Here is a 72,089-nt window from a genome sequence, read left to right on the forward strand (position 1 = left end):
AGCCACCGACCTGCAGCTGTCAGTACCTGGCGACTATATACCCCATGGCCACGTAGGCATTGAACCCGAGACCCAGTGGTGGAGGACTAGCGGTTTCAAGTTTCAAGTTTTTTATTTACCAAATGGTAGCAGAATGTCAGCCGCCTTCAGGACTCAGCAACCGCGGCATTCATTTAAGCTATGAATGCCATGGCCAGTTGTTGACGTCATCATTATAATGACGTCATATGTGTAACGTTGGATACCACTGACCCTTCCTGAACAAAATAATGAGTGTATTATTTATGACATGGACAGATTTCCAAAAATGCCGGTAAATATCAATATTGAAATGCTTTTCAGTTGGCATACATAGGCAATATGAATGCCAACTGGACAAAGGCATTGCGCGATTCATTATTATTTTTTTTTTTTTTTTTTTAGTAGGCATTCATAATGCATTAAATTATGCAAACTAAAAGCAATTCTCTGCCTAATCTTTCACAACGTAGGGACAAGCATTACCCGCGGATGTCAAAAATAAATAACATCAATAAAAATTACTTAAGTAATGTTACCTTTACTGGTGTTTAGGATTTCCCTTGAGGGAAGGAACATTTGTAATACTGGGACTGCTGTTGGTCCATCAAGCCATCAACCAAGCCATCATGCAACCTTTTTAGTAGTATTTTAGTACCATTAATCACGGTCTCAGTCCTATTTCAGTACCATTAATCATGCTCTCAGTCCTATTTCTGTACCATTATTCACGGTCTCAGTCCTATTTCAGTACCATTAATCACGGTCTCAGTCCTATTTCAGTACCATTAATCACGGTCTCAGTCCTATTTCAGTACCATTATTCACGGTCTCAGTCCTATTTCAGTACTATTAATCACGGTCTCAGTCCTATTTCTGTACCATTAATCACGGTCTCAGTCCTATTTCAGTACCATTATTCACGGTCTCAGTCCTATTTCAGGACCATTAATCACGGTCTCAGTCCTATTTCAGTAGCATTATTCACGGTCTCAGTCCTATTTCAGTACCATTAATCACGGTCTCAGTCCTATTCTGACACTCTATAATCCAGAGGTGGAATAAGTGGAATGAGGATTTTGAGGAACTCTAAGAATATTTTGATAATTCTTGAACATTATTTACAGAAAAATGTGTCTTCCATTAAAAACATTTGTTTTATCCACTGTGTACACTACCAATTAACTCACATCAATTTGCTGAAACGCCTTCATTTTATTTGTGAAAATTATAACAAAGGACAATATATCTAAAGATGAAATCGGGAGAATGATTGCATTCCTAGTTGGCAATAGTAATGTTGAATTGGGTAGCACGATTCCTATCAGAATCACGAAATTGCGCTCACTCTTTGTCGAATCTTTGCTGAATTTTTCGAAAAGCCGACCTGATTATTGACCGGAACCAGAACCAGAACCGTAGATAGCTCAGACCTTGCCAAATCCTTCAGTTTCAGTTTCAGACATATCGGCGATGTAAATAACAAGACGTGTGTGTTGACCACTTCGATTGTATAGGCAATGTCCTTTCCTAAACTTCAATTTGCATAACTTACAACAATCACCAACAGGAACGGCTTACTACCAGTGTGTGCGATAAGTGTGAAGACTTAGAGTTTCCAATTGTATTTGCTTTTTCTTTGTTGACAGTAACATCGCTGCATCTTCCACTTATAATGTCGTAGTTTATTCGTTATTCAAGGGTTTCACGGGCGGATTGGTCGAGTGGTTAACACTCCGGCCTTCCAAGCAGACGGCCGGGGTTCGATCCCCAAAGTCGCCGTACGCATGGAATATTAGAGAAAGTGTATTTCTCCTGCCCACACAACTCCAACAACCAAGGTTGAGTATAAAATGGACTGGGGTGGGTGTTGCGGTATCTGTGCTGTAGCATTCAAGTGAGGTGGCACTATAAATGATACCGTTGGAAGCACGGTCCCACTACAAACAGAACACCATACACACATATGGAGATATTAGCCAGGTGGCATAGGACTAGTAGTTAGCGCTTGATTAGGCAGCTCCTCCAAATTCCTCAATATTGTATTGATTAATATATATATATGCTAATTGTATTGACTGTATAAAATTGTATATCTATGTACTGTAAAGCGCTTTAGAGTGGCTTATGTTAGCTAGATAGGGCGCTATATCAAATGTTGTATATTATTATTATTATAATATCACTATGTCCATGACAAATGTCGAAAGTTGACGGATCAAGTGACAACACGGGACTTCAGTGGATGCCGGTCGATGAGGACTACAGGCAAGCTGTGGTCTAATGTCTATTTTATTGTGCAATACTAATGTAGATGTTATTTCTCATGCTAATGAGTCTTGTGGTTTAGCAGAATACGCGTTTCACTTCCGACATATTCATGAAACTGTTGTCATGCTCAAGCATGATTTCTGTGTTCAAGCCCACTTTCTTGTGGCTCGCTTAAATCATGGTACACGGTTAACAAGTCAAGTGTAAACTTTGGAAACAGTAATCGTTTTAAATTATTTCCAAATTTCTTAAAAAAATCATTGACAACATATTACATGTTTGTAAATTTATCACCGGCACAAGACATTTGGTTTAAGCACAGAATCTGGGTTAGAACGTGAAAACGGTTTTCTGTATTAAATCATTGACAACATATGATCTGTATGTTAATTTATCACCGGCACAGGACATTGGGTTTAACCACAGAATCTGGGTTAGAGCATGAGAACGGTTTTCTGTACTAAATCATTGACAACATATGATCTGTATGTTATAATTAATTTATCACCGGCTCAAGATATTGGGTTTAAGCACAGAATCTGGGTTTGAGTATGCATGAGAACGGTTTTCTGTATTAAATCATTGAAAACCAAGTCTGACTTGATTTTGACTGTCGATACCAAATTAAATGTGATGTCAATGCCTTTATATGTAGCTGAAAACATAAAAACAAACATATTTTATCTGTTTTTTTAACCTTTGTTTTATTTCTACAATCAGTAAACCGAACTATTAACCACATTAAATAACAAAGATTTACATTAACTATATCGACCAGCATTGTTCGTCAAGAGCGTTTTACCTACAGAGGTGCCAACAATAAAACAGAGAGAAATCTATTTCACATAGTCTTGAGAACGAATTTGGCATTTGAACAATAAACAACATATCTCTACTCTCTGAAACGGACATGTATAAATAGTAGACATTTCCGTGCTTCAAAAATGATAAAAATGGGAAAAGATTATTTTCCAAATCATACAAGACTGTACGAAAAAATCATATATGACAAATAATATCAACTTTTCACATATATATTTTTTTTCAATAAATTGTGAAAATAAATGAACCGTGCAATGTTTCATAGGTAGTGATAATTTTTAATTCCAGACCGTACACACAATGTCTTTTTTTGAAAAACCCACAGAGGTGCCAACAATAAAACAGATAAATACAGTCATTTTATTTTCGCATGCACTTTATTTTGCGACCTATGCCCGAAGCCTGTATTCTCAAATTGAGTTTGTAACTCATGATAGCTTATCTGGTGAGGAATGCGAATACAAATCCCTCGCGATAATAAAGTGACTTTCAGTGAATAAGATTCTTTGACAGAGTATGAGTACTTGAAATTATTTTCTTAACAGGTTCGTAAGTCAATAAAGAAATTGTACAACGGATGCTTTACGATACAACACGATTACCACTAGGCAAGTACAGGAGACATTGAACACGAACTTAAAGCTACTAGAGATTTGTAGACATTTCTCTCTTAATAAACAATCACATAATCACTTCGCTTATGCTACCGAGACTATATCAGCAACCCCCACTACACATTATTGATAATTATCAATTATAACTACTGGCTTCAAATAGTAACTTCGATGGACTGTTTTATAAATACAATCGAATATCCGTGGACCCATCAATTTGGATTTACAAAAAGTACACGAGAATAAAGAATTGTCGTAGTAACAGTGTAGCTGATCAGGAACGACCAAATATAAATGTGAAACCCGGGTCTGTGTTAGTGTAGAGGGATGGCGTCGTGGAATTTCATATAACCCGGGTCTATGTAAGTGTAGAGGGATGGCGTCTTGGAATCTCATATAACCCGGGTCTATGTTAGTGTAGAGGGATGGCGTCGTGGAATCTCATATAACCCGGGTCTATGTTAGTGTAGAGGGATGGCGTCGTGGAATCTAATATTACCCGGTTCTATATTAGTGTAGAGGGATGGTGTCGTGGTATCTCATATAACCCGGGTCTATGTTAGTGTAGATGTATGGCGTCGTGGAATCTCATATAACCCGGGTCTATGTTAGTGTAGAGGGATGGCGTCGTGGAATCTCATATTACCCGGTTCTATATTAGTGTAGAGGGATGGTGTCGTGGAATATCATATAACCCGGATCTGTGTTAGTGTAGAGTGATGGCGTCGTGGAATCTCATATCACCCGGTTCTATATCAGTGTAGAGGGATGGTGTCGTGGAATCTCATCAATTTGTAATAGACATCGCCGGATGTTTTTTTTTAGAAACTCTTGATAGTTAATTGTGACACTTCCTGTTTCAATAATCCGGATCTTCCGAGTGTCCGGATTATCGCCACTCTTTTTATTGCTTTTAATATTATTAAAATGAAGTGATAATTGTGAACCTTTAAATTTTGAAGTTATCGCCAAAAAACTAGTTAACATTTTGACCTAATGTAAAAAAAATATCTTAATTTTAATTATGTACACCGACAGATGGATTGATTAACCGAAAAGAGTATGTTTGCTCCATAGATTATACCTTACCGAATACTTTATCTATACATTTTAAATTATTTTCACTGGAAAGACAAAATGCTCATCGTGTGATAAAAACAGACAGACGTGAGACTAATTGAATTGACATACATGTACATTGCTTACAATCAGTGTTCAGGTAGACTACACGTACATGAAAGAAAATGGGTCACGTCTCTAAATGAGAACAGTATTCTTCAATTATGTGGTGACAGTATGGCGTATCCTCTTTTTGATTCTGTATACAACGAAAAATGTCACATTATACAATGTACAATCTACTATATTCAGGTTTTCATCTCAAAATGATTGTGGTTAGAATCACCTGCCCAAGTTTTTTGTCCTACGTTTTTCTGCGTCAGGTTTGCAAAATAAGATAATTATCCACATATGCCAGTCAGCGATTCTTTGTGGATAAAATACAGGCTACGTGTGTTCAATGTCGTGTTAATATTTTTACTCAAACTGTTTTTTTTGCCAAACGTCCTTTTTCAGAAAGAAAGTTAATATGAAAAATCCAGTTGTTCACAATCTATTCCGTGATAATTCTGCATAAGGGAAATACTACTAGAACTTAACGCCACGATGGGAGATTTGGCATTTCCGTCCAGAGAACATCTTGAAGGATTCGCGTTACATTTGTACACGTGATTATGTTTAAAGATTCACTCATCCATAAAATATCATTGGTATGAAAACTCCTTCTGATAATTATGCCATTATAATTAGCCGCCACGACTGCGCAATTTTCTATTTCCGCTCCGAGAACAACTTGATGGGTTGGTAAAACATTTAAACCTCCGCCCAGCCAAAGTTGGGTCACCGTTTGAAACAGCACTCAGCACTTCCTTCATTGACTTAAGAACGTTGGGTTTCACTGCCACCTTTTCAGCTTGGTTTATAACCTTTTTCAGGCTTGATACTAACTCTAGGTACGACTTGGAGTACTCCGGCTGACTTCCTTGCTTTGCTACAGATCTAGAATGTTGATTTTTATCCGATTTCTGTTTGTGTTGATGACGATCTTTTTTCCTCGAGTTTGATCTCCTACGGCTATATCGATTTCGAGACCCTTTGGACGATGATCTTGATTGAGACAATCGTGTGGATGAACTCGTTCTGGAAACAACGGTACTAGTTCTTTTAGAAGAATGTCGTCCTTTTGATGACCTTGAACTTAGATTGCTCGTTAGTGTATCTAAATTCTGTACCTGATGTTGTTTTTCAGTGGGAACCGAATGTTTTCTTGAAGTAACGCTAACGGTAGTAGGTTTCTGTGAAAGATCATGCTTACTCATTGTAACCCGGGTCGATATAGTCGATTGATGAATGGCGGCCCGTTGCGTGCTACCCTTCCTTTCTGTGTTTTGGTTGTGAGTCGATGCTACCCTAGCCGAGATAACACTCATGGCTGGAAGTGTTTGCTGAGGAGGTACCGGTAGGGATTTCTCAGATTTCTTTTCTTTCCTTGTTATCATTACTCTCCTCCGACGGGATCTTCTTGTTTCAGTTTTTGACTTTCTTCTTCTAGCCAGTTTAGCAGCCTTCTTTGCTAATCTGGCAGCTTCTCGTCTTTGTTTTTTGGCAAGCTGTTCAGCCCTCCTTCTCTGCTTTCTCGTCAGTTTCTTAGGTTTCGTTCTAGACCGTCGTACACCACTACCACGCGTATGAGTCCTCGACGTAGTCTTCCGATCCGTCAATGCAGATAATAATAAATTAGCATTCTTGATTTTATTTGGTACAGACGTAGGAAAACTGGGTTTAGGTTTCGTTCCTGGAGGAAGGGGCTTACTAATGACCATACCTGTCCTGTGTTTACCGTGCGTTTCTAGGTTTTTGGATGTGCGAACCTCCACTTGTTTCCACGCGAATCGCCTTCCAGGGGGACTCGTTGTGTGATGTTGAATGTCTACGACAGCTGACGGTTCTGTCTTCTTTGGTTGATTGCTTAAAGGTAAGCTCTCTTCCTTTTGTTTCGGGGGTATATTTGTGGGTTGTAAACTGCTTGGTTTCTGGGTAGTCCATTGGTCTATGTATAACGGCGGTACGGGAGGATTAGTCAGCGACAAAGTTTGTCGTGACATAATCTCTTGAAGTTGGTCAGTGAGAGTAACAGCACTGATGTCAATTTTCGGGGGAACCTTCGGTGGTGGAGGAGGCAGATCAGGGGCGGACGTGATCACACTCTGACCGTAAACAACATATCGCTCACTGGGAGATAACGTGTTGGTATTTGCGTCCTTCGGTTGCAATATTTGATCTGGAGCTATTGTGCCTCTGTCTATAGCAGGACGTTTTGTATGTTCTTCGTGAACAGTGACTGATCTCTTTGTAAAACCGAATGTTTTTTCTTCTGGCGGGGCGTCATAGCCAATACTTATATCAGCACAATTCTGGAACTGCTCCTGTGGTCCGCAACCCAGGCAGCTATTGCCATCTCGGTCCTGTCCCCAACTATTTCCTTCAACAGACACAGGTGGAAATGAAAATACAAAATCTACGTTTTCTGTTAATAGCGTAGATATTAGTTACAGATACTCTTTATTTATCGAAATGATCTAACAGATGAAAATAACGGACTTACACTCTACTAATGTATGTGCTACTTTTTGTGATTTTTTTTTATTTTGGATAAGAAATTTTATGAGCATTATGCCTTCATATCGGAACGTCAAAAAATATCTAGATCTGAATACAAACAGGAATAACGTCATGGAATAAGAATGTAGCACAATTTTTAAATTAACGTTTAGATATGAAATGTATCAGAAACATGTATACACATGTAACACTATTAACTCATGAGATGCAATGTAAGGAAACTGTTGCGCCTACAGTAGGTTTATCAATACCTGTTTTATATTTCCACTGAAGAACGCACTGACTACACCGTATTCCCTTCGGAAGTTCAACGTTCAACTCGATCTCGCCACCTTTCGGAGGGAAGTACTTTAAGCCTTTTTCATCCTTCTTTGCCTCCCGTACTTTGAGAGGATGCTGGTCCAAACATTCCTGTTGGACAGGCGACAATGGGTTGTTGTGAGGACAAATCTTGAATTCGAAAAACCCCTTGTGATAGGCGTTAATGGTGAGCGTGACCTTGATTGACGCGGTATCCATGGGATAACGGACACCAATGATCCCAAGGCCGTACTTCCCACCAGCCTCGTGGTCATGAGGACCGTAGTAGGCGTCACCACAAGTTCCACACTTTTCACCTACTTGTGTGAAGTACTGTGATAAAAATGGAGTCAATTTAGTTATCAAGTTTATCTTTTTTAGTTAGGATGACATGGATTATCAATATCAGCTGAAAACAAAACGTCAGTAATTTGTGCATGAATGTTACATATCATATCGATGTAATTCATTGTTAAAGTTGCGAGCATACCGAGTTACAAGCGAACAACATTCAGAGGCTAGTTAAGGGGTACAACAATATTCATAATAATATTCGTCAAATGCGCAGAAAAATATCTTTATTGTTATTATTGTGATAACAAAAATGTGGCAGTTGCTAAATACTTTGTTTTTATTGGTTAATTGCATTGTCAATTACAGGATTGAAGTTTTTCAGATAAAATCATATGCAGATTAATTTGAAATGCGAGACCAGCAACTGTAGCAATTTTTTAGTAAATTATATCTAAAAAAACCCGGTAAGATAAGAAAAAAAACCACAATGAATATTTCAAATGACTCCGTAGGAAAGGCCAAAAACGAAAACCCGACACTATTAGATAAACCAACCACAATGAATCTTTAAAAGACTATTATCTCCCTTTTAAATGCACTGAAAATAACAGCGCATTGGGAAGTGGCAGCGGTGCCGTATCACAACATTATGTAAGACCACCAGCAACATGAATATATTTTCATTTGTCACTTATAGGCAAGCTTTAGCACCAGAGGGCGTTACTTACAGGTAATCCTCCACACCAGAGGGCGTTATCGTTGTAGTTGATAGGTGACTCGTGTCCCTGTCGCCATAGAGACGATCTCTGTGGAGGCCAACTGAGAAAACCGTGCTGAACAGATATACCAGCGTATGACGCAAGCAACAGGGCTATCACGTGATATTCCAACATGTTTGCTAAAATAGAAAGGAATACAAAAAATCAATAAATCATAAAAAAATCACTCTTTATGAGTATGAACTTAATAATATATGTCCGAAATCTTGACAGTTTATTTCTGCGCACTGCAACTATAAGCGCCAAGCTTGTTTTATTGCGCCATTGTACAAAGGGATGAGTATCAGGTGACATTTAACTGATAATCCAGTCAATAGTTACTGGAAAAGACATAGGAGTCATTATTGACAACCAACTTGAATTTGAGCAACATATATATGTGAAGAAAAAATCAGGAAGGCAAACGCAATGGTCGCAATGTATATTATGACGCAATGGTCGCAGTGTATATTATGACGCAATGGTCAAAGTGTATATTATGACGCAATGGTCAAATTAGTGTATATTATGACGCAATGGTCGCAGTATATATTATGACGCAATGGTCGCAGTGTATATTATGACGCAATGGTCGCAGTGTATATTATGACGTAACGGTCAAAGTGTATATTATGACGCAATGGTCGCAGTGTATATTATGACGCAATGGTCGCAGTGTGTATTATGACGCAATGGTCGCAGGGTATATTATGACGCAATGGTCAAAGTGTATATTATGACGCAATGGTGGTCAAAGTGTACATTATGGCTAGGTTACCATTGGTAGTTAAACAACTACAGTACACATGATCTGTCAGTACAGAAACATTGACCAACAACGTTTTATTGACGACACTTGTTTTTGTTTGTTTGGTTTTTATTGATATATTAACAAAAGCAATATTTTTAACATTGTGTAATTAAAATTTGAATGAATAAATAAATAATTTTGAATTAATTTGGTTTACATGTGTATCTCTGTTTAGGTAGTGTTAATTAGCCTACGATTTTTGGAGGTGTATTCTGGATACACGGTTAATTTCAAATATATTTCGCAAATTCACCTTTTTTTGTTTTAATGAGAATACTTTATTCGCATTTACCTCAATCTATATGGTTACCACGAGGTATATATATATCTATATATGTTTGCGTGTATTTAAATTAACGATGAAGATTCAAGGTTAATCTATCCCAAAATATCAATCACGTCAAGTATAAGTCACCGACGTCAAAACAAATCAATAGATAAGCGAAAAACATTCAAAGACACCAGACAATATTTTTTCTCACATGTATAATCAAAAAGTGTCACTCAAGAAAACGTTTAAACCATCGTGATTGAATATAGTTATGGCAAAGGTGAAATAGATAGGTATATATCATTATTAAAAAATAATTATCATGAACAACTTAAAGATACTCTATATCAGACATTGATTATTCAATAAAGAAGCATTATCAAGAAAGGCATTTTCTTTTACCATAATATGCACAATGCCACATTGATGTTTCTTAATTAAGGCTGATGGTTCCCGATTGCCTGATGTATGCAATTTACTGGCTGATATACACCTTTTAAAAATATCTTCGATTACATTACAAGTGACTTTAAGCTTTGTGGTCGCTGTATGAAATATATTAATATTTTTAGTCGGGAAGATGTCCACAGATACATGTCACTTCTATGTAAGTTTCAAAATTTGAAAAAGTGACAACTAAAGCTGTTCATCAAGGGTCCGGTTCCTCAAAACTCGCATCAGCTTAGACAATATTTCAACACAAAAATGTCATCTTCTACAAATAATAAGAAAGTGTGAAATTCAAGCAAAAGTTAATTTATAGGGAATTTTAAATGATCGTCTTCGAGAAATATAAAAATGTGTGTAATAAAATTCACGAAAAAACATTTTGAAAATTTGCACTGATGACCCATATAACGAATCATGCTTGGGACACTCACGCCCTGATATCCATTTCGAAATATTTTGTAAAACCTAGCCATGAATCATTGAATATATATACCAGTTATTTGACATTTCCTCAAAGAGTAAGAGTTTTACAGTTTTCTGGTCGAAGCCATTTTATGACACACGACGTCTAATTGGTTTGTTATATCGGTTTATACACATTTTTAATTATTATTTGATGAATGTGTCTATCGTTAATAAAGATAGCCCTGCGTTTAGCTTATTTGTCATGCTTCAGTAATAAATTATTTACGCCCGTGTGACGTGTCTGTCTGACCTTATAAAACATTAAAAAAAGGTAACACTTATTTAAGCATAAACAGCATTCTGTTCCGTGTTATAGGACCACAACACGGAACAGAATGCTGTTTTATGCTTATATTTACATTTTTCATCTTTTTCATTTTCATTTCCAAGTTCATAATGCACTTTTAAATTCGAAGTTCGCGGTGTTCGTTCCATAGGTAGAACAGCCCATGGAATAGCTCACGGAACGTTGTCTCGTGACTTTTACCCGTAAACAAATATAGTTCGTTGAAATAAACACAAAAATATCTATACTATTTCCATACTTAAATCAATCACTATATTCTATTCACATTTTATAATAGTCCTACATCAAACGGTGAATATTATTGAATCATAGTGGGTTATTTTGCTGATTAACTTGCAAGTGCGGAAGGAATAGCAATCCATTAGTTAGTCGGACCCGTGGATATATCACTACGCCAGTGTTATGGTCTCATAACACAGAACTGGCCTTGGTAGTGTTATATAGTGGTAATGAAGAGCAAATGTAAATATTTGCTAATAAACTAGGAAAACTTAGGCATGTTACGGAATGGTTTCTATCAAGATGAATTTGAACAACCCATTTTAAGGCTTAACTTATATATAAAGGTAAGAACACAAGGGAAGCCCACAGTAATTACATCCGTATATATAACCGTACAATAACAAATAACGTGCTCTGTAGATTAAGGTGTGTATTTTACTTAAAACAAATTTGACTTGGCGGGTACATTCCACAGATTCATATTAAGTTATTAAAATCTGTACAATATCATAGATATACATAGTTTAAATCCGTACTATACATAGATAATAAAATGTACTATATATATATATATATATATATATATATATATATATATGCAAACTTGTATTACATATTCATACGAATTAGCTTACATGTTAATACACAAAAAAAAATTATATAAATGATCGAACGTGTTAAACAAGTGCTTGAATCGGCACATATTATTGGTGATTCATCGTTGTGAATGCATAATTATAAAAATGTTTTAATATTTCAAAGCAAAAATTAAATGTATCAATGCATTCGATGTTTTAATACATGTCTTAACTAATATGTCATACCAATGGTAATTCGGTTATTGAAATAGTGCAAGGTGCAGACTCATTCATTTGAAATGAAATCCTCATTATAACCCTATTGAAGACTATCCAATTTGAAGTGTCAAACATTTTAATATGTTTTGTGACACGGTTGACTGATCACTGATATATTGATATTGAAAGTGTGAATGTCAATGTAATACTGACATTCTACCTGCAGACACGATACGCCTGTATAGGCTCTAACTGCAGACACGATACGCCTGTATAGGCTCTACCTGCAGACACGATACGCTTGTATAGGCTCTAACTGCAGACACGATACGCCTGTATATGCTCTACCTGCAGACACGATACGCCTGTATAGGCTCTAACTGCAGACACGATACGCCTGTATAGGCTCTATCTATTCTTATTCTGCTGAATTTTAGCTGGATGAAAATATTTTATTCCCTTTCAGAAAGTTTTATTAATGTAAAAAAAGCAAAAGGGTTATCTGTATGAATTTAGGAAATACATTACTTGTGTTGCGTAAAAACATACTTCAGATATTAGCTTAGAAAATTGTTTGTTGAGGTGAAAGTTGTTTATAAGGTAACAATGCTTCAAACAAATCAAATATATAGAGCTGATACATTCATTAATCTATTGTTTCATAACTTTTAAGCTTTACGCTTAATATACAATAATATTCAACATTTACAACACATAGAGTAAATTAAACATATTAAATATTGATTACTTTGTAAAACAAATTTGGAAGTTGGAAATCACAATTAACTTATTATAAATGATTAAGTGTCACATCGCAAACTGGCTCTAGTTTTGTAAAACAAGGGAGATTTCAAATCTGCAAAATGCATAAAAGTAAAAACATTTTATGAAGTCGACAACTAGACATTAGTTGATGCTCAAGCACAGTATATGCATGATTTAAACAGCTATGAATTGTTATTCAAAATATGAATTCTTTAATATGTGAGTCACTCTTTTTAGTATGTACAGTTCTAATTGTCAATGTATTATAATTGAATAACTGTTTTCGTTCTAGCTGTCTTCATTTGTCAAATATTCTAATTTCACTCATTGAAGGAAGAAGGAAATTTGAGATACTGCATAAGATCGAGTTAAAATGTTAATTCAAATTTGTTTTATAAAACATTACAACTGTCATGCCTGAATAAATTGGAGAAAAGATCGAAAATAGCTTTACTTAAATCATTTAATCATGTTTTGACTGGCGTCACACATGAAACACAGATTTCCTATTTGTTTAAAATTTGCAATTATGTTTTAAATAAATAATTTATCTAATACTTAGGTGTTATAAATGACAACCTTGTATTTGTTTAACGCTGAAATATGGGGGAATGAATATCGTGCAAAGGACAAGTTTCATTCTAAACCTACATTGAGTGAATTTAAAGACATCAAATAATCTACTCACTAAATGATATATATAATGAGTAGATTATTTGATGTCTTCAAATTCACTCAATGTAGGTTTAGAAAAAAAACTTGTCCTATGCACGATATTAATTCACCCATATTTCAGCGTTAAACATAATCACATCAATGAGCTTAATTAGTAGCATAATAGTCATTAAACATAGGGAGATATGTTGATCAGCTCGGCTTCTCTTTAAAAGAAATCGAAAAGGTAATTTTCCCCTAATACCTTCTAGAGAAAATACCAAGACTACTAATTAATATATCTCTGTACCACTTATGGTATTCGATAATCGATATACCACCTTTGCAGCAATACATTATTCTTTGCCAGCATTGCATGAATGAGCGTTTGATGTGATGCGTTTTCCCAATATTAGTCAAAGTAAACTCAAGTTTTTTTTTGTTTGGGGGGGGGGGCTTGGAATCTTAAATTAAAGTAGCGTTCCAGAACGACGGTTGTTATCGCACCTATTGTATGAAGGAATATCGATTACTCTGACACCTGATCACGATTTTAATTACAAAACTGAAGCTCTCCATTACCCGTTTTTAGAAATAACAAGAGAATATCTAATTGTCAACAAAACCGTATTTTGAAGTGCTAAGCGGGACCTGTAATCGTAAAATATATTTAGTACTCCCTAAATGCTGTTCCATCATTTCGCACAACTAATGCTATAGGGAATATATATCTTATGATGGAAAACTTCTGAGAATTATGGAATATATCTGGAAGCAGTCTTTTTACATCATAATCCACACTTAAAGCAAAATGTGAGCAAAGGAAATATTTACATTCAAAGGGACTTTTGCAAAGGATCAAGTAGAATAAAACAAGACGAAAAGGTTGCCATCAAATACCTGTACCTACGTATCTTTTCAAACTCAAGTTATTATTTAAAACAAAATATTTTGATATGATTCTTGATTTATTTTTGATTTATTTATTTTGCTTCCTCTTCCATGAATTAGATATAGACACACACCGCGGATCTGATTTATTATTTACAGACATCTATTGTATCACCTGTTATCTTGATTTACCTACGAACTTATAACAACGTGCTGCAAAAATACGAAATGTCCTAATATTAAAAGGTCATCAAAGGAGTAGATGTACTTGTTAATGTTCTTATGTCACAGGATACATGACTAAATCTGTCCGCATTGCATAAATGTATGAGAAGAAAAACCACAGAAACCACATCGCTGATCAAACCTTGAGCATTTTGCACACATGGCAAAAAAATGCAATTACGTTTCATACTCTTTAGATAAACCTGAAATATATAAATTACATGCTCTTGTTCTGGCATCAAATAAATGTGTCACGTGGCGTCTTTGCGATATGACACTGATCTCCACCAACCAGGAACCAACCAAGTGTTCAAGTGGTGTTGTTTTACTGTCAATGCTTATGTCATCGTAAAATATATTCGGTGTTTCCTAAAGTCTGTTCCGTCGTTTGGTACACTTTTCATGAACAAATGATGTATGAAATGTATATTCAATGATGGAGACTCTCCTGAAATATGCCGTTCATATGGCAAACAGGCGTGTTGCATCATGAATCATACAATACAAATAATTAAGAATACATATGTGAATCCTTTGGTATTATTTATAGCTAGTATTTTATAACGAAGGATAAAGGTGTATCAGCGATGTTTGTTTTAAGTATACAGAGTAAGGTTTGAACAATTAATAAAAGAATTGTAACTAACCAGGAACCCCTCCATAGATGTTTATATTCCGTCTTTGCGTATTGCAGAGTTATCTTCTCTTGGGAGCAGGTGTTGATTGTTACGTCATTGGTTTGTGTGAGAAAATTACGTCGTTTTCTCAAAAATTGATGACGTTACTCTCACAAACAAGTGACGTAACAATCAATACCTGCTCCCAAGAGAAGATAACTCTGCAATACGCAAAGACGGAATATGCTACAAATGTTAATGAACAATAGCAGGAACAGTAACAAGAAACATTTAAATTAAACTATTTACTCAGTAATATGTAGTGACTACTTTTTGATTGGTATGTAATGTAAATTATATAGTTTAACTGAAAGTTTGTCAGATACTTGCAGTGATTACACTCTTATACAAAATATGTAAGTTTTGGCAGGCTCGCCTTTGAAGGAAATTGTCGAAATATATTAATTAGACAATTTATATTGTTTGATGAATGAAAACAAGTAACCGTTTTTGGAATAAATGTTGATCAAAATTAAGCTTAACATAACACAAATAAACACATTAAGGTATGTGTATGTTTTTTTAATCTCAGACATAAACATTTATACACAAAGTCAGGTTATCTAGTTATAAGTTTTAGTCAGTAGTGTTTCTGTACCTACCAATTAACAAAAATCACATTACAATATTTTGATTCTTTTTTTTTTTTTATTACAGACTGACTGTTAATATGTTCAATCTTCCTCAATAGAAGTGTACTGATGCACCCTAACGCGAAATACAATTACAACAAAGCGAACAAGGCTTTATGACTTATCATGGACAGCTTTATAAGACTAAAACAGCACGGTACATGTCTCTGTAATGATGTCTTACCGACACCGTCTGTCGTTGTACACAATCCAGTCGGACATGTCCTAACGCTTAATGATATACATAATTATAATGCATATTCAGTGTCGTTAGTCGGACGTTTCCAAACTTTTGTTTCATTACAATACGTACAAACGTCAGCCTGATATCACCACCTGACAGTGATGGGTTTATTATACGGGCCGTGGTAGGAGTCAGCTGCGAACGTGCACACACAGATATTTATTCTCAATATGTCACTAATTAGTTCACAATTTTGTTTTTGTTCACAAAAAATGTAACCTATTTGTAATTTATAACTTTTTGTATTATGATAATTTATGATCTAAAGAAATGCAAAATACTAGGAAAATATAAGATGTCAGGAAAAACATTTTGATTTCGTGACTCTAAAAATCAGAAGCATAATAAAAGTGGAAGTTTTTTATTATGTTCATCGGTATATCTGTAATTTTTGCTGTAAAAACGCCGGTTCTTATTTTAAGGCCATGCCATTAACTACAATTCGAGCGAAATTTACATGACGGTAGTCTTTCATGAAATAGAAAACGCCTACCCTCCTCGAAGACCTTATCTGATTATCCTGGCACTTTGTTTGGGGACCCAGTGTACACTTTTTGTCCACATTTAGTTTCATAGATTTTAAGACCGTAAAACCGTTAACACTTTTTTATTCCTTATTTTTTCCTGAAGCAATTAATCTTTCTTTTTCTTGGAAATCGATGCCAAGAGACAATATCAGAAAATAGTACTGTACGCAAGAACAATGCAAGGTTTAAAACCCGTATATTGTGTTTTGCGTACAGTATAATTGAAAGGATTGAAGAAACTGCATATTACCTGTCGTTGACTGCTACTCACACGTAAACTCTTGTTATGTGAAGAGGGTATGCAATACAACATGGAATTGTGTGCGACTAATCATATTAAGCATGTAAATAAATTGGATCTGTCAAGTACAATTGAATAATAAGTATCGTATATTGATGCACCGATGAACCCTGCCGGTATGAACCTAATGTGCCATCTGTGTAAATGTGTCATAGCGAATTACGGTTGAGGTCATGACGCATATCTACATTCCCTTAAAATCACACATATTACGAGAATTTGTTTTTATTGGTTGACATTTTGCATCAAGTTGTTTTTAGTGTTCAATAATACTATTAATATTAACTTGCGCATTGAACACTATAACCACTCACGAATGAATTCAAGGTATTGATATAAAAAAATATGTCAAAGTAATGGCCTACATCGCATTTTGACGTCAACTCAAATATCGTTTTGAGCGGTTTAAGATTATTAGATCAAACACATAAAGAAATAGTTATAAAAATGAATACCGATATCTACTGTTTTATATCTGTGACATGTATTGTTTTCGTCATGAGCTGAAGGGATGTCATTTAACATAGGTTCAGCTCGGACGACTTCTGTTTATTACATCTGAAGAGCATGTAAACATGGAAAAATACTTTATCACGTCAAGGAAATAGATCTTTGACCTACATATGGATTTAATTGGAATATAACAAGTGTCATGGAGTCATCCTGGATATTTTATATCAAATGTAGATGATATTTATTAGCTGTAATAATATAGCTGTCAACAGACATTAATTAATCTAAATTAATAAAACAAATCTAACCAACAAAACGTTACTGCAGTGAAGGAGTCAGGAGACTAATGTGGGATTTTCAAATATGTCTTTGGGGAATTCTAAATGATACAAATAGACAAATGTGTGGTTTTTAAGTCGACTGGGGAGGAGCGTGGTTTTCCCTCAATCTCATGTATCTGTAGCTAGTATAACAATAACACTACATCTATAATATTGTGAATCTCTAATGTAGGAGATAAAAAAAAAATGTGCTGTTTATATAGCGTGTTACATACCCCCGTAGTTAGCCTATTAAATAGCTCCTGATGACAACGAAATTTAATTACTAACCCATTAGTAAAAATGATCTACATGTGCGTATTCCGTCTTTGCGTATTGCAGATTATCTTCTCTTGGGAGCAGGTGTTGATTGTAACGTCATTGGTTTGTGTGAGAAAATTACGTCGTTTTCTCAAAAAATTATGACGTTACTCTCACCAACAAGTGACGTAACAATCAATACCTGCTCCCAATAATAATAATGATAATAATATACAGCATTTATATAGCGCCCTATTTAATTTGTAAAATTACTCTAATGCGCTTTACAACATATGGATAATAGTAATGGTTATAATTGTGAAAACAAACAACAAAGGCTTGCAATCACTTTCATACATTTAACAAGCAATGTGCACATAATTGAACAAAAAAAAAAGGGTGGTATTTACATGACGTCTTTGCAAAGATTCTTCAATGCAGACGTGAAGAGGTGAGTTTTTATGTCCCTCTTGAACTTGGCCAGGGTATTCGACTTCCTAATAGCAGATGGTAGGCTATTCCACAACGTAGCCGAAACCCTCCCAAAGCATCTGTTTCCGTAGGTCACAGTACGAGATTTTGGGACACACAACAAAGATTCTGACTCCGACCGCAGTGATCTTGACGGCTGATACAGGGTAACAAGTTCCTGTAGGTACTGAGGAGCTGTTCCATTCAGTGCCTTGTATGTGTATACCAGAATTTTGTACTGCGACCTGTATCGTACAGGTAACCAGTGCAACGAATAAAGCGCAGGTGTGATGTGCTCTCTCTTTCGAGTACGAGTAACTAGCCGTGCTGCAGTGTTCTGAACCCTCTGCAGACGACTAGTTAGTTTGTCAGATATACCACAGAGCAGGGCGTTACCATAATCCAACCGAGAGGTAACAAGTGAATGCACCAAAATCTTGCATGCATCTGCAGTTAGAAACTGCCGAATACAGCCGATGTTCCTGATCTGGTAGTAACAGGATTTGGCAATAGCGTTCACTTGTTTCTCCATGTTCAGAGAACTGTCAAAGTATACCCCTAGGTTTTTAACAGCTGGAACAGTCTCAATAGTTCTGGCACCAACCTTGAGCTGGAGAGCCATTGTTTGCTGACACTTTGGGGAAAAGACGATTAGTTCCGTCTTTTCCTGATTAAGTTTAAGCATGTTGGCGTTCATCCAGATACTGATATCTGTCAGACAAGCTTCCAGACTTTCTGAGACTGTATTCCAACTGTCCTGTGATTTTATGACCATGTAAATTTGTGTGTCATCAGCATAGCAATGATAGCGAAGGCTATGGCGACGACAAATCTCTCCAATCGGTTTGGAGTACATACAATATTTTCGTCTTCCTAACACCGACCCTTGAGGAACCCCGAAATCTAGTACTTTGTCATGTGAGGTGGCAGATCCGATGGCAACACACTGTCGTCGTTCACTTAGGTATGACTGTATCCAGCATAGTGCGGTATCAGTCACTCCATAAGAGTATTCAAGACGTTTATAAAGTATGCCATGGTCGATGACGTCAAATGCAGCTGACAAGTCCAGCATGACAAGCAAACTTGAGAAGAGAAGATAACTCTGCAATACGCAAAGACGGAATATAGAGCCATATAAATATTATCAAAGTAAAATCTATAGTTTAGTATTATCAATATCAGATCAAAAGAGATGTATTTTTTGTAATTTATTATACATGTATATAGTTTGTAATTTATGGCAAGCATGTACGTACAGTTTTTAGTTACTTTTTTGCAGATATTTTTATTTAGCATGGCCTTATTCTTAATAACGAACTCCTACGCACACTTTGCAACGTTTATGCACACACGTTTATTATAATGAGGTGGCTACATTTCTCTTATGCATGTGTAAAAACGCCGTAAAATAACAATTTCTTAAGAAACAGATGGAATATTTTATGTTAATCTTCTATGGGAACTTCCGAGTAACGCCATGCACAATGCCTATTAATGGATAATTTAAAGCTGGACTGGTTCCCTTAATTATTCGTCTTATTACCTATTTTCCTAAATGTGTCAATTCCTGACTCTTAACCGCTAACATAATAAATACACATCAAGCTACGGGATACTTACCTGTTTGTATGTTGAATAAATGCTATGTTAATAACACTAGTGTTTGGAGTAAAAGTCATGTAAACAACACTTGTGTAATAACGTAAATGTTTTGTAAATAAAACTTGTTTGTGGAGTAAAAGTTATGTAAATAAAACTTGTGTGTGGAGTAAAAGTTATGTAAATAACACTTGTGTGTGGAGTAAAAGTTATGTAAATAACACCTGTGTGTGGAGTTAAAGTTATGTAAATACCACTTGTTAATAGGATTAAATTAGTGTAATTATCACTTGTGCATAGGATTAGATAAGTGTAAATAATGCTTGTGTTGAAATAAAAGTCATTTAAATGCCACTTGTTGTGGACTTTTGGAAAAAGAAAGCCAACTTGTCCAATTTGCACAAAAGAAATAATTCACCCACTTTCACATGACGAACACAAACAGTTAGTGTTTGAATTCATATAATCATAATTCGGATCCAAACTTTTTGGTCTCTAGCATCAGCGATAAGTCATCGAAAATGTATGATACGGTGTAGTTCATGTTTGACATACTGTATTTATAAAAAAAAAAATCATATGTTTGTATATTACATTCATGCATTCAAGCTAACATGGCCTACCTTAAAAGTAAAAATAAAGCCCTTAATTTTCTGACTGGATGGGAAATCTAAGCGCAAATATTTCAAATTTGTATCAAGCTTGTTTTAGACATGAAAACTGACCATGGCATGATACCTGTTTAAAAGTATTCATCATATATATAACATGTAGTTCTTTTCAACCATAATTCTCAACAGGTATGTATGACTAGCTCAGGTGTGCACCACAGGTGTGCGCGATTGCGCGCGATCATGATAATTGTGTTATAGACCAGTTTTGAATATGTGTACACTATCTCACACATCAGGCGTTTGTTTTATATAAAAGTTATATCCTTAATACACTTTCATAGGAATAGATATCAAATTATTCATAAACTATGTATAACAGGTTCATGTATGCATGTCAAACAGGCTAAGTTGGAATTCACATACAAATCATTTCAAGGGTTTTTCCTTAGGAACTCTTTTAAAATTGAGATCATGTCACAGTATTTTATAACTACTGTCCATCTCTGACACTATCGGCCGTGTGATTGGACAATAAATGTTACAAACACTACGGCTCCGTGCGTCATTTCCTTACAACAAACTGCCAACTGACAAGGTGTCTTGGCGTAAATCTAAAATTGAAATATATCTAATTAAATATTTCGAATTTATTCCGCTTCAAAATAAAAAAGGGACATTAAAATACAAAAAGAAAAATGTATTCTATCAAACTTAAAATTGTATGATTAAAAACAATTAAAACAGGAGTGTAAAAAATGCATAATATCCAATTATTCGCTATAAGTTATCGTTATAAGATTTGCACGCATATATGTGGCCCCTGAGCAAGAATTAAAAACGAAAGAAACGGAATAGACCAAAATTAAAAATTAACGAAAAAGAAACCACAAAACTAAAATAGGTTAATAGTTGAAGTTTTGAAAAATATAAAAACCAGTGTTCTGAGTGAAACAGTGTAACTGGCCCAAACAAAGATTCAACCAATAAACCGTTCATCATTTTAGTGTCGTTCTTACGTGCTACAGTTATATCTAAACTGAAAATCAGTGGCGGTTAACGTATGCACGAAAATCTACAGTGGAATTATCTGCTGCCTGCAGCTGGACAGGGATCCTTAAATGTACATTGTGTGGTGTTGCTATTATTAGATACAGTGATAACGATTTAAGTCATTCTATTTGGTGCAATCATCCTGTCATATCTTATCTGGATGTAAATTTATGCATTCATCATGATGCCTTTAATCTAACAAACGTGACGTGTTTGCACTAACCTTGCACAGCACATGTATCAAGGTGGTAATGCATTCCTGCTAACACGGTTCCAGACATACAAGTGATAAACGACGTCTATCCGTCCATTCTTATTTCAATTGACACTGTGTTAATTAAAATCTCGATCAGTTGACAAGGACACGATATTCTGTACTCCAGATGTGTATATAGGCTACTATAAATTGTTGACCAGGATATGGGTATCAGTGTAGTTATATACAAATACATATTAATAGGATGAATTTCATGTCATCGTTTCATTAAAATATGTCATAAATATTAATAATCTACTTCATATGAAAACAACATTATGTAGATATCAACCAAATGGAAATGGAAATGAATCACTCTTCTGAATACCTCTTCATAATTAACGTGACATCTTCACACTTCAAATCGTGCTTAGAGATATACTGGCACATACATGTGGTCTAAGAAAATGACCTTAGTATAGAAAATATCATAGCTATATTTTCAAAAATTATAAAATATTTATATATACATATTTGATTTTTTTTGTAAACCAAAAATTTTAAAAATCATACAACTACATCAGGTTCATACGTCAATCATTTTATTGCGCCAAAAGAAAAAGAAGGGGAAGGGGTAAAGACTTGTTTTTTCAGTGATTTAGGCGGCAACATAAGTATGAATCTAGAATATCTAATTACAACCCTCTTGTTTCCAGATCTACTTAATGATACTGAGAGTAAAATGAAAAACGTTCAATGTTCCCTGTTTCGATACGTTACTATTTAAAGCTGGATCATCTTACTCCATAGCAGGTTTTATTTTCAAAAGCTAGCCTGTTAGAACAATATATTTAATGGTAATTCAATTTTATGAATTCACACTATTGCTGTAATCAGCAGGAACCAAAAGTCAATTATAAACTCTTCTTACTTTTTCATACTTAATTGTCTTATAAAATAACATGCTAAGCATTCATACTATATTTCATATGATTGGATGGAAATTGTTCTGTTCTACGAAAATGATTAGTATGATACCAAATGATCAATTAACGTGATATTGTGGTTTTGACAAATTTTCAAATATATGGTTCTGTCTATATAGACATCAGCCATCAATGTGGGTCAATCAAAGAGGGATTTCGTCACACCGTCTTGTCCATGTATTAACTAGACATGTTCACAACATCTGTTTGATGACACAAACAGATTATTTATCACATGTAGTGAGAACAAAGGACATTACACAGTACAGAATATTGCCTCTCAATAAGTTCACAAATGACTCGTTGATGTTTCATGAATTCGGAATTCCTGCATGTCATCTGCTAGTATCATTCCTCAGTTCTGTTGAATTGTACGGCAGAAATGCATATATCAATGTATCAAAAACATAAGAAAGGGTTGTTTTCGTCAACGTTCTCGACATAATGTCACCTTTAAAATATGTAAGATTTTGAAAACTTTTTCACATGACCGACAGTTTTTCAAGGTTCCCTTCTACATCACAAGCCTCCAATCTTGTCACAAGGATACATTTTTTTGCAATACATTTTAAATTGCAAACATAAATTGCATTTCATTTAAAAGACAGTCGGTAGAAGAGTCAACGTCTCACAGGAGGGAAACTACAAATGTACAAACACATACGTATATCTGAAACTTTAATTGCATTTAGTATTAGCGAAAACAATTAAAATGGAATGAGGAATAGCATATTATAACAAATCAATAAAATCTAAGCAAGCTATATCCTAATGTTTACAGATTTTTAATCAGCTTATGGGTGATCCTTATCCTCAAAAGCCGCGAACTTCCTAATTATAGAGCAAATCCGGGGTAAGAGAAAGATCCATGTACTTTAAAATAACCCAGTGCACCAGGAGTCCCTAGATTACAATAAAAAGAGTCGCATAAAAGAGTTTTATTCTCAAATTTGTAAGCTAACCTCCAAAACTACGAATTCATCATACATTGTAATTATTCATATCTAAACAGGGTTTATAAAGTACAGTAGTAATTTGCATATCACCAAAATTTGCAATGGTATACACCATGAATGATGTAAATGTAAATTCATGTCATTTGATATATCACCGATGTCTAATATTCGTGTCTAGGAGATTGTTGCTGTAACCTTAAAGCAAAACACACGTTTACACCCAGATAGACGATAAAGACGTAGTGCACTTTTGCAAAACAGGTTTAAAAAAATCAATAACAAGACATGACGTGACGTGATTCATAATGGCTAGCCGCATGTTATATACATGGGGGGTCATTTCAATATAAATGCTAATTGACTTCTAAACTGTCATCATTTCTTCGTGAATTGCAATAGGTTTTAGACTTTATTAGCTAATAAAAAAAAATGCCAGTCACACACTGTCGACAAATTCTGAACATATATGAATAGTTTGTTGGGAAATTCCAAAAATAAATATACAGAAATGATAGTTGAAATTAATAAAATATAAGACAGGCAATTACGGCCCATTCTAAAATCGTCTTTCCGGAGATGTTAACGATTGCCCTTCCTTAAATTAGTTTTATGTAACAATAACGAGACATCCACTCTTAGTTTGATAACTTGATTCTTCCATCTACCAAAATATAATATATATATATATACATTTATCATACGTAATCGTCACTAACATTTGTTAGCATATTGTCTGTATATCACACTACGGTAATCGTGTGTTTTCTTTCCTTTCCACTTCTTGTTAAAAAAACCTTCTGTATGACGTCTTTCAAAATTGCTAATCTGAGGCTCAATTTATTGTACAATTTTGTAAAACTGACCGAAATGTTCCAAAGCGTGTGGCTATTTCAAAGCACACATGAATAATGTTTAGAATCCAGATAAGGTATTTGTCTTTTTCCTTCCCATTTTTATTTGTTCATATCAGAAGTATTTCATTTTTTTGAAACAGGTTTTGTATTTAATAACAACTGAACAGCACTCAGAGCGAGCATAATATACTAACAATAATCACGACAATGGCGTAATGATTACTATAAATTATATATGGAACATTCGTGAATAAATATTTATCTACAAAATTTGACGATTTGCGAACTAATTACTGTGTTTTTGTATCGACTATATTTTATCGACTTCTTTTTCCTTAATTACTGCTGAAATGTTAAGCTGCTTATGTAGATCCTATGATAAATAAGTATTTAATAGAAACAAATCTTCTATGAATATGTTTGCATTGTGTTTTCGATCAGCAGGTCTATATGTTCTAAAATGTTTTAAAAGGAGAAGGCATAACATCCCCACTATTCTGCACCACTGCTACCCCATGAGATACACCGGGTGAATTCCTTCTCTGAATCAGCATGTGCATCACGGTAATCGTCATGTACGTCACAGTAATATGACACAGAAGTCAGTAGGTATGTCACAGTAGACAGAATGTTGGTCGCGGCCGTTTGTACGTATTACTAAGTATGACGACACATTAACCAGAGGATGCGGTAGACGTTTTATACATTACATTGTTCGGTAACTTTACCTTCTTTATGACTCAATTTTTTTTCTCCGCAAAGGGTGTTTTTCCTTTTTAATCAATACAAGATTATGTTCATTACATGATACCAGCGATGTTAATCATGGTTTCCAATGTTAAAATAAACAAAAAAATATGTCGTTCCGCTCTGGGCTATCAGGTTCTAGGCCTTGGTTTCACAAGGCCATTAATTGTGTAAGAAAGTTGTGTCTGAGACGGACAGCTCGTCATGTCTTACACTTTGGCCTAGTTGATAATTTAGTGACGTTTATTACTTAAGTGACGGTGGTGGTTATAATATATACGCTGGTATGTTCATAAATAGTATATCATTATTTGTGATAGCCCTCGTAACCACAACTAAATTCTATAAACAGACATCTTCGCTAATTGATTTTGAAAATACTTCAATGGTGTTTACAACTTAATGTGACATAGGTGAATCTCATTAAAGATGGGTTTTTTTAATTAAAACAATTAAAATGTCTACATGGTGTTGTGTGTTCACTGAGAACATTATACACCGCTTGGGATGCATCCTCAGTACATGACTACGACCAGATATAACATTAGGTCGGTTTAGATGATAGTCACTATTTTTTCAAATTTAAAAAACGTTATTTCATATAAACATATGGGAAATATAACACACACACCTAGCTTGTTATCAGTTATAATCGACAGTAAGATGTTGAATACACGTTGTCTCTATCACTTTTAAGTTGCTACAGCAGATTATACCTTAACAGTCGAAGTTTTCTACATTGATACGGCTCATTGGCCACTAGATTATTACATTGTAACCAAGGTTTTCTATCGGAAAAGAGTGAATATACACTGCAAAAATGCGGTCTTCAGCATCACTTGCCTACTAACTATGTGACTGCATAGAATAACATGCTTAAATACACGCGAACTATATAATACGTTGTTTGTCCTATTTTCAATGGTTTCAATGTAAATCTTTCCTTTGATCCTATTTTGCCCGAGTTTTACCGAGTTTCCCCGAGTTTTACCGATGTTTAGTTCGTGTTATGGTTTTGTTGACACTAGGGTATGCTCGTGGTGTTGTTGGATGATGGGAGCGAAATACTCATTCCTAACATTGTAACAGAAAAATCTTCAATCTCCGGGTATTATTTGATTGTTTTACCCTCGACAAAGCCTCGGGTAAGGAAACCGAAAAGTTCACCCTGAAGATGTGAATGTTTGCAGGGTTTCACAATGTCTTCACTTTGTCGTTGTGACAAGCAGATTGCCGTTATTTTCTATTTTCTCCGCGTGTGCTGATGCTATATAATTTTTATATTATTTTATTTCATACTTTAAAGTGTCCTCAGTTGGATTTGATCAACTGGATGCCTCTCTGAGAATATAACAAAGTAGAGTCTATAATTTCATAGTCTCTTTGGTTATATATAACATGCTTATAGTAATCAGTGCAGTGGGGCATATATAGGATCTTACATGAGTTTCCATTTCATATGAGATTTATGAAACGAGCCTAAGAATGCTTCAATTTAGCAAGCCTCTTGCGAGATAAAAGAAAAAAATCGTGACGAGTTTCATAAATTTCATATGAATTGAAAACGAGTGAAAGATCCTTTTTATCACATGATCAAGATTTGTGTAAAACGACATTTTCATGCAACCTTGAAATGTAATAAGCCGCCATTTGGCTCCAGTGCGTAAGTCTGTGACGTTATCTACTTGTTCAAGGCGTGACGTCATAATTCACTTGGCTGATAGGTCAAATTACATGGGTTATTAATGCAAAGAAATATGACATGGGTATTTTCACTGGATAAGACAGTACATTATGTGATAAAAGCATATTTTTACGATAAAATAGAACAGTGCCTTAATTATATACTCCCCAGTCATAGCTCATGCTAAATTACTGTGGATGTGTGTAGCTATATCGTTATAAATAATCTCTGTTACACTCTGTGTGTCTATTCCTATAATATTACTAGAATAAACGTTTTAACGAATATGTAATTTGTATGAAAGCCAATATAAATGTTAATTTTCGTTATACAATTAATCCCATTCTGAAGAGGAGTACAATGCTGAGCATTAGATAATGCATGAAAGTTTATACGCAATGAATAATTTGCCACAAATGTTACGAACAGTTTTAATCTAATTAAATATAAAAAGCATTTGTGTGTATACAATGTATACGCATAATCGTTTTCTAGATGTTCAGTTACAATGTATTTTAACGTAATGACAGCGACGAGAAGGGAGAGACGGTTGTCTGAAGCTAGGGAGAGACACCAACTCAACGACAGTGTAGAGAAGTGAGAGACGAATACAGCTGGTTTATTTCACCACTTATCTTTTCTATTACATTTATTTAGTGTGTATATAACACCAACAGTTTTATGATAAACAGTACAGTAATACCATCATGTATTTGTCACATTAGAATACGCCAGTGTCCTTATTTATACATACATATACTTATTCACCTTCAGGAAACAAGATATTATAATAATTGTCCTATTTATTTAAATAAATTGTTTTATGAAATTTGTGACATATACTAATGCCTCCTGGTGCATTATGTAGATGAATTCATTGTTCCCTTAAAATTTCAATTATATAATGAAATAGAAAAAAGGTAAAATTCGTGAAGGGTATAAAATTACTCGTTTTAGATATATAATCATAAGTTAAAAGAGGCATTCTTTTTATCTAAGCAAATAAAAGATTTCGACTCATATGGTCGGCATGAATTAATTTGATATTATCATAATAATCATGTCAGAAGTATGCCAGAACATGTAATACATTGTTTTGTAGAAGTGTAATAGAACGTATGTTTTATTAAAAAAAAATGAAAGGCGGCCAATTAGATTCACTATATATATATATATAATAATCAAAATTACTTACCTCACATTATAGTCCCACCAGTATTAGCTTCCCTTGGATCACATTATGTGTGTAAGGTCTCCCGACACAACTTCCTGCCCTATACACCAGCGATGAATCACAAATGACAACGGTTGCATATGATATACACTGAGGAGTACAGCGTCATAATCCAAAAATACGGAATGAAACGGAATTGCCCGAGTATTCCCGACAACTTCTCGAAGTCAACTTGCAGCAGTATACGCGTTAACAGAATTAACCCTATATTTTCAGTACATGTATCTTTAATGGTGTTTAGGCCGAAGCATCAATGATTTTAACACGTTTAACATGTTGTTCATCGAATCACAAACCTGATGTGACAGTCACAGAGCTGAGACCTGATATATAGGTGAAAGGAACAATGTAATTCATCCTTGGATATATTGTTTTATCTATCGTTATGCACACACTATTAAAAGCAAAAGAATATGTTATAATAATTCATCATATCCAACTGGCTTTAATTATTTTTGATCAATATATGTGGAACGTAAGTCAAGACTAATACAATCCATAGGTTGTAACTGAGAGATATCGTGTTTGCTCCCACCTCTACGTTTGTGAGATACTTATACGGAACACTCTGTGTGATACTTATACGGAACACTCTGTGTGATACTCATACGGAACACTCTGTGTGATACAGGACTCATAAGGAACACTCTGTGTGATACTCATACGGAAAACTATGTGTGATACTCATACGGAACACTCTGTGCGATACTCATACGGAACACTCTGTGTGATATTCATACGGAACACTCTGTGTGATACTCATCCGGAACGCTCTGTGTGATGCAGGACTCATACGGAACACTCTGTGTGATACTCATACGGAACACTCTGTGTGATACAGGACTCATACGGAACACTCTGTGTGATACTCATACGGAACACTCTGTGTGATACTCGTATGACGTATTTCCTTCTATGACGTTACTATCAAAAGACGGCGTTGTAGTATGTCGTCACCATGGAAAGCCTGGTAAAACGTCGTTTAACTGACTGCGATAATATCGCAAGTGATACTAGCACAAAAAACGTAAGTAGTATTGCACAAACTTTCCTTGAATGACTCGTATCGACCTTTACATATGAGCTATACCATAGGTTTATTGTCGTTGTTTAGAAAATTTGTTATATTAAATGTTTCAGTTGCATTTTCTTTGTCCTGTTTTTTCAAAATGTCAATTAAGAATGGGAGAAAAATAGTCAATCATTAGGTAGGTGGGATGTTAAAATCCTCCCCTTCGTGAATTATGAGTAAGAACTTCGGCAAATCCTCGGGTATAACCCTAAGTCTACGCCCTCGTGTAGAATGTCTTTATCACAAATACCTATATATAATAGACACTATCGATCTCAGACGAAAGCTTAGATACTTAACACTATCCCTACCGAAGCGTACGCCAAGAATCCAAGTCTGAGACTGAAATAACCCGAACTCGCTCAGTTACAGGTAACTGATCTTTATATCGCACGTCATAAGTTTCAAAATATTTATGTTCATCCTAGTTTACAAGTAATCCGTCTGGAGCTCCTATTTAATATGGCCTCTGCACTACTGAAGTTTTGTTTACACGTCTGAATGTAGTCGGTGGGATTAGATAAGACATTTGTGTTTATTTGTTCTCATTGTTTGTTTATTTTGTTTTCTATCGTCTTCGTAATGCTAACTGTTTTAGTCTTCGCATGTGTGTTTGTGATAGAAAAGTCAATCAACTGGGATATGATTTAGCGTATAGCATATTATAAAGCTTTAACTTAATGCGTAGCCCTCCTCTAGTCGAATGTCTCTATCCTCAATAACCCGCCAGAAATAAAACAAAACACATTTGTTTAAAACAATATCACTATTATATTTTGTTCCGTCGTCGACTCGTTTTTGTCAATTTAATGAGCTGTGCTGTATATGCGGAAACACGACGTATTGCAAAACATCTAATTTAAGTAGTTCCTCTTTCATTGTTTGAGGAAATAAAAATGTGATCTTCTTTATAAACCCCACAGGTTGTCAATCAAACTTACCTACTAGTAATAAACCTGTTTAAAACTGGTGTTTCAAATACCAAATACCGACACTTGTGTGTTATTTTTACAACATATGCTAAATTTAGCAATTTTGTGAATTGTGTTTTGTAATGAGTAACTTATCTGTCTTCACTTCAGATAGGTACCCCGGGATCCCATGAGATGCGTGCGCATACCACCAGTCGTGTTTCATTCCCAGAAAGGTTCAGACGTAAACAATTTTACCGACCTTATTTTTCCAGATTATACAAAGTGCACACAATAATATCACTCAATAGTGATCGTGCTTTGTTTGTTATTGTTTTCGACACTTTTTGTGAGTTATATTGAGGCTATAATAAGCCTAAACTCACGTGTTTTTTTTTAGCCCTGTACCCTGTGGGGTCAGTGTTGACCACTGTCCATTTGGCGCGAGTGTATTGCCGCCATCTTGCCAGAGGAAAAATTAAAGGACAAATTAGATACCAATCCTCAACCTGAAAACATGGAGAATTTCCAGGCGCCTCGGATGAATCCCGAGATGTGGAGGAAACTAAAAACAGACACAAAAAGTCGGGATATTCGCGTTCAGAAGGCACAAACACGTATCGCGAAAGGTCTTATTCCGTTAGCAAGGTTAATTCATATATTGACTGACGTAAAAAAAAGACAAAGACATTGATGTTAGACCAAAAGCCGACGAACTTTGTAAGTTCTCAATTGACAGTTTTACCCTAATGGGAAGTGCTTCACAGAAGATCAGCCTGCACCGCCGAGACCTGATTCGGCCTGATTTAAACAATCAGTTTGGCTGGCTTTGTTCGAAGTACAACCCGGTCACAACGCAACTGTTTGACGATGACCTACCAAAGGCTATGAAAGACATAAGCGACACTAACCGAGTGGCTCTTAGGGTGAGTTCGGGTGAGTTCGGGTGAGTTCGGGTGAGTTCGGGTGAGCTCGGGTGAGCTCGGGTGAGTTCGGGCGAGTTCGGGTGAGTTCGGGTGAGCTCGGGTGCGGACTATACTGGTGGTAGGAGGGACAATCAAAGAGAGGAAAGTTCCGTGCCCACCCCTACCAGCATGGTTGAAATAGAGGGTATCATCATGACGGTTACAATCATGGTGGGTACAAACAGTCCATGCCACAGATGTCTGGCAAGAAAACATGAACAAAAACTACAAAAAGGGTCAGGAGAAGAAATAAACCCCTGTAGAGAACCAGTCGGTTTATGATGAGGTGAGTAGGCCTAACAATTTCGTTGCCGAAAGTCATGATTGGGATTTGTTTTCGTCAGATATTCAAACAAAATTACACTGTTATGTTCAGAATTACCAAGCAGGTAGTTTGGGTAAACATCTTACTTTTTGGAGGACATTAACATCAGACTTTGTCATATTAGATGCTATCAAAGGTGTCAAACTTGTATTTTTTGACAATCCATCTTCTATGGAAAAAAATTAAACCCTGTTCAGTATACATTTGAAGATCACGAGAAAGAATCTATCAACAATGAAATTATTAAATTGTTGCAAAAAGGAGTGATTAAACAGGTTGAACATACTTCAGGCGAATTTATATCAAACATATCCATCCGCCCTAAAAAAAGATGGAGGTGTCAGATTAATTTTGAACCGAAAAACTCTAAATGAGTCTATAATGTATCGACACTTCAAAATGGACACGCTCTAAACAGCTTTTGGCTTAATGACAAAGGATTGTTTCATGGCTTCCATAGATTGGAAAGATGCTTACTACTCGGTACCTGTATCTGAAATGTATCAAAAATGCCTACGTTTCAAATTTATGGGGAAGTTGTATCAATTTCAAGCACTGCCTAATGGTTTAGCATCCGCTCCTAGAGTGTCTACTAAAATTACAAGGCCATTTTTATCTTCTCTCAAAAAACTTGGAATTTTGAACACAACATACATTGATGAATCACTGCTTTTGGGCGACACATTGCAGGAATGTCGCACTAATGTCATGAACACAGTTTTATTGTCAGAAAAACCACAGGATTTGTTGTTCACCCAGAAAAATCAGTGTTTGAGCCAAGTCAAATTATTGAATACTTAAGTTTCATTCTAAATTCAACAAACATGACTGTTTCCCTGACAAACAAAAAAGCTAGAAAACTTAAACAGGTGTGTGAGCCATTATTAGCCACAGCTTCTCCCACAATACAGGAAGTCGCTCGTTGCATAGGGCTAATGGTTTCAAGTTTTCCGGGGGTTCAATATGGACAATCCCATTACAGATCCCTAGAATATGATAAAATCGAGCATTAAAACATGCAAAGGGCAACTTTGATAGTCATATGTACCTATATCCCATGAAAGAAAGCATACAAAATTTGCAATGGTGGATATAATAATAACCTCTGATGCCTCAAAAGTGGGATGGGGAGGTGTAATATATCAGAACAGGTTGTGCAAAACAGGTACATGAAATTGTCCAAAAGTAGGTGGAAATTGGTCTTTCACTGAGGCTCAAGAACATATTGATTAATTGGATTGAAAGCAGCATGGTTTACAATGCTGGCATTTTGTAAAAAAAAATAACAAATGTACATATCAGACTGAATATGGATAATACCACGGCAATAGCTTATGTGTCACACATGGGTGGTAAAACTATGAAATCTAACAGTCTGGCTGAACAAATGCGGGCTTGGTCCAAGATTAAGAATAAATGGCTGTCTGCAGCACACATCCCAGGTTGTGACAATATAGAAGCTGATGCTGAAAGAAGAACAAAGCCTGAAAATACAGAATGGAAACTGACGCCACAGCTGTTTACCAAACTCAAAAAACGTTTAGGGATGCCATATGTTGATCTGTTTGATAGATTAAATAATCAAACTAAAAAATATGTATCATGAAAGCCAGATCGTTTTGCTTTCGCAGTAGATGTTTTCTCTCATCACTGTCATTCAGGCGAAACTATGTTACAAAATAGATGGACAACCCTGTGACAATAATGTGTATATCAAAAGGTTTATAAAAGGAGTGTTTCAATTACGGCCTACCCTACCGAGGAACAATGTAACTTGGGACCCTGAAGCTGTTTTTGAATATGTTCTCAGCATGGATGTGACAATATTAAAATACCAACATATGCAACAACTGTTATGGTATTAGCACTTTCCACAGGACAACGTGCTGAGAGCTCACATGCATTAAACATCCAGAATGTGACACTTATGGACAAACAGGTGAAAGTTTGATTTGGAGACATCCTCAAAACAAAAAGGCCTGGATTGCACCAAAGTGAAATAACCCTGGAAAGGTTTAATGAAACTAACCTGGTGTTATACAAACATTAAGAGAATACATTAACAGAACAGAGTTGTTGAGGGACAATTCTGAGAAAACGGGCAAGCTTTTTATAAGTTTTCATAAGCCGCACTTGCCAGTCTCAAAATCAACCATTTCCAGATAGATAAAAGATATTATGCTCAAGGCAGGGATTGATATGACAATATTTGCTCCGCACAGCACTAGCGCGGCATCAACATCAGCATCAACATCAGCAGTCCATGTCCCTACTCAAACAATCCTCAATACTGCAGGCTGGTGTAGTGACTCAACATTTGCAAAATGTGTACAATAAGCCTGTCGGTAGCAGTACTCAATATCAGCTAAACTGATGTCTAGAGTTTTGATACATATGTATATTATTGTGAGTGGTTAATGATCCTTGTCCCGCTGCCAACTAAAACGGTTCACTGGAGTTTGTGTCCATACAATAACCCACCTCCCCTTCATTTCGTGTGGATGATATTGTAACTCTGCTGGGTAGAACGGCAGTATGATATTCGTAGGTCCACACTTTGAATACTGGGCCGTTTCCGTTTATCACGGTCCAAACGGTTAAACCTGTTGGACCAGAATTGTTCGTGTATGAAATAAGGTCGGACCCAGTAAGCTGATGCCTTGACAAAGCCTTGCAAGGCCTGCATAGATATGTGCAAGTCCGCCAGGATTTTTACCCAAAAATGTTACATTTAAAAACGAAGGTACCGGTTGTTCCGTATAAACGAACAGGCCCCTGGTCTAGCCCATCGATTTAAATCATCAAGGTACGGATCGATCGTTGTATTAGAGTATAGATCCACACCGTTCAATGTAAGGTACTATTTTGATATTGATGTTGTTTACTGCAACTGATTATATTATATATACTGATTATATATATGAATGGTGTTTATTTAACAAAACTATTTTCAGACTTGTCAATATCGGGATACAACTATCAACATGCATATAGATCACCTGTCACCACTTTATTCAAATATCATTTTCATATTCATTATGTAAATAAACAACTACGGGGAGGTAACTCGAATTTGTGAAGATTTCACTGTTGATATAACATTATACACCGTCTTCGACGTAACGACAGTTTAAATGGTTAATAACCATGTATTATTGGACATTTCAACATGCGCGTGCTTGTTTTATTTTCCAACCGACCATCTGTCTTCCAAAAAACTCCCTTGCAATTGCCAAATTGTCAAATAAAGGTACGCCCATTTGATTGTGTATGCATTAAAAGATCTGCTAACGTTCCTAATTGACAGTGTTTGCTGGAAGTAAACAAAAATGTTCAGGACTTGATTTACCTATACTTATTAAGTAGTTATGTTTAATCGAACTTCTATCAAGTGTAACGGAAAAAAATATTAAATTGTGTTATAATATCATACTCTAGTTGTCAGTACATTTCCACATAATTGCATGTCTAAAATGCTTAAATACCGCCAATGATCAAGACTAAACGGAGAAAAATATCTAACCGATAGAACGTTTCAAATCCTCTTGAAGATAATGTTTTATTACATTTCTAAAGAGTTTGTACTCTTACTTGTGTAGGGTGGCGGCGGTGAATCAGTTCACCTGCTAATTTATTTGTCGTATAAGTTTAATTTCTATAGTTATTGTTACAACATATATCTGTTTTATGTGACAGGTATCAGGTCCAGTACGTCAGGACAATGTAACAGCCAAGTAACACCCAACAAGGCTTAGTTCTTACGGTGTACTATGTAAATATCTTCATAAAACGGCGACAATCCTACAGATGTTATGTTAACAATGGGCACCAGAATACATTGTAATGGATCTGATAATAATAACCCTTACAATAACCCATATATCCATACACTCAGTGCGTGAATGATGTGCCCCTGTAAAGGGCATGTTTATACTGTGATAAATAGATTTTTTTAGTGTAAACTGAATTGTTAGCTCGTTTGCTTGGGTATTTCGCATACTCTTAACATTAATTTAATTTTAATTTATAAGGTAATGGTGGAATCCACAGATGGCGGGGTCATTTAAGGGCTATTTTAAAGTGTCATTGCACTGACAAATATCATTACCTGTACACAGTAGTATGACCGTCTACAGGTTACATTATTCACACGGGCTTAGCAGAGGTACCTTTAGAGACATGCCGCGAAAAAAGAAACAGTTAGCGAGAACTCGAATAGACCTACCCTCTCTCTACCCTAGACAATGTACATAGCATGTTGCGTAATTATAACATGTTCGATATAAAACGTTTTCCTTTCAAAGATTTAATCTTTTATGATATTAACATTTGGGCATTGCATTTTATTATATAACTGTTAAGTACTTTTATTTTTTCGACCAGAACGGTAATGTTTGAGGCCCAAGTTCTTACTTAAGGTATAGGCTACATGCCTGTAGATTTTGAAGTATTTTTGTTAATGAATATAACGATTAATCTGAAAGGTCTAAAGCGTTTCTATAACATGACCTCGATTAAAACAGGAACAACATCATTACTAAAATCCTAAAATATTTCATTTAATACGGTGGCATTATTTCTTAGAATCTTAACAAATGTAAGGAACATACTTAAGAGGTCAAAATGTTGACATTTTAAGGATCAACATTACTTCGCTCAAATATGTAGCTATTGATCATACCTTGCGGAACTCTAATGAAAAAAAATGATAAATAAACAAAACAAATAAACAAAACAAACAAACAAAACAAATAATCAAAACAAATAAACAAAACAAATAAACAAAACAAAACAAATAAACAAAACAAATAAACAAAACAAAACAAATAAACAAAACAAATAAACAAAAAAAATAAACAAAAAAAATAAACAAAAAATAAAATAAACAAAACATATAAACAAAACAAAACAAATAAACAAAACAAATAAACAAAATAAATAAACAAAACAAATAAACAAAACAAATAAACAAACCAAAGCAAAAGAATCGACATCAGTGTTCTAAGAGTATATTTACTGACTAGCTTTGCTATTTACTGACTAGTTAGGTATTTACTGACTAACTAGGATATTAACTGACTATCTGGGATATTTACTGACTAACGAGGATATTAACTCACTAGCTATGATATTTACTGACTAGCTATGATATTTACTGACTAGCTATGACATTTATTGACTAGCTATGATATTTACTGACTAGCTATGATATTTACTGACTAGCTATAATATTTACTGACTAGCTATGATATTTACGTCATCAATGATAGTTGCATTACATGACAAACAGCAACCAGCATGGCCGGAATTAGGAAACCTTACAACATTTGTTTAAATTTAGTTACACAACTTATACAACACAGTCAACTCAACATTGTGAATGATCTGTTGTATACTCGGAGTATATAATACATGCAAATCAGATAGTGTGTCATAAATAAACAAATTTAAATACAACATGTCTAACTAAAACATTTACAAAAGTGATATTTATTTAATTCAGTGAACAATTCACACAGTAATCTTGATCATTTACATGTACCTTGATTAGTCTATGTATAAAAGAGGGATTTTAAATATGTTGGACTATTTAAAAACAATCGCCAACTCTGCCAAATAAGTAACCTCCTTATCTGAAGTACAATTTGTTATATTATAATTCTCATTTATTTAAAAATCATTTTATATATTGAGGACAGCCGTCCACCATAAATAAGACCTTTGTATAACATGCAAAAAGCTATTGAGCACCCTAAATAATTGCATGTATCCCGTTGACTTTTTCTTAGAGTTTACAATTTTTAAACTAGCTATTTTCTTTCAACGTATGTGTGAAATACAGGTTTTGTGTTGATATTCGTTGTAGTTTGCACATGTGTACCAGAGGTATACAAATAAGAAACGAAAACAGTTCTACCTCATCGTATGTATCGACCGTCCTCTTATGTGAGTCGTTGCAACAATTATGGTTATATATTATACAAACAGGTTCATTTGAGATTCCATTGGTTATCCTCCCGTGCGGAGGTTTAGGGGATAATACGTTGTTTTTCGTGTCTATACAGGCGGTTAGAACATGAATTATGGTTTGAACTCGAGACCGCCAGGTCGAGAGTTTAAACCAAATTTCATGTTCTAATCGCCAGTATTGACACGAAAAACAACGTACTATTTCCATTTTACACACCTTAACAAACATACTACGCTAATACGTTTAGACAAATTGTATTACCTTGCTACAAGTACGTAGTAAAATATTCTGTGCCCTGTGCTGGCAACGTGCCATTCTAAAGCGGACTGACCAATCAGAAAGAAAATTTCAAAACTCGATCATTTGGCTCCGCCCATACTGGCGATCGCTCGATCTGTATGGCGACGAGGCCGAATATTTGGATTGTTCGTGAACGTCCTGTTACCAAAGTTTATACGACACATTTGGATTAATATTGATCAAATTCTCTCATTTCCATTTCAGTATGTATGCCAATCTGTGCGTATCGACAAAATCGGTGATTATTTGTTTAGATTTGTGAAGAGTTTTGTGTAAATTCATACGACACATGTGAAATGTTTCATTTGATATCGGATCTAATTAGATGCCTTCACACGAATGGAACGAATTTTTCAGTAATAAATGGAGGTAAGAACAAGCAATGTTTACTTTTGAATTTTTCATTTATTCAGCAAATACATTTCATCGGCCCTTTCTGTTCTGTTTTCTGCTAGACTTATCAGCAGGATTTCGCTAAGAGGGAGCTTGACGCCATTTTTGTTTTTTTAGAAACGGGGCGTGGCTTAAGTACGATGGGAGGAGCTTAACACGATTGATTATGATTCTCTCGCAGATTAGAGCATGGTCCGTATCCAATCAAAACACGCGTTGCAAACGAATCGTGTTAGAATACCGTTTATATGATAGTTGCGCGTAACGTTTTACATCGATGTTGAAGAAATTCCATTCACTTCTCGAAAACGCTAAATTATATATAACGTGAAATCGAAATCATGCGTAAGTGTAACCATGAATATAACCATAAGTTTATAATCAGTGTGACTGTAGATGATTTCTATATAGCATAACACCTTAAGTAGTTTATACTTAAATTTCCTATAATAACAAAGGGTCCTATAAGCGGCATATTCCAGTCAATGTTCCGTATTGATGTGTTTTCAATGCTTGTTGAGGCGGCGCTCGGTGAGACTCGTGTTGGTGGTTTTTCTCTCAATATCCCTCAGGGCTGCTCATGGTCGTCATAGCTAAGTGATGGTGTCTCTAATTGGCCCTCAGGTTGGCACTCAGCTGCCAAAATACTGCTGATGCATCTTCCAAAAAAAACCTCAAGGTGGCCATCTATCGTCAGAGTTAAGTAATAATGTTGTTCATTGTCCCTCGTGACAGCGTTTGATCTTTAGATTTTAGTGTTAATGTGTTTTGTTATGTCTGTCGAGGCGAACCTCACACCCCCGTGCAGCTCCCCCAGTCCATGCCCTGAAAACAATATCATCACGTTTTCATCTTTTTAATCTTTGAAGGAAATGATAAAAAGCAACTTGTCTAAGTAGTCACATAGATGTTTATTTAATCTGGTAATTTAAACGGATGGAATTTGTGTTTCCAGATAATCCCTTTTAATAATACTTAGTTAAAATCATTTCAAGAATAGGAATAAGAAGTTAAGAATATCAATCCATCGATTATGTTTACATTCCAATGTTCCTTCAACCAGATGTCAGTATTTCTACTCGTAACGGATATCTAAAGATTAATTCTGCAGAACGTTTACGAGTCACAATACGTTTCCACAGTTCGTTAAAGGAAGTATTACAATACGAGAATTCCTTTATGGAATACTGAATGAAATGCAAGGTAACCAGATGTGGTGGCGAGACTGCCTGTTTGTTATTACTATTCTCCAACTCACGTACATTTGTGTACAATATTACATTCAATATTTAAGTTAAAACGGATAGAAATCATTGTTGTTTAGATGAGGTCTTTGTCAATAAAAGGCGATTGTTGTTGGTATACGGCCAGCCTCGTTCCATCCTCGATATCCAGGGGTGTAGAGAGCGAAAGTGGTTGTAACCCCTAGATATCGAGAATGGCCTCGTGCAGGAAGTGTTCGTGTTTAAGGATACATGTTACGTCACTGACAATTCTATCTTCTTTCCAAAAGGGAAAGAACCACTTTCAAATTTACATCATGATAATATGATTTGGGTCGTGTTTTCGTGATTAACTGACGACCTAATTCCATTATACATACAGTCATCAGTCACACACATATCAGTAAAAGTTGATGAATAAATGAAAAAATGGATTTCGTACTATCGAAGCATTTAACCTTTATCTACACTAATGTATATCTCACTATTCCCGACTCCGTTCATTGGTACTTTCATTAGGTTTCAATAATAAGGAAAAACATATTTTCTCGATATGTTTCAACGAAGGGTCTATTATACACTAGTTTATAGTCTAATTGTTATTTAGTAATGACGTAAACATAATTATCATAATTTATTTCAGACATCAAAAATCCTAACAACAGCTTAATGGTTACCAAAATATTGTCTTTTTAACCAGCGTCAGACGTAGCTGTCAGTGACGTCGGTAGTTGAAATGCGGTTGATATTTACCTACATCGCGGATTTTCTTCCGATGTCTTCTTTTGATGATTTTTCTAAAAGAAAAAAACATTTATCATACATACATACACAAAGCAATTATGTCTACATATATCCTACATAAATACACAAAACAATTACATCTCGACATATCCTACATAAACACCCAAAGCAATTATATTTCCATATATCCTACATAAACACCCAAAGCAATTATATCTCCATATATCCTACATAAACACACAAAGCAATTATATCTCCATATATCCTATATAAATACACAAAGTAATTACATCACCATATATCCTACATAAATACACAAAGCAATTATAACTCCATATATCCTACATAAATAAAATAAAAAGCAATTATATTTCCATACATCATACATAAATACACAAAAAAATTATATCTCCATATATCCTACATAAATACACAAAGCAATTATATCTCCATATATCCTACATAAACACCCAAAGCAATTATATCTCCATATATCCTACATAAATACACAAAGCAAGTATATCTCCATATATTCTACATAAATACACAAAGTAATTACATCTGCATATATCCTACATCAATACAAAAAGCAAGTATATTCCATATATCATTCATAAATACACAAATCAATTATATCTCCATATATCATTCATATATACACAAAGCAATTATATCTCCATATATCCTACATAAATACACAAATCAATTTTATCTCCATATATCCTACATAAATACACAAACCAATTATATCTCAAAATATCCTACATAAATACACAAAACAATTATATCTATATATATTATATCTCCATATAGCATACATACATACACTTTATATGATCAGACTGATTATCAATGATATGAACTCGCAGTTAGGTGCGATAATAGTGATACAGGATGTATCCGAGATGTATATCTATCAATAATGTAATCTTGCTTGTAACAAGTATTTTCTTTGGCTTAAAATTTATGTTATCAGCCCATAACGTAAAAAAATGACATCGCCGTTTGTAACGTGCTTTTGATTGGCTTATACAACGGAATAATAATTTGTAAGAGAAAAGAGTCCACCAATAAAAGGGGATTCCCACAGGGAATGTGTATATTAGATTAAATTATAAGGATTGACTTGAATATAGTTTTGATGTTATGGAGATATACATCTCCATAACATGAACAATATATTCAAGTCAATCCTAAATTGACAAAAGCTTGCACAGCTAAACAACTTTTATGTTGCATTAACAATAAAACCCCATATAAAGAGTGATCAGTTTCGGCGATTCAATGCAACTTCCAGTTTTTGCAATGGCTTTTACACATTCCTCTAAGTTGATAATATCTTCACCTCCCAATACAGAGCTTGAATAAGGCACAAAGTAGTCTGATCTAGTCCTTATATAAAGGTGATGTGACGATTTTCTCTTTTGGACATTATCATACCTATTGACTGGTTTCTGAGCAGAGCAGAATAAAAACATGCCCAATTCAATATATCGCGAACTACATTGTTAAACTTTAAAAGAATAGATAAAAACACAAGTTTCTGTCTTCCTTGTAGTTGATATTACTGGGAAAGGGAGAATCGTGTATGTTGTTTCTGATCGTCTAGGGTCTGATAAACAAGGGACGAAAACATTATAATGTAGACACCTCATTCACACATGATAACCTTACCGCTTTTTCTTGACTCTAAACACAGACTTTAGATCTTCACATGTTAGCTGTCTGAGGAATCCGTGCGCATAAGCCAGGTAAGAAAACGCAGCTGTGGCGGTGACCGCGGTCATACAGAACACGGTGAACCAGGCAATGTTAGGGGGATACTCGAAGAAAGTGGCGTACCTCTCCGTCGTGGACGTGGTTGGTACAGTGGTGGTTGCATATACAACGACATTTATATCGGCGGTATCTGTGGACGGCAAAGAATATGCTTTAGACGTACTTATTCCGTCTTTTCGTATTGCAGAGTTATCTGCCCTTGTGAGCAGGTATTGATTGTTACGTCACTTGTTTGTGAGAGTAACGTCATCAATTTTTGAGAAAACTACGTAATTTTCTCACACAAACCAATGACGTCACAATCAATGCCTGCTCACAAGAGAAGCTAACTCTTCAATACGCAAAGACGGAATATTGGCACGTGCATATTTCCACGTACGACAACAAAGTTATGATTTAGCACTAAAATTACCTACACACAGAAATATAACTATCATATAGCTAACGGTAATCATAAAGGAGCACTCCAAAAGTGCTGTGATAAGTATGTGTACAATAGTGTTTTATTAATTAACCCTGACTCTGTTAATCAGAGTATCGTCCTTAAGAAAAGGTCTATAATCATAATATTAATTTGTTTTACTGATTTCTGATACCACACTGTTATATGAATCTAATTTAGATGTCTATTATGAATTTTGTATTTTAGAGTGGTTAATCATACACGTAACCTTCGATAAAAAGCATTCTGTTTTTTTTGATAATGCAAACATTATTTTTTAAATGATTAAGAGAGATATCCCCAATTCAAATTATCAAATGTGTAAAAACATCCTCCGTTAATTCCGAAATAAATGTTTTATTTTTTGTAAATTGAATTCATGTGATGTGAGTTGTATAATAAATATCACATGCATGTTTTTTTCTGAAGGATTGTTTATTGGTCGATATAGCTGTAAATAACTTACATATTACATCACCCGGATATTACCTGTCAGGCCACCGTAGTCGGTCACATTGGCAGAAAATGAAAAATATGTCCCATCTCCAAATGACGTAAGAAATCTGTTGATGTATAGGTTCCCTGTCCCGGTTACCCCGAAGTACGATTCGTTGAGGGAAGTTTGGTCCAGCGTATAGCTAATCGCCCCTAAAACAGATCGTTGACAGTGTTCATATCACAAAAATGACAGCTCGTCAGTGACATTCACAATAACAGTTAACACCAGTAAAGATCTGGAGACCACTTCTGTTATGAGAGGAACTGTGTTAAGATACCACTTCTAAAACTCCGTTACAATTATATTCCAGGCTAAATGAGTCTGTATAATGTGACCGCCTCCAGTAAGAGACCATTGTATGTACATGTACTTCATAATGTGACCGCCTCCAGTAAGAGACCATTGTATGTACATGTACTTCATATTGTGACCGCCTCCAGTAAGAGACCATTGTATGTACATGTACTTCATAATGTGACCGCCTCCAGTAAGAGACCATTGTATGTTCATGTACTTCATAATGTGACCGCCTCCAGTAAGAGTCCATTGTATGTACTTCATAATGTGACCGCCTCCAGTAAGAGACCATTGTATGCACATGTACTTCATAATGTGACCGCCTCCAGTAAGATTCCATTGTATGTACATGTACTTCATAATGTGACCGCCTCCAGTAAGATTCCATTGTATGTACTTCATAATGTGACCGCCTCCAGTAAGAGACCATTGTATGGACTTAATAATGTGACTGCCTCCAGTAAGAGAACATTGTATGCACTTCATAATATCGTCTCTGGGTAGAGGTTCAAATATATCATATTCGACAACAATTTGAGGAATGCCTTGTGATTAATAAACTTTCTTGTATTAACATATACTATTTATCCTGTTTACCATTACAAACTATGATAATCTTCATACCGTCAAACCCTTATACCAAGATCACCCTGGCGAAGTCTAGATAGCGGTAATCAAAACAGAGGTGGTCTCCTCACCAGATTGACAGTAACCCTGACCCTACCTATATATCATGTTCATTAGAGTTATCATTGTTGTATCCAATCTCTAGTTATCCATTGCGCTGAGATGATATTCGGAAGATCCCCCACCCCTACTCACTGCATGATTCGAAGTGGTGCCTTTTAAGACAACTGTCCACAAATGCGTTGCGACTTTATCAATTCCCAGACAGAACAAATATCTTCCGAATTTTGACATATTTTTTTCTTAAATTTTTCGGAGTAGTTACTGTCCTTAAAGCAAAGACTCACCATAAATACCCAGGTCCCCGTCCGAAGCCGCTATACTCCCAATCGTATCGCCAACGTTACCGTAAATGGTCGCGTATAATGTATATGACGCATGGGCGAACGACGGGATATGGTCGTTGACGTCATTAATTGTGACTATGAGTTGTGACGTATCAGTCAGCTCGCCGTCCGATACAGTGGCAATACAGGTCAAAACTGACGCCGTACCTACAACGTCAAGGTCGTACGTTCCACTCAAGGTCACCGCGCCTGTACTGGAATCCATTGCAATGGCGGGGCAGTCGACAGTGTAGGATTGTGTGGCGCCGACATCCGGATCAGTCACCACAAATCCTGGGCTACCAAAGCTCTCCCCTGCCTGTTACAAACACGTACAAATTTGATATATTATCTTTTGTGATATATTGTTAGCTCTCACTGATAATTGTAAATTATCGTTGATAATAGTTAATTCTCATTAATACAGTGTAAATTCTCATTAATACGTTGTAAGTTCTCATTAATACAGTGTACGTTCTCATTAATACAGTGTAAGTTCTCATTAATACATTGTAAGTTCTCATTACTACAGTGTACGTTCTTATTAATAAGTGTAAGTTCTCATTAATACATTGTAAGTTCTCATTAATACAGTGTACGTTCTCATTAATACAGTGTAAGTTCTCATTAATACAGTGTAAATTCTCATTAATACAGTGTAAGTTCTCATTAATACATTGTAAGTTCTCATTTACACAGTGTAAGTTCTCATTAATACAGTGTAAGTTCTCATTAATACATTGTCAGTTCTCATTCATACAGTGTACGTTCTCATTAATACAGTGTAAGTTCTCATTAATACATTGTAAGTTCTCATTTATACAGTGTACGTTCCTGTACACTTGTTACACTCAAGAAGTTATTTTTGTGTTACACAATAAAACAGAACTTGTTGTGATGTCATAATATGTCCATGCAAATAAAGCGTTTCCTCTAAAAGACGTTTCACTAATAACAACATATTGACATACAGCAATGTGCCAAAAGTCTATCGAACAACATTAATTTCCAATTAAATATCAGCAGAAAAACTAGTTAATGTTTTAAATGATGTTAAAATTACGTAGGATGGTTTAAAAATTAATTCATGAAATTAGTTGAAAATAGGCAATTCACATAAACTCCAATCGGAAAACAACGTGAATTTTGTCACGACACTGTCTGTTGAAAAAATCACAAAATGACAACCATGTGTAAATTTAGCCGTAATTACAGTTCAGAAATTTCTGAAACTCTGGTGAAATATGAACAAAGAAAACATTAACATTTAGATTTTTGAAAAAGTACGAGAATAGGACCAGGTGCTAAAGCAAATTATAAATGGTGGGAGAGCTATAGTCGTGAATAAGTATTGAGTAATTTACTGTCTTGAGACTAATTTGCATGTTCGGTTATGAGTAGAATCAGGTCAGGCTTGTCAAAAACAGAGTGGTAGTATACCGAACTGATTCTGTAAAAACAGTCAACATTTAACAATTTAGATATCAACATGTAATACAGTTTCTTGCAAATGGATCGGTTAATTTGACTGCGGGATATATGAGTCGGTTCATTTGACTGCGGGATATACTGTTTGGGTCGGTTCATTTGACTACGGGATATATGGATCGGTTCATTTGACTGCGGGATATATAGGTCGCTTCATTTGACTGCGGGATATATGAGTTGGTTAATTTGACTGCGGGATATATGAGTCGGTTCATTTGACTGCGGGATATATTGTTTGGATCGGTTCATTTGACTGCGGGATATATAGGTCGGTTCATTTGACTACGGGATATATGAGTCGGTTCATTTGACTGCGGGATATATGAGTCGGTTCATTTGACTGCGGGATATATTGTTTGGGTCGGTTCATTTGATTGCGGGATATATAGGTCGGTTCATTTGACTGCGGGATATATGAGTCGGTTCATTTAACTGCGGGATATATGAGTCGCTTCATTTGACTGCGGGATATATGAGTTCGTTCATTTAACTGCGGGATATATAGATCGGTCCATTTGACTGCGTGATATATGAGTCGGTTAATTTTTACTTTGGGATATATGAGTCGGTTAATTTGACTGCGTAAAATATGAGTCGGCTAATTTGACTGCGGGATATATGAGTCGGTTCATTTGACTGCGGGATATATGAGTCGGTTAATTTGACGGCTGGATATATGAGTCGGCTAATATGACTGCGGGATATAGAGTCGGTTGATTTGACTGCGGGATATATGAGTCGGTTGATTTGACTGCGGGATATATGGATCGGTTCATTTGACTGCGGGATAAATGGGTCAGCTTATTTGACTGCGATTGACTTATATATTTTTTTCTTACATTTCCTTCATTTCCGCTGACATAGTAGATCGTACTCCCAAATACTGGAGCTTCGTTAACTTCTATGACGTTAACAGTGAACGTTGAGTAAGTGTCTGTATCTGTGCCATCAGTCACTGACACATCCAAAGTAAAACTTGTATTCGTCAAACTCTCGTAGTCTACAATGGTGGACGACGACGTGGATAGCAAGCCAGCTGGAAGGCAACAAACATGATTAAGGATGTAGAGACAGCGGAACAGCTTTAAGTAACTATAAAACTTGAAAAAATTTCAAATTAACCCCGCACTCTCGAGTATTCCCTAGCAATTTAATGGTAACCACGTCATTAAAACTCAAAACCTATGAGCAATGGGCAGAATATGACCACAGACAGTTTTGCATCAATATATACACTTAATTGTCAATCTATCAAGCAAGAAGTAAATAGGCAAAAATGTATGCTTGTTGCCAACAGTAAACAGAGATTATAGATACAGCAGTAAACAGAGATTATAGATACAGCAGTAAACAGAGATTATATATACAGCAGTAAACAGAGATTATAGACACAGCAGTAAACAGAGATTATAGATACAGCAGTAAACAGCGATTATAGATACAGCAGTAAACAGAGATTATAAATACAGCAGTAAACAGAGATTATAGATACAGCAGTAAACAGAGATTATAGATACAGCAGTAAACAGCGAGTATAGATACAGCAGTAAACAGAGATTATAGATACAGCAGTAAACAGAGATTATAGATACAGCAGTAAACAGATATTATAGATACAGCATTAATGTTGTGAGCAGTATTATCAACAAAGTAGCAAGTGTAATAGCATCGTTACATCATCTAGAAAATAGTATAAATGTTAACAAAATGTGCTAATCAAAAGTATACAAGCAACTAGAGAATGTAGACAAAAGTTCTCAAATTAATAAATGATGGTACATTTGTAGATAAAGTAAAAACAAAGCAAAACAATGACAACTTACTAGAAGTATCAAACGAAAACACGGTAGCTCCTTCAGCAGCAGGCGTGTAGACAACACTGTATGTAAGCGTGTCTGGGTCCGGATCAGCAGCAGTGATCTTATACAGAGAGGCGCTTAACGCACTGTTCTCCAATAACGGCATCGTGAATGTGAGTGGAGTATTCTGTATGACGGGGGCAGTATTTATACCTACGGAAAAAGTCAGTAACATATTATGCATTATTTAAGAATCCCTGTCCCATGGCAGGCAAAACACTACAGAATTCCACTGTATTTTTTCGTACGTCAGTAGCCTCAACTTAATACTGTTTTACTGGATTAAAGTCCATCGGTTGATCAGGTACCTCAGTTAGGCAGAGCGCCAGTGTAATGATCAGATCTCGAGGCTCCGTCGTATTGTATTGTTTCACTCAGAACATAATTGTTGATTCGTTGAATAATTCACCCTCGTTAAACATGATTAACCTAGGAAAAACAAAGGATTGTGTTTCCCTACAGCAAGGACAATACATGTATGATGTAACCCTGTACTGAGAGGATCTCATTCCAGACCTTGTAACAATGTTACATCAGTTCGAACTGTTCTCATGATCATGTTGTGAACCTTCCATTGTCGAAACAGTTCATATGAAACATGAGGATTTGTCTAATGGTTAATTGTTGTTTCATAATTTATGTTGGTAAATACATGTATGTCAAATGACATGAAGCGCATCTATACTGCCTAGCTAATATAACTTACCGGATATCTTGACGGTCAGCGTCCTTGGTCCTACTGTATTTGTCCCATCAGTTATAGTGACATACACGTCATATCCGACTCTGGTCAGTGTGGCTAGATTAGTATTTGTCTGAATTTCACCCGTCCCTAAAATTGATATACAACCGAAGGTATACATAGGGACTAACAGAAACTTTGGTTTACATCAAGAAATATATACTGGGGGCAAAACAGAAATCCTGGTTTATGTAATGAAATGCAAACAGGGGGCCAAACAGAAATCCTGGTTTATGTAATGAAATGCAAACAGGGGGCCAACCAGACATCCCGGTTTAATTCATGAAACAAAACAGGGGGCCAAACAGAAAACCTGGTTTATATCATATAATGTATACAGGTGGTCCAGCAGAAAGTTTGGTTAATATCATGAAATGTACTTTTTGCATATAGGGGCCTCGCGTTCTGTTTAAAACATTTTTTTTTATTATCACGACTCCTACCAAAGATATATATTATGTTTCAGAATTTGTAGATGGTTACTTTATTATGCGTTTTATAATGTCTGATGGACCATCCTCTCCCTTTTACGATCAGCTTTTCTCCCACCTTCACAGGTGTCTCTCGTTTTAGCCAGGTAAGAACAGCTTTCCTCCCACCTTCACAGGTGTGTCTCCCATTTTAGCAAGGTAAGATCAGCTTTTCTCCCACCTTCACAGGGGTGTCTCCCGTTTTAGCCAGGTAAGAACAGCTTATCTTCCACCATCACAGGTGTGTCTCCCATTTTAGCCAGGTAAGATCAGCTTTTCTCCCACCTTCACAGGTGTGTCTCCCGTTTTAGCCAGGTAAGATCAGCTTTTCTCCCACCTTCACAGGGGTGTCTCCCGTTTTAGCCAGGTAAGATCAACTTTTCTCCCACCTTCACAGGTGTGTCTCCCGTTTTATCCAGGTATGGTCAGCTTTTCTCCTACCTTCACAGTTGTGTCTCCCATTTTACCCGGGAAAGATCAGCTTGTCACTCCTAGGGGGAGATAGCCTCGTGCCGATTAGCACGTATTCAATTGTGATGTCATTAAAATGCGTCATCGGTAATTGTGACGTCATCAAAAGTGAATGACGATATGCATACCCCACATGTGTTTTTGTTTACAAACATGTAATACTACTGTCGGTGGAGTGGTGACTGAAGTAAAAGGATGGGAGAAAAATAATCATCCCCTACCTTGAGGATGTAACAGAAATGTCCGACTCTCAGGGTGATTTTTTGAGAGAAAGCCGCGGATTAGACAACCATAAAACATCACCCCTCGGGTAGAAGATTTCTCTGTCACATCCTCAATGTACAGGAAGATTGCATTAGTCAACCTAGGAATGATACTCTTGAATGTCTTACCCTCGGCAAAGCCTTGGTAAGACAATCAATAATATCATCCCTCGGGTTGGTGATTTCTCTGTCACACCCTCAAGATAGGAAAAGATTGTATTAATCACGTGCCAGTGATTTATAAAGTTAATCGTGATGTGCCTATCACGTACCAGTGTTTATCGTAAATGGACAGGTCCCTGTAGAGCACGTGAGGCTGTTGAACGTGACGGTGTCTGTGACGTCGATGTCGGAGGCTGTTACGGTAAACAGACTGGTTCCAGTAAGTGTGGTACTTGGGATAGTTGTTGTAGCTGTCAATACACAAACAACATTGATATAAACACATCAATCATAACAAACCGTTATCGCTGGTGCTGAAGCCTAAACAAACAACACATCATTACTATTGAAGAAGAAATCATATAGTTTCTGTTTTTTATCCTATCATTTTAGCTAAAATTTATTTTTTTAATGATATTTTCATGTGAATTTATCAATTGATTTTATTCAGAAATGCTGAAATTGAAACTCGAAAATGATGGGGTTCTTTGTGGGGTTTTCTTATTGAACTAATGTCTTAAGTTTCACGATTACATCGTGCAAACTCAAGTGAAATAATTGGTGCACGATGACGTAAACGTGTGATACTATATTTAATATTTACACTCACATAAAGTTTGTTACTTATAGTACAAATACGTGATGGTACATGTAGTTTGGTGACTGACACATGGCAACGTTACTTGTAGGTGTGTGACTTAAAGTATATCCTAACAGTGTCACTAGTAAGCATAGCCACAACGTGATTGACGGGTTCTTTACTAATATAAAAATTCAACATATACCTGGCAGGTTTGTGAGTGTTGGAGAGGTGTTGGGAGTAACATAAACGTAGAAGGTTCCGGTGTCTGATGACCCATAGGAGTCAGTACAAGTGGCGTCAAACTGGTACTTTTTTGTTGTTACATAGTTAAACGTAGGATTAACAATAGAGTATATTCCATGTGCTGAAACAAATAAAAATTGAACAAACCTTAATCCATTACCAGTGATGTCTTACATCGAATAACTTTTGATTTTTGCTGATTTTTTTGTTTGATTTTGATATGTGTTTTGTAACAATACCCGATAACTTGTGAACATCCAACAGCATAGCATCTTACTACGCTACACTCTGCCTGACATAACATGAACGGTTGAATGGGTTAATTGTAAACTTTCATTAAATATTTAAGTATTTGTAAAGATAATTGATTTTTTAACAATATTTTTCCCTGTCTTTAATGACTTCCCCAACATTTGGCTTTATTGTTCGTATGTGATGCTAAATGTTCTATATAAGGATGTTTGTGGTTTCTTGAACAAAAAATGCAAAACATCTTGCGGAAAAACAAAAATATATCCCATGTTTAGACTATGCACAATGTTGAATTAAGCTAAGAAAATGATAACGCGGCTTGGTGTAATCAGGTAAAGTTACAAAGGTAAAATATTGGGTAGGTAAGGAACTGGCCATTATCCTTCACTACAACACTCTCTTTTGTGAAGAAAAGGGGAACACCCCGTCATCATCCCGAAGGCAAAGTAGATGAAAGTAGGACAGACTATGGATAAAGGAAAGATATACTTTGAGAACAAAGATAATAAGAGTAGGTCTTTCGAGAGAACAACTGTTTCAGCAAATTCAGTTTGCAAAGTGCGGACGGGAAGCCATCAAGCAACTTTCGACGATGCTAAGCAGCATCGCTTGTAATGCTCGCTTGCCAGTAAGGCAATATTTTCCCCCTCCTATTCCTATTCCGTTGCTTTACTAGTGAGTGCGACCCAGGGTTATACCACATCGCCGGATAAGCTATCTTGGCAGTAAGGCAGTAGTTCCCCTTCATATTCTTTCGGCTGTTACAATAATAGTTTATTAAAATGGAGGTCAAATTGATAAATAAATTATATATCTGATTGGAAGTATAGCAGCATTCTGTGTACTTAATGGTTGGTTAGTGTTTGCATTTAAAAGCACATTATTTTTCTTAACATAGTAACTAAAAATATGACTTTCGGAAAAGGAATCCTGAAAATTATATCTTGCAGTAGGAAAGAAAAAACATTATCGAGCGACCGATAAACAATTATCTTGTCTTTCGGCCGTTATTCTTGTTCAAAATGGAGAAGCTACCGACCCCTTCACACAATATGTCATAATTTTAATGCAAAAAACTCATATGTTTCCTTAAAGATTTAACAGAAATTATCTATTGATCGCGTATTCTGGACATGGTTTGAGCAATTTTAGAATTGGTGGAAGTCTACGTTAAAATAGATGTTTTCCCTTAAACAGGAAGAGCATTCAATGTTATTTAGGAATCTTCTTTTACTACAGTTGGAATACGTTGGTTTAAAGGATGGATGATGGCAGAGCAGAGAGAACATTCCTCGATTAATCTTTAAAAGTAAAAGCACATATAAAAGTCAATGGAACAAATACAAAATACAAGATCTGTTCTAAAGTCGTCATTTGATTCACCAGATGGTTGTATTTCTGGTCAGTTTTTATCCATATCTCGGATATGCCAAAACAGCACCGATTCAAAATGTATTTACATAAAACAATCTACAGACAAATAATGTTGCAATATCAGGAACGACTATATATATAACTTTCTTTGATTTAGGTCAAGAGAGATAAAGGATATATGAGTGAAAGCTGACACATTTAGTCCAATATTGGAAACATATTCAATGAACTTCTAAGATATACACTCACTAGAATACTAACGAAAAAACTTGTTTTAGCAATCAGTGTATCATATTGCCTTTCATGCAAATCGGAAAGCACAAAATAGTATCTCTGCTTGATTTCGTTATTTGAAGTATGATGTATACGCTAGTTTGGACAGTATATCACACCTAATAGGGTAAATAAGAATAAGTATTTTCGAGTAGTTTCAACTATTATCTATTTACAATAAAAACAAATTTTGTTTAAGGATACAAATTCAACAATCAATAGTAGTTCTACATACATTTTACATTCATGAAAAAATAAGATCAGTAACTTCTTTATACAATTAGAGCCTTTAACGAGCTTACTTGTTCCTGACACAATACTGGTAGAGAATTTAGGGGCCGCAGCCAAGGTACAGCTGGCAATACTGTCGGTCGGGGAGGCGTCAGATATAGCCAGGCTGTGGTGCAGTGTTAGGGCAGTAAGGTCCTGACTGACCACAGCATAGCTCGGCAGACTGTTGATGTACAGGGGCTGTTTAAAAAATTATAAAGATACACAGGCTGAAGGTAAGAACAATAGACATAAATAGAATGAAACAAATTACACCGAATTGAACACACGATTAATGAAACTAGGACAAATTATTAAGTGGGGAAATATGTTAAGCTCTTGAGTAAATTACCAGGAAGATACGACCAGATGTTCATGTAGTTTCTGCTTTTTCAACGACACACACCATGTCAACATGTAAAATTTAATCCCACATCACGAACAAGAGAACCGGGGTAGTAACAAACAAAACAAAGACATTTCAGCATAATTTAAATGTCGATATTTATATTGAACAAAGAAATAGAACACGGCCCTATGAGAAGAAGATGAGGAACATACATTTTTAAATCTGCATCTCTGAAAACGCTGTATTGTGTGTGGTGTATTCGTCTGTATTAAAAAAATATCGCAGAAAGCGTGATACTCCCGTCAATATCGAGTAGCCTGCCACATATAAACACCGTAGTTTGAAGAATAGAGGATGTTACTATCGAGAAATGGAAAGTTAACGATCGGAAAATCGAAATACTCAAGCTAATAATTCAGCTTAGTAGAATTGCCATTCAGAGATTATATAACAAGGATGTAATATAAGTACTGAGTGTTTGCAAGGTGAGAAGTTATATAGACATTTGGGAACTAAGGGGGTATTACATACCAACGGTGGTTCCATGAGAGATATTTGACCGGAACTTACCGAATTCCCCACGGTCATTGTCAGACTACCTGAATTTACCGACATCATCACTGTTATTGTTAAGAATCCACAACTTACAGAATTTTCCGCTGTTATTTTCAGGACTCCATAATTTACCGACATCATCACTGCTATTGTCAGGATTCTGGAACTTACCGAATTATTCACTGTTGTTGTCAGGATTCTGGAACTTACCGAATTATTCACTGTTCTTGTCAGGATTCTGGAACTTACCGAATTATTCACTGTTTTTGTCAGGATTCTGGAACTTACCGAATTATTCACTGTTATTGTCAGTGTACCCGTACTAGTTTTACCACAGGGATCCTGCACTTGGAACGTCAGAGGGTATGATCCGGCAGCAATTGTACTGATAAGTGTTGTTACTTCAACTGACAAAACAAACATAATATGCATTCTCCAAGATACAGCTACCCCAAACCATTAAAAGCACAGTATAACAACTGGATGATAATTACTGTAGTTTCTACATACATGTAGTATTAACAGGACCAATTGAGGCAAACTTCTTTAAACTGTGTTTTCAAATTTGCGGACGAGATATTATAAAATGAAACGATAGGTAACATGTTTCACAGCATTTTACGTTAATATCAGTCCGACAAGTCACAATAATCGAGCACCTCAATTTATCTGTCGTCACCCTAATCAACAAGAGGCGATTAGGCATTCACGGTCACCCGAGTTGTAATACAATTGTTTTTTGTTGTTGTGATGTGACAAAGAAAATTAATACATGTAATCAAAATTAGGCTGTTTGACAATGGATTTGATGAAAACCTGATATTGGGCAGTACCCAGGATAATTAGGTTTGAAGTTGTCAGTAAATAGTACAAAAAAAAATCATTAAAAAAATATCGAAGTGTCAACAAAACCACCTCTCGACCTCTTCGTAGAAAGATCCAAATGGTGCTCAATCGTGGTTCGCCTTTGCTACGAAACCTTCCTACGTCATTTTATTTAAGTCGATAAGTGGTTGTGGAGAATTCAAAAATGTGAATTGTTTACCGACGGTCGACGTATGATGTACGACGACAGACGAAATTCGATCGCAGAATGTCAACTTAGACTATCTTACAGATGACCTAAAACATTATAATATGCAATAGTTTGAGAGTATTTGATAATATTTTAAATATTAACACAGAATGTCTGTGTGTGCTTGTTCAAGTCACGTGCATACGTAAATCATATAATGTCCTCATTGATATTCAAAAATGTCGGAAACACCACCAAAACTCCATATTGCCTACAGCTTACCACCTTATCCTGAATACCACAAATAATCTTTTGTCATTTCCGTTTGGTCGAGATAGTTTATACGACCTGACAAGCCACCATATCAACTGAGCAAGAACGTTTCCACAAATCAATGTGATTATAAAGAAAAGTCCACTTTATAGGATAATTACTTAAGTACGTAGACTAACATATCTCGCCCTAAATCAACGCTGAGCAGGAAATACTACCACATATGTTTACCATGTATTGGCCTAATTGTTCCGCTCTTATTTAACTGGTGGCAAAAGTAGGCCATAATATTGTTTTCTGTACAACAAGGTAGAACTATAATCTATATATGTTAGGCCTAGTCAGTATATATGTTAGGCCTAGTCATTATATGTAAGTCCTAGTTAGTATATGTTAGGCCAAGTCAGTCTATGTTAGGCCTAGTCAGTTTATGTTAGGCCTAGTCAGTATAGTTTAGGCCTAGTCAGTATATGTTAGGCCTAGTCAATATATGTTAGGCCTAGTCAGTATATGTTAGGCCTAGTCAGTATATATTAGGCCTAGTCAGTATATATTACGGAAGTAATAAGATCAATATCAGTAAGGCGTCTAATTTGATTCGATATACTCGTGTCAGGGAACTACCAGCCAAGACCCTGATCACGGAGATTATACATGTATGTACATATATGTTCTACAGACTATGTACTTTTTTCATTGTAATATTACGGGCATAACCCAGTATCGGTAATTGGTCATACTATATACTGTGTCGTTTGTGATTATTTAGACCACAACTCAACAATATACCAGAATACAACAACAATGGGAATGCAAAATGTAGATTAAAGATTAAAAAATACAAGGCATACGTGTTGTAGTGTCAAATGCGAACTCAGTGGACACTGACGTCATAGTGGTGGTCACTGTGTCACCGTCATCATCATACACGGTCAGCGTAAACACCAGGAAACCAGTGGACGTGGTGTCGCTGATCGAGGTCGACGTAGGCAGGTTAGTTATTGTCGGGGTAGAACCTGCAGAAATAATAAAAATATAAACATCAGACCTTTCCAACCTTTTACTCAGGGAAAAACAAGAGATTAACAAAGTAGTGGAAGCAAACCCAATAATCGGTTTATAATCAATGCAACTACGACACATATTAACAATGTAGTAATTCATACAAATATCCTTGAAATTAGACCAGGAGTTCCAGAAGGGCATGTGACTTTTGCGTCATCTATTGTTCCTGCTATATAAATCTAGGTCGAATCCATTTAATGTCACGTACTCGAGCTCACGTTGTTGGCATAACCTATCCTTCCTGTCACTTCCTGTGCTCCAGGGTAGGGATTACAAATTTGAAGTAAACAACCATATAGATCCGTGCTCCATAGAATCTACGGCGGTAGACCTCTGCTTAGATAAAACATTACCACACCCAGACTCTACGGAGGTATACTTCTGTTTAGATAAAACAAAATATCACATCCAGACTTTAAGGAGGTAGACTTCTTTTTAGATAAAATGTTACCACACCCAGACGCTTAGAAGGTAGACCTCTGTTTAAATAAAGCATTACCACACCTAAACTCTACGGAGGTAGACCTCTGTTTAGTTAAAACATTGCCACATCCAGACTCTAAGAAAGTAGACCTCTGTTTCAATAAAGCATTACCACACTCAAACGCTAAGGAGGTAGACCTCTGTTTCAATAAATCATTACCACACCCAGACTCTAAGGAGTTAGACTTCTGTTTAGATAGATCATTACCACACCCAGACGTTCAGGAGGAAGACCACACCTCTGCTTAAATAAAGCAATACCACACCTAAACTCTATGGAGGTAGACTTCTGTTTAGATAAAGCATTACCACAACCAGACTCTAAAGAGGTAGACTTCTGTTTAGATAAATCATTACCACACCCAGACTCTAAGGAGGTAGACCTCTGTTTAAATAAAACATTACCACACCCAAACGCTAAGGAAGGTAGACTTCTGTTTAGATAAGCATTACCACACCCAGACGTTAAGGAGGTAGACCTCTGTTTAAATAAAACATTACCACACCCAGACTCTAAGGAGGTAAACCTATGTTTAAATAAACATTACCACACCCAGACGCTAAGGAGGTAGACCTCTTATTAAACAAAGCATTACCACACCAAGACTATGAGGAGGTAGACCTCTGTTTAGATAAAACATTACCACACCTAGACTCTAAGAGGGAGACCACTGTTTAGATAAAACATTACCACACCCAGACTCTAAGGAGGTAGACCTCTGTTTAGATAAAACATAACCACACCCAGACGCTAAGGAGGAAGACCTCTGTTTAAATAAAATATTACCACACCAAGACGCTAAGGAGGTAGATCTCTTATTAAATAAAACATTACCACACCCAGACTCTAAGGAGGTAGACCTCTTATTAAATAAAACATTACCACACCCAGACGCTAAGGAGGTAGACCTCTGTTTAAATAAAACATTACCACACCAAGACTCTAAGGAGGTAAACTTCTGTTTAAATAAACATTACCACACCAAGACTCTAAGGAGGTAGACCTCTGTTTAGATAAAACATTACCAAACCCAGACGCTAAGGAGGAAGACCTCTGTTTAAATAAAACATTACCACACCAAGACGCTAAGGAGGTAGATCTCTGTGTAATAAAACAGACTCTAAGGAGGTAGACCTCTTATTAAATAAAACATTACCACACCCAGACGCTAAGGAGGTAGTCCTCTGTTTAAATAAAACATTACCAAACCCAGACTCTAAGGAGGTAGACCTCTGTTTAAATAAACATTACCACACCTAAACTCTAAGGAGGTAGACCTCTGTTTAAATAAAACATTACCACACCCAAACGCTAAGGAGGTTGACCTCTGTTTAAATAAAACATTACCACACCCAGACGCTAAGGAGGTAGATCTCTGTTTAAATAAAACATTACCACACCAAGACGCTAAGGAGGAAGACCTCTGTTAAAACAAATCATTACCAGCCTGATGGCAACACCACGTAGGTATTCCGTGTTTTGTCGTCTTTATAACAAATTCAAGTCATCCAACAGTTAAAGGCAAATCATACCAACAGCGCAAAGATTTATTTTACATGAATATTGATATTGAGGTCTAAGCAAGGAAAGTGCGATGACTGCTTATGTTTTTGTTGTTGCAATTGTTGTCGTCAGTAGCAAGGAAGAGTTGAGTTCCACAGATTCTTGTTTCTGCAGCCGGGTTTTTCTGATGCAAGATGAATGTATTGCTTTCCACTGTGACATTGTGACATGCTCTACACTGCTCGAGAGTACAGATATTAGTGACACTGGTCTTACTGATCATCGCAAATGACAAGCATGTTTGCAAGGCAGCATTTCACATAAATAGGTAGTGATGTAAAGTTTGTATAATTAGCGGGAAAGCACACATCACCAGACAAATATCTTAATCTTCTATACTTTTTTATTTTCTATTTCCTGTTTGTTCATTTCGCATTTATCCCTCAATAAGCCATGCCTCGCAATAACCCACCATTTCTTTATCTGGGGCATCAATTTTGTCACATAATATATATCACTGTCATAAGCAACAACTAGACACATAATCTCCATTGTATACTGTCTCTAGGCTGACAGAAGAATTATAACAATTGATTTTATTCCGAAGGGCTATAGGAACGAGCAAAAGGAAAGTTTTTTAAAAACACCCAGCATTTATCAAAGAAAGGTTTTACAAGACTAAAATATTCACATCATCAAAATACAATGCCAGCGAGTGTAATAAATACACGTTTCATAGACAACAACAAGATTCGTGAAATCATAGGAAACTATGGTCATCACGAATCCACACATACATGAAACAGATATAAACCGGAAGTGCCAACGGTTCGTGGGCTGTGTATCAAATAGGTGATGAACGTTCTTCCCATTTGGGCTTAAGAATGAAATAATGCTCACCTGGCTGTATCTTTGCATGGAATCCAAACCGTTTACCATTCAGCAAGCCGTTGCCGTTCCAGTCGTGGGTATTCCCGACTGCCAGAGCACCAACTGTAGTAGACGTACGATGGTCGTCACCTGCTGCTCCGTTATTTCTATAACTAACCACGGAAGCAGCAGAAGAATACCTGTATGTACATCGGAACTGATTTAGTTCACATTTTCACTAAATGTGTCGTGATTCCTCGTTAATATTGAATATCAAGTCGTTGTCTCAATATCACTTCAATAGGGGCTAATTCCCTATTATTAATATCGTGAAACCATTCTTAAATAACAATAAATATTAGTCATTTAAACAATTTGATTCATGTTTTACTGTAGTTATTTATGTTACACACATCTAACGATGAGGTATTTTCGGTCAAGTCAAAGTTTTCAAACAGGGGGAAAAGACAGTTTTTGTTGATAGCTGGAAAAACAGTTATTTATGGTTTTCTGAATGCTCAACAATACATAATCTTTCAAAGTAAGATAACACTACGTGGTTTCCTTTAGAGGGCGTAGACTTGACGGAAATGATCGAAGACTTTTCTGAGTGCGGAACAATAATTTGTGATCTACAATTTGTCCTGAGCTCACAATACCATATACCTAAAATTCGTAGTAAGGTCAAACCGCGGTACACAACACTTTGAGTGGTAATGAAAAGATTCCGTGCCATAATTATATAAAGTCCTCCCATCTATCCCCATGTTATATAGTTAACTCAGGTCATCCTCTCTAACTTACGTGGTTACCTCAGGTTATCCTCTCTATCTATCTTACATGGTTACCTCAGGTTATCCTCTCTATCTATCTTATGTGGTTACCCCAGGTTATCCTCTCTATCTATCTTACGTGGTTACCTCAGGTTATTCTGTCTATCTATCTAACGTGGTTACCTCAGGTTATCCTCTCTATCTAACTTACGTGGTTACCCCAGGTTATCCTCTCTATCTATCTTATGTGAATACCTCAGGTTTTCCTCTCTATCTAACTTACGTGGTTACCCCAGGTTATCCTCTCTATCTATCTTACGTGGTTACCTCAGGTTATCCTCTCTATCTATCTTACATGGTTACCCCAGGTTATCCTCTCTATCTATCTTACATGGTTACCTCATGTTATCCTCTCTAACTTACGTGAATACCTCAGGTTATCCTCTCTATCTATATTACGTGGTTACCTCAGGTTACCCTCTCTATCTATCTTACGTGGTTAGCTCAGGTTACTCTCTCTATCTATCTTACGTGGTTACCTCAGGTTATCCTCTCTATCTAACTTACATGAATACCTCAGGTTATCCTCTCTGTCTATATTACGTGGTTACCTCAGGTTACCCTCTCTATCTCTCTTACGTAGTTACCTCAGGTTATCCTCTCTATCATACGTGAATACCTCAGGTTATCCTGTCTATTTATCTTACGTGGTTACCTCATGTCATCCTCTCTATCTAACTTACATGAATACCTCAGGTTATCCTCTCTATCTATATTACGTGGTTACCTAAGGTTATTCTCTCTATCTTTCTTACGTGAATACCTCAGGTTACCCTCTCTATCTATCTTACGTGGTTACCTCAGGTTATCCTCTCTATCATACGTGAATACCTCAGGTTATCCTCTCTATCTATCTTACGTAGTTACCACAGGTTATCCTCTCTATCTATCTTACATGGTTACCTCAGGTTATCCTCTCTATCTATCTTACGTGGTTACCTCAGGTTATCCTCTCTAACTATCTTACGTGAATACCTCAGGTTATTCTCTCTATCTAACTTACGTGGTTACCTCAGGTCATCCTCTCTATTTATCTTACGTGGTTACCTTAGGTTATCCTCTCTAACTTACCTGGTTACCTCAGGTCATCCTCTCTATCTATCTTACGTGGTTTCCTCAGGTTATCCTCTCTATCTATCTTACGTGGTTACCTCAGGTTATCCTCTCTATCTATCTTACGTGGTTACCTTAGGTTATCCTCTCTAACTTACGTGGTTACCTCAGGTTATCCTCTCTATCTATCTTACGTGGTTATATCAGGTTATCCTCATTCTATCTTACGTGGTTACCTCAGGTTATCCTCTCTATCTATCTTACCTGGTTACCTCAGGTCATCCTCTCTATTTATCTTACGTGGTTACCTTAGGTTATCCTCTCTAACTTACGTGGTTACCTCAGGCTATCCTCTCTATCTATCTTACCTGGTTACCTCAGGTCATCCTCTCTATCTATCTTACGTGATTAACTCAGGTCATCCTCTCTATCTATCTTATGTGAATACCTCAGGTCATCCTCTCTATCTATCTTACGTGGTTTCCTCAGGTTATCCTCTCTATCTATCTAACGTGGTTACCTCAGGTTATCCTCTCTTTCTATCTTACGTGGATAATCACCTGTGTAATGCTTAACCCCATATCTTTTCGTATTGCAGAGCTATCTGCTCTTGTGGGCAGGTATTGATTGTTACGTCATTGGTTTGTGAGAGTATCGTCATCAATTTTTGAGAAAACGACGTAATTTTCTCACACAAACAATCAAAACCTGCTCACAAGAGAAGATAATTCTGCAAAAACACAAAGACGGAATAATGATGGTCACCGTGTGAAATACTTAACCCTGTATTATATAACGATAATCACCGTGTGTAATACTTAACCCTGTATTAAAAATGATAATCATCGTGTGTAATATTTAACCCTGTTTTATATAACGAGAATCACCGTGTGTAATACTTAACCCTGTATTGTATCATATGACGATAATCACCGTGGGTAATACTTAACCCTGTAATCATATAACGATACTCACCGTGTGTAATACTTAACCCTGTATTAAAAAACGATCATCACCGTGTGTAATACTTAACCCTGTATTAAAAAACGATAGTCACCGTGTGTAATACTTAACCTGTATTATAAAAAGATAATCACCGTGTGTAATACTTAAATCTGTATCATAAAACGATACTCACCGTGTGTAATACTTGACCCTGTATTATATAACGATAATCACCGTGTGTAATACTTAACCCTGTATTAAAAAACGATAGTCACCGTGTGTAATACTTAACCTGTATTATAAAAAGATAATCACCGTGTGTAATACTTAAATCTGTATCATAAAACGATAATCAGCGTGTGTAATACTTAACCCTGTATTGTATCATATGACGATAATCACCGTGTGTAATACTTAACCCTATAATCATATAACGATACTCACCGTGTGTAATACTTAACCCTGTATTATATAACGATGGTCACCATGTGTAATACTTAACCCCGTATCATATAACGATAATCACCGGGTGTAATACTTAACCCTACAATCATATAACGATACTCACCGTGTGTAATACTCAACCCTGTATTATATGATGATAAGCACCGTGTGTAATACTTAGCCCTGTATTATATGACGATAATCACCGTGTGCAATACTTAACCCTGTATCATATAACGATAATCACCGGGTGTAATACTTAACCCTACAATCATATAACGATACTCACCGTGTGTAATACTCAACCCTGTATTATATAACGATATATAACGATAATCACCGTGCGTAATACTTAACCCTGTAATCATATAACGATACTCACCGTGAGTAATACTTAACCCTGCATTATATAACGATAATCCCCGTGTGTAATACTTACGTTATATAATACAGGGTCAAGTATTACACACGGTGTGTAATACTTAACCATGTATTATATAACGATAATAACCGTGTGTAATACTTAAATCTGTATCATAAAACGATAATCACCGTGTGAAATACTTAACCCTGTATAGTATCATATGACGATAATCCCCGTGTGTAATACTTACCCCTGTATTATATAACGATAGTCACCGTGTGTAATACTTAGCCCTGTATTATATGACGATAATTACCGAGTGTAATACGTAACCCTGTATTATATATCGATAATCACCGTGTGTGATACTTAACCCTGTATTAGATAACGATAATCACCGTGCGTAATACTTAACCCTGTCTTGTATCATATGACGATATCACCATGTGTAATACTTAACCCCGTATTATATGACGATAATTACCGAGTGTAATACGTAACCCTGTATTATATAACAATAATCACCGTGTGTTACACTTAACCTGTATTAAAAAACGATCATCACCGTGTGTGATATTTAACCCTGTATTAAAAAACGATCATTACCGTGTGTAATATTTAACACTGTATTAAAAAACGATCATCTCCGTGTGTAATATTTAACACTGTATTAAAAAACGATCATCTCCGTGTGTAATATTTAACACTGTATTAAAAAACGATAATCACCGTGTGTCATACTTAACCCTGTATTATATAACGATAATCAACGTGTGTAATACTTAACCATGTATTATATAACGATAGTCACCGTGTGTAATACTCAACCCTGTATTATATGAAGATAATCACAGTGTGTAATACTTAACCATGTATTATATAACGATAGTCACCGTGTGTAATACTTAACCCTGTATTATATGACGATAATTACCGTGTGTAATACGTAACCCTGTATTATATAACGATAATCATCGTGTGTAATACTTAACCCTGTATTATATAACGATAATCACCGTGTGTAATACTTAACCCTGTATTATATAACGATGTAACATGTATTTCATACGTCCCAGCCGATAATATCGCCCGGTTCGACGGGGATTCGATTAGTCGATGTAAATGTTGCCGTTGTCAAACCGGTAGCTGAAATTGAAACGGTCGTTACTGTCTTGGGGTTGTTCAGAGCAACATCAAAATAATTTGTGTTAATGCAACAACATTCTGCGTGTAATAAACTTCTTATTTCATAAAAGGAAATAAAATAGAGTATATTGTGTATATGAACATGCCTCAAGTAGGCTTAAGCCGAATAAAATGAATTCGTTTGCTTTTCATATTGTTAATGTCTTCTTTAACGTCGCAATATTGCTGGCGTCATATATTCTTGTGTAATGCAACTCTTCACAATCAAGTCTTCTGAAGAACCTCCGAAGGGGTGAAAGGCCTAAAGACAATGCCGCTTATTTGTCTTCCTTCTATTATGCCACATACATGATGGTTGTATATTGGGATTAATCTCGTTACTTACATGCTGGTGTAACGAGATGTTGTCCAATTAATTCATAGACTCCTGTCGAACCGGTCTCTCTCCAAATTTGAAACGATACGGGGTTGACACTTTTGGCAAAATACTCCCATGCATAAACCACCCCACAGGTGCAGGAGACCGCATAGTCTGCTACAAGCAGGCTCATACCTAGGAAACAACGATACTCGTGTGTGATATACACGTAGCGGTGTGGCTGTTGTGACATCTTAACTCAATGCTACAGGTAATGTATGAGAGCCTGCATGTATTTGCCAAATGTTAGTCATTTTACTTTTGTGATGAAAGTCCATAACATTTACACCTTGTCAATTGATTCTTATGTCACCCGAGGCCCTCATTTGACCAAACCGGAAACCCGTCTTCTGTCGTCATGCGTCGTGCATCGTCCGTAAATAGTTATATCCTCTACTGTTGTTGGCATCAGAATATATACTCTAGAAGTGTACAGAAACCTGGGACGTTATAGTAACAAAAGCTTCCTCTAAAGGACAAAGGATAAACATTTGATAAAACAATGAAATCGGTTAACTTTAACGATTAAAGTAGATACTGTCCTTGAGCCTGGGAGACTTAAATTTACAAGCAAACCAATCTTCATATATTTAACCAATCATTTTACTGTTATTATGGTGGCAAATGTCATTTTGTATATGTAAGTTAACTTTGATAAGTAAGAAAACATCACAGGACCTGGAACTCACTTCAGCCACAGGTGCTGAGCACATATCATATGATACATATAATATACAATATTAACTATAAATGTTTTATACTATAAAGCATTCAAAGGGTGTCATGCACCTTTCAATTCACTTAAGATTGAGAGATATATGAAATAGCCAAGTTTGATATGTGTCCAGAAGCCATAATTCGGTATAAAACAGAAGGAAAGTCTGTAGTAAATATACAATTTATGTAAGTCTACTTAAATGAATGAAGTTGTATATTTCAAGTCAAAATATTAATTAGAAAGGAAATTATTGAGAAAACAAATTACTTTTCAATTGAAAATGACCGAAAACCCATGCCTGTAATACTAGCACCACCTTGTATAAATGTTAATGACCACGAACTCTTGTTTGAAATTAGTTTGACTTTATTATTTAAGTTCCGTACAAATCATGCTATGCAATACAGTATAATGTCTTCTCAGGAATATCGAGGTTTCCGTAAATCACAGACTCGGTTCACATCCAGTGGCACCTGCTCCATAGGTAGTGATGCCTAAATTTCAGTTATCTTGTTACTTGCCGTGGTCGGTTATGAGTATATATGGTGTCAGAAGAAATGATAAAATGCGATAAACTAAGTTGAACTTACCTGTTGCTCCAAAGTCTGATTGCCGTCTATTATAAGGATTAGCTCCACCAACTATAGTCGTACCAGCTGAGCAGTCAGCACCTGGTACATATACTCAAATTAATTTCAATAGAATGTATTTGAACATATTTGTTTCATAGTAATTTGAAAGCAAATAGCAATATATGCAATAAACATAGAAGATTAATAACGTGTTCATAACAATATAGAAATTTATAACTAAAACTGATAAGTGACTAGCCCATTCTTCTTACTTAAAACAACAACACATGTAGAAGCTGATTTGTGAGTGAAAACAGGATGGGAGAAAAACAATCATTCTCTACCGTGAGGGTGCGGCAGAGGAAATCCCAACCCTCGGGATGATATTTCGAATGCCCTACTCTTGGCAAAGCCTCGGGTAAGAAAATCAAGAATATCACCCCTCGGCTTGGATATTTCTTTGTCACTCCCTCAAGGTAGGAGAACATTATTTTAATCCTTATTTAAAACACAACTCAGATAGAAGTCTAGTCAATTGTCCTAAGTTAAAACACCAACCCAGATAGAAGCCTAGTCCATTGTTCAAGTTAAAACACCAACTCAGATGGAATTTAAGTTCATTGTCCTAAGTTAAAATATTAACTCAGATAGAAGTTTAGTCCAATTTCAAAATTAAATAACCAACAAATGAAGTCGAGTCCATTCCCTTTAGTTCTTACGAATTTTCGTACTTTCATCTCTTCTAGGAGATTCTTCAGACACATTTCTAAAATAATTAAAAAATAATTATAAAAGTTATAAGTATTATAAGTTTGTATTGTAACAAAAGCTGACGTTTTCTGATAGATAAACGTGATATTGACAATTTATATGTGTTTTTAGGTGAGTTATCTTGTTTTGACCATTTCCAGAACAAATCTCTTCTAGAAATCTGAAGAATCTCCTAGAAGAGATGGAAGTACTAAAGACTCGTTGTTGAGAATTTGTCTTTATATATTATATAATTTATATATTTAATGGAGGTAGAGATTGATTACCTCACAAAGTTTTCGTTTCGTACGAGTTATTTTTATGAACTATCTAAGATACATAAGAGTAAAATTATGTCTAATGCTATTACGGAGCAGAATTCAGAATACGTTTCAATATTTTGTCCATATGATTTTCTGGGTATCATCTTAAAACCACTATGTCCAACTGTTAAAAAGGGCCTGTTCCCAGTAATGTTAATTCTCCATAGGAGCCTGCCCCCGTATAATTTCTTATCTAGCTCAACTACTGTTTTTTTCTTTTCCGAAGAATAATTTTACACCTTTCCGACACCCAGATTTCATAATTTCAGTGAAAATGTATTTTTATAAAGTTGTCAATTTCAGCATCAAAGACATAAGTTCGTAAATAAAAGAAGGTTATCTCGAAATTGTAATTCGCAACATAGTATAAATTTCTTTTGATAAATATTTCCAAAACATCGTGTTTATTCATAAAACATAAAAAAAAATATTCTCGGATGAAAATGCACTTGCAGAGACACAATTATGAAGAAAAATGCCATAAAATTGCAATTTTCTCCCGTTATATAGTTTTGGATGCAAATTTCCATCAGAAAATCGGATAGAGCTTTACTTGTTTCATATGTGTACCAAAAATCAGCTAATTCCATGTGGTGGAACGTTCTCATATCGCCGCCTGAATGTGGTTGTAAATTGAAAGAAAAGGGGAAATGAGTAACAACCTTGTCTGAAACCCTATTATATAGCTTATTATATACAAACTTTTATATTGAATATCAGAGCGGATATTTTCATGACAGTTTTATGATGTGTAACGACTAAATAAACAGTATCGATATAAAGATTTACACTGAGGACACCCTGATACATGAATACTGTTCTATCTCAAGTTGTCCTCTTCTGAATTTTCTGATCGTGTGGCCTTGTACATTTATCCGTATCTTCTTGTCTTTGTCTATACGTTTACGGAATCATTGACTCGACGCTAGCTATTCTTGTCTCACTTTCCTTGTTTTATTGTCCCATCTCCAAAGCGTTGTGGCTCTGTCAGGGTTGGGACCCTGACTTGTCTCACTTTCTTTGTGCCTGCCGACCACGCCACATCGAATAGATAGATTATCCATATGAAATACTTTATTTTGTTCTAAGTAATCAATCAATTCTGCGCTTCTTGGAGGTATTGAATGTGATTTATTATATTGTCTTGTTATTTTGTGTAATTAGTTGTTCGTTATTTATCACACATTTTCGCATAATTGTACCAAACTACTAAGTATTAGCTGTTTACAGCAATCATCGGTGGCTTGCTATTTTGTTACTTTATCGACGCTTCATAAACCAATCGTTATTGTTTCAAGATGGAGGGTAAATGTGTTGGAGAAGGGTGTCAAGTATACTTCAAGAAACGTAGTGGCAATAAGAACAGAAGTGCACGCAATGTAAATAGTCCACAATATAAATGGCTCCTAGATACGCTGGTGCAACAAGGATTGATGTCAGCAAAGGAACAAGCACTTATTTGCCAGAAGTGCTACATGAAGTATCTTCGGAACAAAAATCAGCCTGAACCTGAACCCGAGCAGAACCAGGAAATAGAGGAAGAAGACGACTCCCCGTCCCATATCCTGCCGTTGCTGACCCTTCATGATCTTTTGAATGGATCATCTTCACACAAAAAATGCTGTCTCTGTCTTGTTACCTTTGCAAGAAATGGAACAAAATCATCAGTCTTACCAAAACGTGCAAGACATCACCTGATCTATTCACACAAACTGTGGTGTCCCACCTCATCCCGCGTCTGCTCCATTCACCTTATTGGTAACGACTTAGATCCGTCTACAGAGGTTGTCCTTGATGGTAGAGGTTCCTTGGAATCTCAGTTACCATCAAAATCGTCCGAAATCATTAATGACCTCCTAGAGGTGTCGCACGTCCTTTCACAGAACCAGTCTGCGTTTACAATAAGCTTTTCTTCTCTTGATGACTCGGCATGCATGGCCTGGACAGGTTGGTCCAAAGATCAGTTCCTCGAAATCCACTCGCACTGTTCCCCATATCTTTCATCTGGTATATATACCAAGACTACACACGATGCTCTATTACTGTTCTGGGTAAAACTGAAAACCGACATTTCCTGGAGTCAGTGTTCTTCTCTTTTTGGAATTTCCAAGTCAAGTGTGTCCAAAACTTTCCACTCCATAGTACAGGCATTAGACACATCGATAGTCCCACAATTTCTAGGTCCGGATCACTTGACAAGAGAACAGTTGCTCGGGCACAATACTGTCTTTTCAGAAGCATTTTTTGGAGATAAAGCCACTGCCATATTAGATGGCACCTATATTTATATCCAGAAAAGCTCCGACCACAAGCTCCAGAGAATGTCCTACTGTGGCCAGAAGAAGAGAAACTATCTCAAATTCATGAGCATCGCCTTACCAGATGGCTACATTCTGGACACAGTAGGACCATTCACTGGCAGCGAAAATGATGCTACAATTACAAAAAAAGTCATGGACAAGCTAGTTACTTGGCTACAACCAGACGACAACGTTGTCGTTGACCGAGGTTTTAGAGATGTCCTACCAGTTCTCGAAGCCTCTGGCCTCAATGCTAGCATGCCGTCATACCTGAAACCCGGTCAAAGTCAACATTCTGACGTCCAAGCAAATCTTGACAGAACTATCACCAAATCGAGGTGGATTGTGGAATCCTATCATGGTCGTCTGAAACACTGGACGTTCTTCCGAACGCAATTGGTGTCTAACAGCTTTATCAATGTCATCGAGGCTTTGCTTCGAACCGTCACAGCCTGTCTGAATGGTATTAGAGGACCGATCTACCAGAGATCTCCAGAGAGAGATGCCAAAGATAGGCTAATGGCTGAACGTATGAAGGACCGTTTGACAACACCGAATGGTTTAGCTCAGAGAGTCAAGACAGATCCGGATCTATCTAGACGGGCAAGGTCCGAGTTTGTCAAGATGGATGCATCTTCCGTACTGTTTCCCCGTCTCGATCTTGATTACTTGAGAACCATTACGTGTGGAACGTATCAGATATCTCTGGCTCCTGGTTACATCGCCGAACATTTAAGTGATGACGGAGACTATGAGGTGTGGCTTTACCAGCACTCCCCAGACCTTCTCCGATGTCAAATACATTCTCGACACAAAAGCCAAACGAAATATAACGTTTGGATACGGTTCACCGTTTCACCCGATGTTGAGGCCCCAATAAAGGACTACTACTGCCAGTGCCCAGTTGGAGAGAGAACGATGGGAATGTGTGCGCACATCTCCAGTATCTTGTACTACCTTGGGTATTACAGGACGCTGGAAAACCCTCGACCATTACAACCACAGGTAAAGAAATTCCGACAAAACTTGAAATAGTTTTCCATGCGGCAACGGAGTGCATATGTCGAAAGTATGTTTGGGGCTCGATATGAAAGATCCCCGTTACCATGTGACTAACCAAACTTATAAATATAGGTATTATACAATCGCCCGTAGCTATGAACACTCCCGTAAATGCGAAAACCAACCAAAATCATAAGGAACACGTTTTGTTTGTTGTTCTGTCTATTTGTCAGCCAATGTCTTCAACCACGGGGACTTGTGAAGTAGCCATCTTGGATTTTTTTTATGAAAAAGTGTTTCTCTCACTTTTTTTCATATCTGTGTACATATTCTCAACATACCGAGCAAATACTCTCGTTTTTTTGTTAATTATCTAAAGAAAGTCGAAAATCGGCAATTCAACCATAGGCTAATTCAACCCAACATTTGAAAATGTTCCACCACTTACATTTTGATGATTTTTCCTCTCATCAATAGCATATTACGTACTGTTTAATAGGATAAAAATTGGTTTGCATCCAACGCCCATAAAAGGGTGTATTCTCTAAAAAACACAGTTTTTGTGTCTAAAATGTTATCATCGAAAATGGCATTTTTGAGATTGTTTCTTCCATAAAACAGCCAAATGGCGCGATGGAAACATGATTTTTTGTCACAATCATGCCATGAATGTATTCTTTACGGTGACCATCATTTGATTAGATTTTCATTAATATTTTACATAACATGCACATTTTATCAACACTTAGGCAGCTTCTGAAAAGTCCAACTTTGAAGAGCCATAAAAAACAAACCAAGTGACCAAAGTCTTTATACTTTATAGATTTGTGACCACAACGGCATGGGCAATGCACCACTAACAGAAAATTTGAATCAGAGAAGGGGCCGTTTTGGAAACCGGCCCTTTCATAAAGGACGATTTTGACTTTTTATCTCATTTACCTAAAACAGTGACAATTGGTTCCGAATTGGTCTCTTTTGATGTAGTTGGCCTTTATACTAACATACCACATGATTTAGGTATAACGGCTGTTAAATATTGGTAAGGAGAGATATCCGGACTATGTAGACGGAGGTTTAGCAAAGAAGTTATTTTAAGCGCTCTCAATATTGTTCTAGAAAGAAACACTTTTTATTTCAATGGTAACCATTATCAGCAATGTAAGGGTACGGCTACCGTTAATAAAGTGGCCCCTTCTTATGCCACTTTGGTGTTAGGATATTTAGAAGTGATTATTTATGACAAAATAGAACAGAGTTCAGATAAGGAATTTTCCGATGTTTTGAAAAACGGGTTTTTTAGAGTTTTTTAGATGATGGTTTTATCATCTAGCCCGCGGACAAGAATGTCTCTGATTTTCATTCAGAGTTAAATTCCTTACACTCGGATATACAGTATAATATGAAAGTAAGTGATGATAAACTTCCTTTTCTAGATGTTTTGGTAGAATAGAGATTTGTATTGCAAACCAACAGATTCACAGAATTATCTTTGCTTTCATTCCAGTCACACCAAACATACAAAATTTAACATTCCATTTTGTTTGGCATCTAGATTAGTTACCATAGTCAATGATAAATATAAGTTAGAGGAGCGATTAAATAATTTAGTAGATAATCTAAAAAATCAATGCTATCCAGACGAAATTATATTTAACGGTATTCAAAGAGCTAAGGGAGAAGGGTCCGATTTCAGTTAACGACCCAAATAGTGCCAATACAGGTCAAAAGGATATTATACCGTTTGTTACAACATTCAACCCTAACAATTTTAACATGTTTCCAATTATGAAAGTTCACAAAGAAATTTTAAAGAATAGCAAAAATATTAAACATGTCTTGGAGAAGAAGAAAATAATTAATTGCAAAAGACAACCAAGGAATCTGACACGTTTATTGTACAAGTCAAAAATTGATGAGAGAATAAATGTAAATTACAGTGTGACAAAGTGAATGAAACCGAGATGTGGAACATGTAGTATGTTGAATGTAACTCGTTTGTTTTTAAGAATGGTAAACATTTGAAATGAGACTTTATATGAATTGCAAATCAAGAAATGTAATATATGATGTAATTTGTAAGAGCTGCTCGGAATTTTTACATGGGTCAAACTGGAAATGAACTACGTCAAAGAATGGCAGTCCATCGTCAACAAACCAAAACTGATAGTTTACGAAATTTATAAGCTAACAAACATTTTCATCAGTGTTCAAATGATAAGTTTTTAGTTTTACCAATTTACCAAATGAACGCATCAGATACTATCGAAGAGAGTAAAAAGAGAACATGTTTATTAA

The 72,089-nt window shown here is 36.0% G+C and overlaps 2 protein-coding genes across 2 annotated transcripts; both read right to left on the minus strand.

The window, feature by feature from the left end:
- Nucleotides 1-4,090: 4,090 nt before the first annotated feature.
- On the minus strand, nt 4,091-28,477 carry LOC110452858 (serine/arginine repetitive matrix protein 1-like). Its single transcript, XM_021501578.1, has 4 exons — nt 28,387-28,477; nt 8,729-8,898; nt 7,658-8,039; nt 4,091-7,266 (listed from the first exon to the last, which is right to left on the minus strand). Exons 2-4 carry the CDS (start codon nt 8,891-8,893, stop codon nt 5,531-5,533), a joined length of 2,283 nt encoding a protein of 760 aa, XP_021357253.1. The 5' UTR covers nt 8,894-8,898; nt 28,387-28,477; the 3' UTR covers nt 4,091-5,530.
- Nucleotides 28,478-38,382: 9,905 nt separating this feature from the next.
- Nucleotides 38,383-46,823, minus strand: LOC110452861 (cadherin-87A-like). The gene is made up of 6 exons (XM_021501583.1): nt 46,687-46,823; nt 44,321-44,678; nt 43,040-43,198; nt 42,004-42,238; nt 40,339-40,382; nt 38,383-39,187 (listed from the first exon to the last, which is right to left on the minus strand). Exons 2-6 carry the CDS (start codon nt 44,583-44,585, stop codon nt 39,108-39,110), a joined length of 783 nt encoding a protein of 260 aa, XP_021357258.1. The 5' UTR covers nt 44,586-44,678; nt 46,687-46,823; the 3' UTR covers nt 38,383-39,107.
- Nucleotides 46,824-72,089: the final 25,266 nt, after the last annotated feature.

Source organism: Mizuhopecten yessoensis, unplaced genomic scaffold, assembly GCF_002113885.1.
Source record: "Mizuhopecten yessoensis strain PY_sf001 unplaced genomic scaffold, ASM211388v2 scaffold6919, whole genome shotgun sequence".
Lineage (NCBI taxonomy): Eukaryota > Metazoa > Mollusca > Bivalvia > Pectinida > Pectinidae > Mizuhopecten > Mizuhopecten yessoensis.

Coding starts and splice junctions, on each gene's coding strand:
- LOC110452858 (XM_021501578.1), bottom strand. CDS start 8,893: ATGTTGGAATATCACGTGATAGCCCTGTTGCTTGCGTCATACGCTGGT. Junction 8,040..8,728: donor TCTGGTGTGGAGGATTACCT/GTAAGTAACGCC, acceptor TTTTTATCACAG/TACTTCACACAAGTAGGTGA. Junction 7,267..7,657: donor TCAGTGGAAATATAAAACAG/GTATTGATAAAC, acceptor TGTCTGTTGAAG/GAAATAGTTGGGGACAGGAC.
- LOC110452861 (XM_021501583.1), bottom strand. CDS start 44,585: ATGGATTCCAGTACAGGCGCGGTGACCTTGAGTGGAACGTACGACCTT. Junction 40,383..42,003: donor TTTAGAGTCAAGAAAAAGCG/GTAAGGTTATCA, acceptor TTTTTCTTTTAG/AAAAATCATCAAAAGAAGAC. Junction 39,188..40,338: donor GAAGAAAATCCGCGATGTAG/GTAAATATCAAC, acceptor TATTGTTTTCAG/GGCATGGACTGGGGGAGCTG.